This window comes from Barbus barbus, assembly GCF_936440315.1.
Source record: "Barbus barbus genome assembly, chromosome: 18".
NCBI classification, from domain to species: Eukaryota; Metazoa; Chordata; class Actinopteri; order Cypriniformes; family Cyprinidae; genus Barbus; species Barbus barbus.
In genome coordinates, this window is record NC_136746.1 from 28,819,860 (window position 1) to 28,891,948 (window position 72,089).

At 35.3% G+C, this 72,089-nt stretch overlaps 3 protein-coding genes across 4 annotated transcripts; 1 reads left to right on the plus strand and 2 right to left on the minus strand.

Moving 5' to 3' along the window:
• Nucleotides 1-216: 216 nt before the first annotated feature.
• On the minus strand, nucleotides 217-9,109 carry LOC306883855 (translin-associated protein X-like). Its single transcript, XM_079439343.1, has 6 exons — nucleotides 8,802-9,109; nucleotides 8,599-8,691; nucleotides 8,411-8,525; nucleotides 7,230-7,360; nucleotides 3,124-3,233; nucleotides 217-2,262 (listed from the first exon to the last, which is right to left on the minus strand). Exons 1-6 carry the CDS (start codon nucleotides 8,815-8,817, stop codon nucleotides 1,882-1,884), a joined length of 846 nt encoding a protein of 281 aa, XP_079295469.1. The 5' UTR covers nucleotides 8,818-9,109; the 3' UTR covers nucleotides 217-1,881.
• Nucleotides 9,110-12,337: 3,228 nt separating this feature from the next.
• egln1a (egl-9 family hypoxia-inducible factor 1a) lies at nucleotides 12,338-31,383 on the plus strand. Of its 2 annotated transcripts, XR_013785390.1 has the most exons (6): nucleotides 12,347-13,108; nucleotides 27,043-27,162; nucleotides 29,215-29,351; nucleotides 29,476-29,546; nucleotides 30,241-30,365; nucleotides 30,505-31,192. XR_013785390.1 is itself a non-coding variant. In XM_079439344.1 (5 exons), exons 1-5 carry the CDS (start codon nucleotides 12,509-12,511, stop codon nucleotides 30,558-30,560), a joined length of 984 nt encoding a protein of 327 aa, XP_079295470.1. In that variant the 5' UTR covers nucleotides 12,338-12,508; the 3' UTR covers nucleotides 30,561-31,383. The 2 variants fall into 2 exon arrangements, 1 of the variants encoding a protein (XP_079295470.1); XM_079439344.1 differs by lacking the exon at nucleotides 30,241-30,365 and having other exon boundaries at nucleotides 12,338-13,108; nucleotides 30,505-31,383.
• A 9,589-nt stretch (nucleotides 31,384-40,972) lies between these two features.
• Nucleotides 40,973-47,689, minus strand: LOC306884219 (E3 ubiquitin/ISG15 ligase TRIM25-like; the record flags this gene model as incomplete). Its single annotated transcript, XM_079439937.1, has 6 exons — nucleotides 40,973-41,523; nucleotides 41,621-41,680; nucleotides 42,555-42,576; nucleotides 44,038-44,277; nucleotides 44,377-44,472; nucleotides 47,120-47,689. 6 exons carry the CDS (start codon nucleotides 47,687-47,689, stop codon nucleotides 40,973-40,975), a joined length of 1,539 nt encoding a protein of 512 aa, XP_079296063.1.
• Between the last annotated feature and the right edge of the window lie 24,400 nt (nucleotides 47,690-72,089).

Here is a 72,089-nt window from a genome sequence, read left to right on the forward strand (position 1 = left end):
ATAATGGTTTAAAGAGCGTCAGAATCAAAGTCTCTTACTGAAGCAGCTAAATCAAATTAACATCTGATCTCGTGACTTTAGGACCCAGTGTGAACCAGCAAATGACAGCTCTGTTGTTGTCAATGTAAGTGAATATCTGACATATTCCAGAATACGATTGAGGTATTTGATACTTTAACATTTGCTGACACATGAAAATCAAACATCACTAGGCTACCAGTCAAAAGTCTGTTTTTCTTTATTATGACTTTTTTCTTCACATTTTATAGCAATATTAAATAATATGAAATAACACAAATGACATGGTTCATGACAGTTTTATATTTATATTGTTTATATTACAGCTCAAGTGTTTATTTACTTCCAAACATCATTCTGGCTGGAGACTTGAACACATTTGTTATATTTTTACCCCTAATACCTGCATGATTGCTCTTTAAAGGAATAGTTCACCCCAAAATGCAAATTTACTCACCCTCCTGACGTTCCAAACATGCATGAGTTTCTTATGTTGAACACAGAAGAAGATATTTTGAAGAATGCTGGTAATCCAACAGTTGATGGTCCCCATTGACTTCCATAGTTTTTCTTTCCCTAGTATGGAAGTAAATCCCTTTCAGAAGTGAATGCTTGTAGTCGTGCCCTGCAATGACTTGAATTAGTCACTATATGTCAGTATTGTACAACTTCACGAAAAATCTCGAGCTCTCATAAGGTTTTTAGAGAGAAAACAGTAAAGACTGAGAGAATATTACAAGTGATCAACTATGTAAACAACTGTATGATTATTTTTTTAAAATAAATTCTTAAATTCATTTATGCCCACTCATACATATGCTTAAATTTTTCATTTAGTTTTTGTATTTGTTATAGGTATACAGTATATAGGCTACATGCTATATAGGCTAGGCTATTTCATTACGATCGCTTGAGCGGTGATGCCATGGTTACCTCAGCCAAAGAGCACGCCGATTTTAAATTTCTACGTATTATGTAGCACTTGCTCAGTATAATACATATAATAGGCTATGCACACTGTAAGAAAGCCACACATAGAAATTTAAAGTCGGCTGAGGTAACCATAGCAACAGAACACCGCCCGAGCGATCGTAGTATTTGCATTCCATTTCGATCGCTCGAGCGGTTTTCTGTTGCTATGGTTAACTGCTAATTGCAAAAAACTCGTGATCGCTCTTGTAATGGCACTTTAACTTCTAGGTTTTACGTTTTTCTGTTGACATTATGTATCTTCACAAATAATATTAAGCGCACAATTTTTAAAGATTTTTTTTTTTTACAGAATATCACCTGAATCATTTTAGCATTTTGAGCAGGTGAATAAAATCCAATATTTAATTTAATAAAACTGTCAATTTATTCAATATTCCAGGTGTTCGTTCATTTTATTTCAAATTTAAATTTAAAAACTTTAATTAGAAATCAATTTATAAACCTTTCTACTTTGAAAATTCTTCAAATCACATTTTTAGTGGGGGAAAAAGTTTTTTCTTGATTAAAAATCAACACATAAAACTGCAGATGGGTAAAACAATTGGGGTATTTATGAAATAACTAATCTAATGGTCACCCTAATGTGATCTGCTGAGATGTAGCCGCGGGTCAAGTTTGTACCAAAAACAAGTTTGATTTCAAAATAAAGGTAAACGTTTATAACTTTCAGGATGATTAAAAGGAACAAGATCAGTTAAACATTTTGCAATTTATATGAAATACAACAGCTCAAAACGGAAGAACTAGACGTGTTAAAAACATGCAACCATTTAAACAAAGACTCCTTAAACTAAAAAAACTAAGAATTATATGCCCTGTTTGCAAAGTCCGACATGCACGGGAAAGGACACGCGGTCGCATCTCGGTATCTCACGCCATCGGCTCATCCCGCTCCAAATGCGTCGCCGCCCTGCTGGTGAACACGTCGGCCAGCATGTGTTTGGGAATCTCGGATCCACGCACACGCAGGGTGTAGCACGCGTCCTCCACCTTCCCCAGGCTCTGCCGCAGCGTGTGCAGTTTCTTAGACACCTCGTAGGGTCCCGTGTTGCCGATGTAGGAGAAGCCGTCGTGGATTTCCCGCAGGAAGCCGCTGAGCTGGAAGGGCGTGTCTATGTCGCCGTTGCCCACGCTGCTTATGCACATGCGCATCAGCTCGCCCGTCAGGTCCGCGATGCCCAGCAGGTAGTCGGTCGGCGTTATCTGGAAGGTCAATACGCTCGGGCCGGTCCATGCAACCTCATTTTCACCCTTCAGAGAAAGAGACAAGCAAACAGAGTTTATACTGCCAAAAATGACTTCTGAATCATTAGTTTTTATTCTAACTAATAAATGAATGGCTGATCAACCTGGTAGTGACTAAGGCTGCACGATTAATCGAAATTAAACCGCGATTAGGCGTATGAAGCACAGTTCTGTGATCAGTAGTAAATCTCTATCCGAAGGCCAGAGGGCGCTCCTCACGCCAAATATGCCCCGCAGAAGAAAGGTAATGTTCGTCGAGTTCTTCTTATCATAATTTTCATTATAATAAAGCATATTTATAATGCAATGCTAAGTGAGTTTGGAATAAAAACATGTTAAATGTGGTATTTTGTGGGACAAGATGCATGTTATGCATGTTCTCATGCACGTTATAAACGACTCAAACTCGCTGGGTAAAGGCTCGATGGTATACAGAATGGAGCACACCCTGGAACGACGTGCATTACCTTCTGCGGGACATATGTGGAGTTTGAGCACAAGAGTGCCCTCTGGCCTTCGGATGGAGATTTACTACTGATCACAGAATCGTTCTTCATTGGGCTTAAAGATTTCCCAAAAATTTCCCACTTTTTCAGAGTTTCCGAGTTGAGGACATCAATAACAGGGTTTCTACAGGTTTTATGAAGGTAATTTGCATCTAAAAATATCTCAATTACAGAGAGACGTGCAAAGCAGGCAGCCTTTCTAAAAATAGCAGCAAAAGATGGAGTGATTGTCAGCAATCTGATAAACCTGGTGAAAGTGCTCTCAGGAACATAGCTCTCTGTTTTGGCATGACAACATCAAGGAGGCCGTGTTTATATTAAGACGAATGCATAATGCTGGCTTTAGGATTCATTATCGTACCTTATTTTCTCTCATGAAGACCAGACAAGCGTTGATTTCCTCCAGGCTGATCAGTGTGCGATGTCTGATGAAGTGATGGAAGGACACGGCCTCAACATACTCCTGAATGCCTGCAAATAAAACAAGGACACTCTCTCCATTATCACGGTTCAGCCGTGTGATAGTTCTCAAAGCTTTCATTAGATTATTTTACAACACATTTTGTTTCAATGAACTCCAAAAGGCCTACACTCATTTTTAAGTGAGATTTTCATTTTTTGGTGAGATTCACCAAGGCTGCATTTATTTGATCAACAACATAGAAAAAAATTAAATATTGTGAAATATTATTATAATTTAAAATATCTCCTATGTGAATATATTGTAAATTGTAATTTATACCTATGATCAAAGGGGAATTTTCAGCATCATTAATTTACTCCAGTCTTCAGTCACATGATCCTTCAGAAATCATTCCAATATGCTGATCTGCTAGGAAGTGTTTTTTTCCATTCAAACCGTCTCAGTCAGATGATGTTAAACTGACTAAACTGTATTTGTGTCCAGCTCTTGTATAAACATCAGGCCAATAATGGCAGGACGGAAGACTTTGTGATTAAGCTTTACTTTTGGAGTGGCAATTAACATCAAAGACCTTCTTATCTGTCGCTCCCCGCTCACAGTTCTACATGCAGTGTGACGATGTTCAACATAAAAATTCAAACAAAATCTCAACGTGAGTCTCAGCCCAGAATGCAACGGCTCTTTAATGATGCTGAGCATGTGAAAGAGAGCAGGGTTCCCACAAACACTCCATGCACAGGAGGTTTTGTTGTCTCTCTCAGGCTCAGCAGGAAGAGAGATAACATTATCGAGCATGAGATTGGAGACTCCCTCTGCAAGACATTTCTTTGGAGGTTAATTTGTCAGAACAGTCACCTTACTGCATGTAAACACGCTGAGGCTACTAGTCAAAACCACCAACTCCAGCTACATTTACAACTGTTAGACTCTTTTTCTTTGATTTTTATTTTTCTGGGGGGGAAAAATAATATATATATATAAATTAATAAATATAAATAAATAAAACATGTAATAATTTGATATAAAATGTTATATATATATATATAAAAAAAATTATATTTTGATAAAACCTTAAAAAAAAAAAAAAAAAAACTTTAACCTAAAATATTCTAAACATATCAATCTAAAATATTCATAAAAACTACAACAGTATCTCAATGACACTAAAATATCACTCATTTTTGAAAGATAAATGCATTTTTCACATAATGACATCTTAGTTTAGAAAGCTGCAAAAACAGTGGAATAAATGCTTTTTTTTTTTAGAAAAACCATGTTCTGTTAATCCTCCAAACAGATTCGATAATTAAATTAAGTTAATCACTAATATGAGTTAATAGGCAAAAATTGACAAAAACTAAGAAAAAACAAAAACAATGCAAACAGCTTGATAAGAACTTTCTATTCAAAATGTTGTTAAAACTGAATATTCACAAGTATTTTAACATGACTGAGATGGGCTCGGGGCAATATTTGGTGTAAGAGGACATGATTAACAGGCGGAGACTGACATACAGTAATGTAGCCCAAACAAGACCAGGACCCAAACTACTAATCTACCTCTGTCCGACTACACAGATGAGACCAGCCTGCATCTTCATCTCGAACAGTCTAGAGTTAAATGCTCAATGCCTTTTGTAACATTATACATTGTCCATCTCTGTCCCCGGATCAGATGCTGATGAATTGTGCCAGTGTGAAACAGATAATTGGGCATTCAGTGAGCCAAACGCTGTAAACACAGTGTTTGTGTGAATAGGAGTGACAGTCGAAAGGCTGTGCAATAGAGAAGTTTGGTGCCAGGCATGAAAGAAAAGTGCAGATTCTAATACGGGTGAAGCATTATCTTCATTTCTATCAGGAACAGCCTGTAGAAATCACTCCTCGGTTACTGCTCAGCAATGCCACTGGGCTTCAGATGATAAACAAACTGTGTGTTTGTCTGCGATGAACCGGGAAACTCTTCATGCAAACATGCGGTCGTCACCTTTTGTGGCTTAGATACAAAAATAAACATTTTCTATTGTAGAAAATATAAGGGAATGATTTAATGTGGCCTCCTGTGATGCTACTTCAGGATTTAAATTCATATTATGTGCATTAACAACCCAATTCACTGTTATGAATGTTATGAATAAATGCATAATTGATGCTTTATCTATGGGAAATACTCACTAAACTGTACAATCAACATTGACAAAATTTAATTCTGAGCAATACCACTATTAATCTTAAATCAATGCATAAAGTCTGTCCTTAAAGTAAACCACTAGCTATTACGACATTTCTTGCACTCATCTTATAAATCAGATCATTCTGACAGCTTAAATTAAGCAACTATTCAATTAATAAACCCTTCTGATTAAGGTCACCTTATTCTTACTATTTCACCTGTTTATGCACTAATGCTTCTCGAGTTAAAAACCTTCAGCTACCTCTTGACCAGCACAAACTTGATGTTAATCAGATCACCGTAAAGCAGCAATTAGTGTCAAACTCAGCCCTGAGCACCTTTAATGGCTTCTGCACAAACACAAGCTCGTGAAAAGCTTTATCAACGCTTGAGCCCGAGGGTCACAGCCCAATAAAGCTCTTCAAATACAAAGAAAAATAGAAAGCTAATTGGCAGGATCTGACCTCGGTCACGTCTCAAGAAAGACCCCGATGATTTCTCTGCGAGCATAATCTAAAAATGACTTCCCCTCCCCGCTAGATAACCGCAGAATTTGGTAGGTCCCCTCCCTGCCTTATCCACGCTTTCCTCAGAAGTTTGCAGACATTGTGTCTGCCCTCTCTTCTCTTAGAAAGACAGAAATAATAATGGCTGGAAAAGCACAGTGACCTTGGAACATTAAGCAACTTGAGATATTTAGTGAAGATCAACTGCACAAGCTTGTGCACAACGGGACAAAAGTCTTCAAATACAACACTGTGCATGCAACAATAAGATTACGAGACTGAAGTCATAAGATTGAGAATAAAGTCAATTATGAGAGTAAAGTCGTAGCAATATGAGATTAAAGTCAAAACATTGTGAGAAAGTCGTAGCAATTCCAGATCATATTTTTAGAATAAAGTCAAAATTCTGTGAATAAAGTCATAATATTTTTTTTAGAAAAAAAGTCAATTTTTAGAAGTCATAGCAATAAGAGATTAAAGTTGTAATATTTTTAGAATAAAGTAAAAATTATGGGAATAAAGTCGTAGCATAATGAGTTTAAAGTTGTACTATTTTGATAAAAACATCAAAATGTTGAGAATAAAGCTGTAGCAATATTAGATTAAAGTAATATTTTCAGAAGAGTCACAATTATGAGATTAAAGTTAACAAAATGAGATTAAAGTCAAATTGTGTGAATAAAGTTATTGTAAAAATCCCCTACTCCGCAAAAAAAAAAAGTGGGATCCAACCCTCCATTCTTCTAATGTATTTAACATTAAAAACAGTAATACAAACTTTCTAAAGGATGAAGTAGAATGATATTATATGATAAACACACTTTGACTTTGAAATACTTTGACTTTATTCTCAAAAGCTTTTGACTTTAATCTCATATTGCTACACAATTGTAAGCATTATGTCTTACTGTACAGTTTCAGTGTAATTATGCAGTTGTTCAGTTGGTGACAAGTCTGTTTAATTAAAATGCACTTAATGGGTGTTTCAGAGTTTTGGGTCGATCTGTTTCAAGAGCTTATTAAGTTGATATAATTTTGACTTGATATAATTGACTGTATGCAATAGGAGGTTGAATAATTGCTGTAAATGTACAAATAATCATGTCAAACTCAGTGAATTATTAAAAGCAATTAGAATCTCTGGAGGTTTCAAGCAATGCGTCCAAAATCCAAGCACTTTTTAAACCTTGAAAATACTGCATTGAAATTTCCGGATTTCCAGAACCTGTACAAACCCTGTATTCAAGACATTATATAATACGTATATATAACATTATCTACCTAAAGTTTACAAAACTGCAAATATATTGTAATATAAATATTGCTTAGTCACATGACACGCTTGTAAGTGTTTGTGGTCATACCTGGTGTAAACGCTCTGTGAAACTGGTGTAAATCTTCTCCTTTCAGTTCTTCTGCTATCCATCCGATCTTCTGCTTCACACCGTCCAGTTTCACATCGGCCTCGGTCAGGATCTCCTCAACATCTGGAACACTGAAAAACACTTGTGCTTGGTTACATTCATTTAGCAGATGCTTTATCCCTTGACAATAAAGCAGGAACAACTATCTATCTTGCATTTGGGGAAAAAGAAGATGATAAATGTACACTGAAAAAGAAAAAAACTGGTGTGGGATTTACTTTGAAACAATTTTCACTCAAAAACTGCTCGTAAATTGAACAAAACATTGATTTAAATGTGAAATTTTTAAGCAGAAAGGCTATTTTCTTGTAAAGTGTACTCCACTATTTTTTTTCATAGTTTACATACCTAAATTTGGACACGCACACATATATATATATATATATATATATATATATATATAAATAATACACAAAATATATGAGTGTGTACTGTATATATTTATTGTGTATAAATAAATACAAACACATGCATGTATATTTAAGAAAAATATTTTATGTTTATATATTAAATATATTTCTATATGATATAAAATATAATAATATAAATGTATATAATGTAAATATTTTCCAAATATATACTGTATGTGTGTATTTATATATACATAATAAATACAGTACACAGATATTATGTAAACAAAAACTTTTATTTTGGATGTGATTAATGGAGAATAATCGTTTGACAGCTTTAGCATTAGTATGTGATTTTATATAAATAAATAAATAAATATATATATATATATATATATATATATATATATATAAATAAATAAATAAATAAATAAATAAATATACACACACACATACATACACACAATAAAAAAAATAATTTAGGGCAAAATATATTTTTGTGTTCACCCAAATACTTCAACATTTAAAAAAAAAGACAATATTATAAACAATAAAATAATAATAAATTATATATTATATAAAACAATAATAAAAATAATTCAAATGTCATGAGACTCATCCATCATTAGTTTAAATTTGAATGTAATTTATTCAAAAATAAACATATATGTTTTTATTTTAATTGAGGGCAAAATATTTTTCTAAATCACCCAAATAATTAAAACGAACAAAATGACTGTTAAAAAATCCTAAATAAATCGTGCATCTCACCTGGTGACTCTGTGCAGGAGGAATATGGTCCGTTTGCTCTCAATGGTGATATCTCGACTGATTTTCACCAGACGCTCGTGTTTATCATGCTTGGTGTCGAGCTCTTGCTGGAATACTGTCCGAGAAGAAAACAAAGCAGTAAATGTATCAGATTGATTCATCTGGAGCAGAACACATGACTGGCTCACCTTTGAAAGCAGCGATGACAGATGAATCCGGATTCATACAGTCCTCTGATTTATATCCAGCTTCTGTCTTTCGTTTTCTGGCACATCCATCGTCTGCGAGGAACATTAAAACATATTTATTTACATAAACAGCATAACTCGCCATCATCGCAATCTATATGAGCGTCAAATGATTTTAAACTGCGATTAAACTCAGGCTTTACCTTCTCGTTTACTCATTTCTCTAATAAAGTCTGTTTGACAGGACACGTGTGTGCACGGATGGACCGTAAACTGCTTTTATTTGACCCGCTGGCTGTTTAAATCCAGCTGAACGCCTTCATCAATGTGTCTCTATGATGGCGCACTTCCTCAAATATAAAACCTAGAAACAACGTATTTTATAAATGCGTTCTCAATATCTTGTATTCGTTGTAAAAACGTAGTTTCGCGTGTAATTTAGTTTATTTTGAACACTGGCACGCGGACGGACTTCTATTGTTTACACGGGACCTGCGCGTCTTAATTGCGTGCCGCCGCGCGGCATTTTGGGTAACGTAGTTTTTTTTTAGATTCGTCCACGAGGATGTTTTGGTTCAGGAATGAAAAATCACTTTTTTGGTTTGTTTCGCCAAAGAGAAAGTGGCGAGTCAGATCAAGATGTCTGTTTTCCTCCTTTCCCGAAGGATAAAACGATTAATGACACTCATCTGTGTAATGAGTTAGAAAATGAGACTTTTCTGAAGCTGAACATTTATTTTATTCATGCAAATTTTCAAAAATATATACAAATGCTTAATTATTTTCTAGGTTTGGCCAACTATTTTATACACAAGTTCTGATTAAGATTTCTCCTTATTCAAATCTGTAAATCTCATGGATAACAAACAAGTTCTTAAGTTGTGTCAACTTTTAGAGGCATATTTTGTTGATTAACCCCCTTTTATTTTGTCTTTTTATTGTACTTTATTATTATTAGTAGTAGTAGTATTTACGTTTTTGCTTAAATATGTTGGGTGTTGCATTAAGTTTTGTTTCTACTGAGGCATGTTTTGTACTCATTAAAAAACAGTCCAGTATAAAAGTGGTGATTTTAAAAGTATTTATCTACTCAAATTTAATGTAAATAATTTAGAAAACATATTTCCATAACTGATTTTACAAAAATGTAACTCTCTCAAGACAAGTTAATTTTCATCCGATTCTCTCTCTCTTTCTCTCAATTCAATTTCAATTAATTCAAATTCAAATGAGCTTTATTGGCATGACCTGCACAGTATTGCCAAAGCATTGTCCATTACATGAATAAGGAACAAACAATTATATAATACATAGAACAAGAATAGATCTGTAAAATAATTAAGTCAATAAGTACATGTATGCCCCCCCCCCCCAAAAACCCCCACCACAAACAAGAAAAATATTTAAGACAAAAACATAAAACCTTTGTACAGCATGTAAGAAACGATCTTGCTTCAGTTTTGTCCACTGGCTGACAGTCTTAGTTTGTGACAGGATACATCTTGCTGCTGTTGTGACTTAATTTCTCTCTCTCTCCATCACTCACTCTCTCACACACACACACACACACACACATGTTGGTTTTTGTGGTTTATGGGGATATATCTCCATAGGCGTAATGGTTTTTATACTGAACACACTGTGTGTGCTATTGCCCTACACCAACCCTACACCTAAACTTAGCCCTCACAGGAGACTTTGTGCATTTTTAGATTTTCAAAAAAACACCATTTAGTATGTTTTTAAGACTTTTGAATTACGGGGACATAGGCAGTGTCCTCATAAACCACCTTCATATTGTAATACCTCTGTCATACCCATGTCATTATACAAATTTGTGTCCTCATAAACCACATAAACATGCACACACACACCTCTGAAGGATGCATGCCAACTGTGTACGTGCCGCCCAGTGCCTCCTCACTGTGTGAATGAGTGCCAGCATGTTCCTACAGGGGGCAGTGCACAACAAAATACACATTCACAATCATCAAATGCCATTTCTGCAAAGTTTATAGCAATCCCATACTATTACTACCCCCAATCATCATCACACATGAGACCCCCATTCTAAAATGTAAAAATAAGCTAAATATTTTCATGTAGGCCTACTGAGACCAAATTTATATTATAAATGTGCAAGTAATTGTTTTTACATTTTCACATCAGTTTGAAAATCTTTATATAGACTAGAACTGAGAATATATAGTAGCTGTTTATCAGATATTTTTCCTTCTTTTTACATATAAAATATAAAAAGACATTGTGTACTGCGTTCACTGAAAAAAAAAAAAGATTCACTGAATTTACTAATTTTTGCAATCAATATTTAATTTTAGCTACATTTAAACAAATTATGTTGAGAGGTATTCAACTAAATTTGTTTATTTATATGTAGCTAAAATAAATTGATTGCAACTATTTACCTTAAAAAAAAAAGAGAGTAAATTCAATGAATCATTTTTTTCAGTGAATGCAGTACACAATGTTTTTTATATAATATATAAAAAGAAAACAATAGAAAAAAACAGAACGCTTGTGTTAGAGGGTCTTTTTTAAATAAAAATAAAACAAGTCAAAAGAATAGAAAAAGAGAACGCCAAAGGGTCATTTTTATATTAAACATGTCTTTATTGAGAAAGCATATAAGACAACAGAAAAATCTTCAAAGACAGCTTTTTTTAACTATCTTCCCACCCTCAGCATCCACATGTTAATGTGGCTAAATAAAATAAAATAAAACAAAAGGGAAAATACATGTTGCTGCACATGGGCTGAGACAGACAGATATTACCACATCAAATAAAGTACATCACATTTATTGAGAGGAATCTAACAGTTCTTGTATTACTATTTCATTGTTTTCAAGGAATTGTATAAAAAGGGCCCATATTATACAGTAATCTTTCAGTTTACCCTTAGTACTGTATGCCAGTTTTCCAAAACAATACAGTGTGATAAATCTTTTAACCAATGACCAATGTAAAGGGTCATTTTTAATAATAGGCTAAATAAAAAGAAAACAAGTAGAATAAAAATAGAATAGAGTGCAAGCGTTTTAGAGGGTCAAGTGTTGTTGTTTTGTTTGTTTATTTTTTCCTTTTTTTAAATAAAAAATAAAACAAACTTAAAATATAATTAGTTTAGGGTGCTAGGGTCAAATTAAGATGGAAGAGATGTGTTTCTTGAAGATGGATAGGGACTGATTGAGTTGGGCAGGTCATTCAGGTCATTCCAGTATTCACTAATGCATTGAAACAGATCTGCTGGCTTTGTTAATGTTCATTAAAAGCCTTTTGTTATTGAATTACTGTGAAATAAACAGGTGTAACTAAACAAAGACCATTTTTAATAGGATTATCAGCATGATTAAGTAAAGAAGAAAAGAAAATGAATCTAGTTTTGGTTAGACAGACAAGTAGATTAAGTTTATTTAGCAGGTCGCTTTCAAATTCAATAACAATTAAAGTAATCTTGTCACAAATCCGGTTCATTTGAACAAATCGCCTCGAACGGACCCCCATCGAAACCTGCAGCTACTCCAAATCCTCACTAATTAGGCCACCTACTCCTAACAAAAGCATTAACATTGTAAGCTCCTTCTGAATGCGACAGATGTTGCAGCTTCTCTCTCCGCCGCCTTCAGTGTGTGAGAATGAAACGAGGCGGCGCCTATTTATCAGTTTTGGCCCCCTTGGCCACGCCCATGCGAATGACGTCAGAGGCTTGGTTTGTACTGGCGACGTGCGGCTCGCAAAGCGACGCAACTCACGCAAGGACGCGCGCCTGGATGGAGCCGCTTGTTTAACGGAGAAAGCGTGAATGTTGTCGTACGATGAAACGGACGCCGGTGTTCGTGTTCAGTTGTCGAGGCTGATCAACGTGAAAGACTGGGATTGGGAACGCGAACATGGACCGATGCGCTACGGTTCGGGATCAACAGTATTGCGAGCTTTGTGGAAAGATGGACAACCTTTTAAAGTGCGGTCGGTGCCGGATTTCCTTCTACTGCAGCAAGGACCATCAGAAGCAGCACTGGAAGAAACACAAACTCACCTGCAGAGAGGCTGACAAGACCAAGATCGTGTCTCAAACTCCTCCTGAGCAGGAGAAACCAGCTGATCCAGACAGAAAAGATCTGATCGAGAGAAGCGACAGCTCAGAGACGGACAGCAGCAAACCCCGAGCCCACAAACTGGCCACTGACTATATCGTCCCATGCATGAACAAACATGGCATCTGTGTAGTGGACAACTTTCTGGATGAAGACCTCGCGCTGTCCATACTGGAGGACGTGAAAGCGCTTCACCACACTGGTAAATTCACTGATGGACAGCTGGTGAGTCAGAAAAGTGACTCTACTAAGGACATCAGGGGGGATAAAATCACTTGGATCGAGGGGAAGGAGCCTGGATGCGAGAAGATCCGCTTCTTGATGAGTCGCATGGATGACCTGGTCAGGAATTGCAATGGTAAACTGGGAAACTACACAATCAATGAAAGGACTAAAGTAAGTATGCAGCAGTAGTAGTGTGGATGATTTATTAACAGGGTTGCATCATTGTTTTGAAGAACTGTATGAGTTACTGTCTACAGTGTCAGATCAATCTGCTGATTTAAAGGGATAGTACACCAAAACAAAAAGAAGCAATGTGACCCTGGACCACAAAACCAGTCATCATTTTTTAAAACTAAGATTTATGCATCATCTGGAAGCTGGATAAATAATATTTCCATTGGTGCGTGGTTTGTTAGGATATGACAATATTTGGCTGAGATACAACTATTTGAATAGATGCAATCTGAGGGTGCAACAAACAAACAAACATCAAAATATTGAGAAAATCACCTTTAAAGTTGTCTAAATGAAGTTCTTAGCAATGCATATTATTAATCAAAAATGAAGTTTAGATATATTTACGGTAGGAAATTTACAAAATATCTTCATAGAACATGATCTTTACTTAATACCCTAATGATTTTTGGCATTAAAGAAAAATTGATAATTTTGACCCATACAATGTATTTTTGGCTATTGCTACAAATATACCCCAGCGACTTAAGACTGCTTTTGTGCTCTAGGGACACATTTACACAGCCATATGTCGTTCCAAAGCTATATGCATTTCTTTCTCTGCTAAACACAAAATGTTTTAAATAATCAAAGAGTTTCAGTCATTTTTTTGTCCATACAGTGAAAGTCAATGGGAACCGAAACTGTTTACTTACCATTCTTCAACATATCTTCTTTTGTCTTCCAAAGAAGACAAACTGTGACGTTAACTGCACACTTTACTCCAATTTTGCTGAAACTAATGCAGTTCAATGTTATTTTTATTTTAAGTTTTAAAAAAAAAGTATTAGTCAAAACATGCATCTCCTCTCATGCATTCTTTATTATAGAGTTTTACCATTTAGAGTAATAGTAAAATCACCAAACTACAAAACAACACAAATGGAAAATAGTCGATTCTCACAACCAACTTCATGAGGTGCATCCTGGAGACTGAAGTTGATGACATGCATGTCTGCTGGCTTTCATTAGTATGCACACAGTATTGCTTGCTTGCTTGATAAGCTAGAATTTCAATGTTTTTACATTAATATCACAACCAAAGTGATGGATGCATTTTTGAACACACACTACGTATATTTTCAATTATTTGATACATTATTCGATTTGATTTTCTCACTTTTGTGTTGTTTCAAACCCGTATGACTGACTTTCTTTCATATAACACGTGCATGTTTTCCATGCAATGAATGCATATTGGCTGTTAAGCTCCGAAAAGAACAAAAAAATGTCACCACGTCTTGATTGGTTGATTAACAAAGCCTGAATTTGAGTGTTATCAGACTGATGCGGATCATTATGGCTTGGCTGATATAGGCTAGTTACTATTTATTATAGATATTTTGTGACTTAGTTCATTTTGGATATAATTATTGTGAGCTACTGGAAAACTATTTTGGTTAATTTCACTGTCATTTCCAGAGTTGCTGCATTCTTTCCTATTTTTTTCTGGCAAATTGTGATTTATTCCTTTATTTTTGGGTTGGGTAAGGAAAGTAATAGTTTCTGCTAAGAAAATTACAGCGAGTATTTATATTTAGATTCTGTTAGAGGCTTTGAGCAACAGTTTCATTTTTTTCTTTGCAAAAACGGCGTGCAACAGCACACGTTAATCTCAAACAACACAAACACTGCAACGCCGAGCTCATGGGTTTGATTCCCAGGGAATGAACTGATAAAGTGTGTATCTTGAATGCAATGCAAGTCTGTGTTAATGTAATGTGGGTTGTTATTCCCTCGATCTGATGATATAAACACAGATCTATGAACATCAACTTTAGTTTTCCTTTAAGTTTACTCTAACCATATATTTGCCATGAGAGCAGTGCAATTACCAAAATAATAAAAAAGACTATACTCAGGCAGTTTTGCACAGTGGGGGTCTTTTTCTGTGCTCTTAAAATTGTAAACACTAGCACTCAAAAGTCTAAACACACTTGACAGGATTGGTTCATGCATCTTCATGGTTATAAAAACTTTCTAATGTAAACGATTATGCTTAAATGCTTGAGATATGTTATATTTCCTTAGAAAATAATGTGTTTTAAATGTTTTTCTTAGAACGAAAATGAACTTTGTTTGAAGTATATCGGGGCCTTAAAACTATAAAACAAACTGTAAAAAAACTGCTACTTAAAATATGAACTAAAATAAATAAAAAATGAATTTTTTTTTTTTTTTAAAGTTAAACTATTTGTTTTATTTCAGTTATTTGTCAAAACAACATTTGGTTTTTTTAGTTTAAATGGAAGTGCTAAATTAACTCTAAATAAACTACAAGTAAAAAGTTGTAACTTAAACGTTAACTCAAAATATAATGTAAAAAGTTAAACTTATTTTATTTCAGGTATTTGCTAAAGCAAAGTTTCTCATTTTGGTTAAGTTTAAGTTGAAATAATAAAAAACAAATTAAACAAACCAAAACTATATAAATATTACTTTTTTATTCAAATAAATGTTGAAATGTTGAAACTTTACTCTTTCACTTTTGTACTAGTTTTTGTAAGTTGAAGTACTAAAATAACTAAATAAACTTCATAGACATTTTAAAAAAGTAATAAAAATGTTGCAACAAAATGTTATCTACAATGAAAATTTAAAATAAAATCAAATTCAAAATATTAGCCAAAATGATAATAGTATATCAGTGATACTTAACTGTTTGTGACAGATTCTGATCACATTATTCCCATACATCTCTCTTAGAAATAAAGCTGTTATTGGGGTGGTGCCCTCTCAAAAGTTCCACTTTTGTACCTTATTCACACTAAAGGAACACATTAGCACCTTCTGAAAAGGTACCGCCCCAGTGACAGCTTTTGTACCTTTTTTCTGAGTGTGTAAATTCAGAGTTTGACGACTTCACTATTATTCTAAATAGTGTAAAGTATACAGTCAGTGGGAGTTAAGGCCACATTTGCATTTGTATATCCCTGTTTTTCCCCTCTCAGGCCTCAGCATAAGTTTCTCCTTGTGTGTGACCTCTGATCTCTCGGGTCGGCCTCTTTCTCACTGTCCCTGAGTATGAGAGAGCGACTGACCCATCCCCACTAGCTCTTTCATATTCAAGGCTTACAAATGATCATGCGAGTTACCTTGATGTTTAGTGCTCTCGGCATCACCGCACTCTTCTGCAGTCCTTCAGTCAGCCCACAATGTTGTAACAAAAGGTCTCACAGGTCTTGCTTTTTTCTCTGGCATTTAATGTTTATTTAATTGCCTCTTGTCTAAAGCTTTATCTTGGCAAATATTTCTGAGTTAAAGAGATTAAAACAAATCTGTCAAGCTCTGTAGCTTTGCCAAACCACACAGATTTCTAATCACATTCACTCTGCTAATTTCCTATGAAACATTCAATAAACATGAATGAGATGCTATTATAGTTTTTCCATTTTTATTAAAATTGTAGTGTTTTTGTTATTTGTATTTTTATTGATTTTTATTTCAGTTTTAGTGAGTTTAGTACATGATGAAACAATGAAAATGATAAATATTGTCAATTTTTATTTAAAGTTTAGTTAGTTTTAGTATTTTTTTTCACACAATTTGTGTTCGTTTTATTTATTTTTTTCAATTATAGTGAGTAATATTTTCCATTTTTTATTTCCATTTTAATTTTAGTATTTTTTAGTTTTTGTCATTTCTACAGTTTTATTATTGATTTCTGTTTCAGTTAGTTTGAGTGATTTCAGTATCAAGTTAAACTAAAGAAAAATGAGATGTTGCTTTGACAACTAGCTAAAATAAGTTTAGTTTTTAAAATATTTTATTTCAAGTAAAAAAAATTTTTTTTAAGGTTTTACATTTATTTAACTAATAAACCTGCTTAACTGGTATTATTATGAACTACTAAAAGAGTCTTGTAGACATGAACAAACACACAAGTTCATGTTTAACAGTTTCAGCCTGTCTTTGAAGGCTTGGAGAGTTAAAAAAAAGTATGTTTTTATTGTATTTCAAACTCTTTTATTTCAAAAAATCAATGAAAATGACATTTTTCTCTCATGGTAAAACATGCTAATGTTGGTTTCACTTTTTGCCTTGATTTCCAAGGGCGACACAGTGACTATTTTTGTCTCTCGTGCATTTCATTACACTGACAAAGGTCAAACAGAAATACTGTATCAACCATGCAGAACTTGCACAACTTTATTTCATGCTTGTGATGGATGCATATTTTTGAACAGACGAAATGACTGAATACATTTATTCTTTATTATTTACTCACTCTCATGTTGACCTATCTGACTTCTTTCTTAGCATTAAGGAAAATTCTTTAATGCTTCATTAAAGCATTAAAGGAAAATCCTTTCTGCATTAAAATTACACAACATGAAGGTTAGAAAGACTGAATTAGCATTTTCTTGTAAAATGTGACCCTGGACCACAAAAGCAGTCTTAAGTCACTGGGGTATATTTGTAGCAATAGCCAATTGTATGGGTCAAAATTATTGATTTTTATTTTATGCCAAAAATCATTAGGATATTAAGTAGAGATCATGTTCTATGAAGATATTTAGTAAATTAAATACTGTAAATATATCAAAACTTCATTTTTTAATAGTAATATGCATTGCCAAGAACTTCATTTGGACAACTTTAAAGGTGATTTTCTCAATATTTAGATTATTTTCAAATAGTTGCATCTCAGCCAAATATTGTCCGATCCTAACAAACCAGACATCAATGGAGAGCTTATTTATTCAGCTTTCATGCGATGTATTTATCTCAATATCGAAAAATTGACCCTTATGACTGGTTTTGTGGTCTAGGGTCACAAATGTACTTCAGTAATCAGTTTTATTAGTTACAAAAAGTTTGTGTGAGAAACAGGTCATTCTTAGCTCTGAAATGTACTTCAGACTTGCTTAACATTGCGCTGGATACGAGATGCATGACAACCATTGGTGTTATTGACAGTATCATTGTAAAAAGAGCGGCGTGAACATTTATTAACACTTCTCCTTTTGAGTTCCACAGAAGAAATAAAGTCATTGAGGTTTTAAATGAGATGAAGGTTAGTAAATGATGCTGACAGCCTCTTAGATTCGACTGTAATGTGACGTCTCTTTATGGGATGCAGCATTACAATAGCATCTCTGTGCACTTCATAGTTTGTGTGAGTGGATCTATGCAAACAATGCATACGGAGAGAGTCCTGCTATTACGGACTTTTGACCTAATTTGCTGGTTTGTGCAAAGGGGAAGTCATGTGGATTTTGCTTCAGAAGGCTTTATTCTGCATATTGAGACTTTTAGACTTTTCTATATAGAATCATTTCACCACTGTATGGTCATATAAAGTCTATGAAGACTTGCATTGGTTATTTATCTAATGCATTATGTTAACATGTCTTTTGCATTTTAAAGGAATAGCTCACCCCAAAAAATGGACTCAATCTCAGGCCATCCAAGATGTAGATGAGTTTGTTTCTTCATCAGATTTTGAGAAGTGTAGCATTGCATCGCTGTCTCTGCAGTGAATGGGTGCCGTCAGAATGAGAGTCTAAACAGCTGATAAAAACATCACAAGTAATCCACACCACTCCAAGTGAAAAGCTGCGTGTTTATTATGGATTGGAGGGTTATTATGGATTATTGACTCAATGAAAGCAACAGTTTAAAGTTAAAAACAACATGATGGATTTGTTTCTTACAAACACACAGCTTTTCTCTTGACTTTACTTATGGACTATTGTGGTGTTTTTATCAGCTGTTTGGACTCTCATTCTGACGGTATGTGATGGAATGCTATATTTCTCCAAATCTGATGAAGAAACAAACTCATCTACATCTTGGATGGCCTGAGAGCGAGTCCATTTTCAGCAAATTTTCATTTTTGGCTGAACTATTCCTTTAGGCAGAAATCCAAGATCCGCCTTGAGTAAAGAGACTGTTGTTTTGGCAGTTTGCAGCTGTCAGATGAATAGGAAAAGAGGATGTCGGAGGTGCTGGTGTGTCATGGGAATGCCAAACATGTTAAAGCATAATCGTTAATCACTCTCTTCTGTTAATATAATGTTGAGCCTAAGCCCTTCTGACTTAATGTCTAGCCTGCTGCTCATGTGCCTTCAATGATCACGCACACGTACGGTTAACACAACCAAGGCTTTCAGAGTGAAATGGCAGGCTTACATTTTTTGTTGGTGTCTTGATCTTTTGTTCTTGCTCATGCATAAACGTTGGCCTCAAAATATAACTTTTTCAGTGTGTGAATTAGATTGGCAAGAATTAATTGGCTCTGAATAAATACTTGACTATGCAAAGTGGCTCAGATTTGAGATAAATGGCATTTCATTTTTTTTTACCCTTTTTTCTGCATTTTTCAGAACAGCACACTGCAAAAAATAGCTTATTTTACTTAGTATTTTTGTCTTGTTATATATATTTTTTTTTAAATCAAGATACTTTTACTAGATTTATAAGCAAGATGACTTAAGATATTTAGTCTTGTTTCCAGGGGACATTTTAAGAATATTTGACTTACCCCACTGGCAGATAATTTTATTTGTTTTAAGCAAAATGCACTAAATTTAGTAAATTTAGCCATTTTTTTTTTGCAGTGCATGTACACAAGAAACAAGAAACCAATCAATTAAACCTGACCACAATTTAGCTAAATCATTGAAACTGAAAAGAAGGGACGGATCAATAAAACGTCCTCTGTTTAAACTCAAGTTCTCTATAATCAACAAAGTGCACACGATAAAAAAGAGCTTCTTTGATTGACAACTTCAGTGATTTTAAAGGGGGACTTCTTTATTTGCTTTCATACAATTTGAGTAAAACTAAAAAAAACCTTTTTCTGCATTTTTCAGAACAGCATGTAGATAATGATTATTTGAACCACTTTGTTGCACACCTGTGTAATGGAGATTTTTTTTCATAAAAAAAGGGCACGTCAACATAACAAAAACTTGTTTAAATGTCCAACATAACTGCATTAAACACTAACAGGTCTTTCTATTTAACATCTAATTTCAATCAATGTTTACACTCCTTGCCCAGCTCTATGCAAAGCATGCTGGAAACAAGAAACTCACTGCTCAGTTTTCAGTTACAACAACTTAATTCATTAAATCGTGCAGTTAATGCAGAAATTTAAGTTTAAATTACAATGTTAAGTTGATGTCAGCAGTAGTATGTCAGCAGAACTCTATTGCAACTTTAATGTAAATGTTATTAACTAGTCATATTTTAGCATTTGGACTGGTTTCAGAGGCTTGAATAATAATCTTTCCTCTGATTTCAGTGGTAGATTAGGAGTTGTTTGACACTGATATTGTTCCAGCATCATGTTCTGCATGGGTTAATAATGCTTCGCTGATGTTTTCAGTGGCTTTCTTCAGGTCATCCTCCTTTTCCTCCTACTTTGGAAATTGTTGTGTCCTGAGAGACTGTGTAAATTTGATATTATCACTCTAAAATCAAAAATATCCAGAGGCATTTACTGCAGAGACTTCATTAAAGGGACAGTTCACCAATTCTTCAAAATATCTTTTTTTGGTTCAGCAGAAGAAAGTCACCGATGATAACTTTTGCGTTATCCCTTTAAGCATTTAGGCTCAGTAATTTTTTTTTTCCCTATATAGTCTCCAAGATTTGTCCAAAACTTAAAATAATGATGATATTATAATGATGCATAAAATTAAAATAATGATGCATATTATTTGCATCACTTAAAATAGTGATGCAAATAATATGCATCGGTTTAAATGCATCATTTAAAAACATAAAATGAATAAATTTACTGTTAGTTGTTTTTACGAGGAAAGTTAATCCTACCAAATAATCAGAAAATGTATCCACCGTCCCGAATGAAGTTCTTGCAGCTCAGTTTGTCAGTTTATTTATTTATTACTATGTTCACTTTTTTGGAGTTTAATTTGAGTCAACGACGGTTAGCTGAGAGCGTATCCGACACAAAAATAAACAGTGGCGTGAGGCTAGCTGTGCTAAACTTCTCTTATCAAATAATCAAAGCAAATATTATTGTTTCAATAATCAGTTGTTTTGTAGGACCCTAAAAGCTTGTATTGTCCATGCAATGCTTTATTGGCAAAACAAATGCCCTTTTTCATCTGCCGCTTAATAATGCCACGTTGCACTCATGTAATTTGGTGAACATTTCCACCGTTGGATAAAGCGATCCTCTATTTCAGGCTGGTAGGCTGGTTTGAATGCATTGCAAGTTGTTCTGAATTAACAGCTCTTCCAAATGCATAAATGTAAAGGATGTCTTCTTTTGTGCAGATGAGCATCACAGTCAGTTTCTGCTTTTTACTTCTTATATTAAATATTCTGCGTTAGCTTAATAATGTATTTGCCCATAAAACCTCAAGCTACAGCGTTTCCCGCAGCACTGCACCATGCAACAGTTTTATCTTTCACCACATTTTAATGTGAAAATGAACACGAGAAAGACTGATGCATATTGTGATATGCAAACAGTGCATATTGAGCAATAGTTTTTTTTTGCTATATGCATTAAAAGCTATTTTCTGTTCTAATCTCAAACATGTTACATTTACTTTTTTTTTATTATGTACACTTCCTGATTTCCTACTACCTACACTCTTTAAAAGAAAGGCATTGATGATTCCATTTAAAAACCTTTCCACTGCAGGTTCTTTAGATTCAGGCCATCCAAGATGTAGATGAGTTTGTTTCTTCATCAGATTTGGAGAAATGTAGCATTGCATCACATACCGTCAGAATGAGAGTCCAAACAGCTGATAAAAACACCACAATATTCCACAAGTAATCCATAAATTGTCTTGTCAAGAGCATCACATCAAAATCTAGCCACATATTTGTTTAGAGCTGTTTTGGCTTGTAAACTGTGATTGAGCTGTGCAGATTTCTCTCCTGATTCAGACCAGATGACTTTTTCACAGGTTATAATATGGATTTGTTTCAGCTTTTCGCTTCTCAAGACATGAACTGATGGACTGGAGTGGTGTGGATTACTTGTAGATTATTGTGGTGTTTTTATCAGCTGTTTGGACTCTTGTATTAAGATTATATGACAGTCCCATGATGCATCTGTGTGAACAGCTCCTCACTAATGAGGGATCCTGCTGTCAGGGTTTTATGGTTCGGAGGGCAGGAACTATTATAATATTCCGACATAGACTCAAACCGGCTGGAATGTAAACAAAAGCCCTCAGCGGCCGGATCGGCCTGTTAATGAGGCTGTAAGGAATGCGGAAGAATGACACCGCTAGGATGGAGCATCGGCCACATAAACACATCCTTTACAGTAAGACCCGAGCGTGCGTTATCTTACACACATCCATAAGATCCAGCTGCCGTTTAGCTGCGGTACATTCACCAGTGTATGTGACGTTTTGTACAAAGAAGCATGTGGCCATTTCTGATGGTCAAAGAACCTAATTTTCCAAAAAAGGTCCTTTATAATTGAGTGTATTCATTGGAAAATACTTTATAAAATAATGCATGGATGTGAAATAGTGATTTGAGCTAAAATGTGTATAAAGTTAATTATACATGCATATTTGAAAGGCCAGTGCCTGGACTGACCAATCACAATCAAGTATTACAGAGAACCGAGTAACAATTGACTTTAATGTGAGTTTAGAAAAAACTACATTTGTTTATTAAGCTGCTATTTTTGATAATTTAAAAATCACTAAACCAATTAAGGGAAACGTATGGAATTGTGAATGTTAATTTAGCTTTTCATATTGACCCAATTTATTAATCTTATTTAAAATAAATGCATATTTTTAATCAGTTAAAAGTCATTAGGTGAAATGCATAGCATTGAGAATTTGTTGATTTTGTTTTATATATTCACCCAATTAATTAATATATTTTTTAAAAGGTGTATAATCATTTAAAAATCATTAAAAATTAAGTGAAATGCATGGAATTGAGAATATCCTGATTTTGTTTTATAAATTTACCCATATAATTCATATCTTTAAAAAATATTTTAAATTATTTTAAAAACCATTAAACTTATAAAGTGAAATTTATGGAATTAAGAAATGTTGATTTTGTTTTTCAAATTCGTGCAAATTTTTATAACTTGTTTTTTTAAATAATTAATAATTTAATTTAAAATAATTCAAACAACTTATAAAAAAATTATTAAATTCTGCAGTTAATGCAGAAATTTAAGTTTAAATTACAATGTTAATTTGATGTAAAGATCAGCAGTAGTATGTCTCTATTGCAACTTTAATGTAAATGTTATTAACTAGTCATATTTTAGCATTTGGACTGGTTTCAGAGGCTTGAATAACAATCTTTCCTCTGATTTCAGTGGTCATTAAATACTTCATTAAGTGACATTTATGCGACAGATAATTTGTTGGTTTAGTTTTTCATGTTAACTAATAATTAATAAATTGTATAAAATATTTTTATTAATTTAAAATCATTAAACTCATTAAGTGAAATTTGTGGAGTTGAGAATTAGTTGATTTTGTTTTCATAATTACCCAAATAATTAATAGGTTTTTGTTTGTTTGTTTGTTTGTTTTTTAAAGTAATCTGAATAATTAAAAAACCACCAAACTAAGTGAGATTTCTGGAGTTATCTGCTGAAGCCGTCTTGAGGAAGCACACACTATCTGCTGAACTGGTCTCGGTGGTTTTGTTTTCAGGAGTTTTTACGGGAAGTGTGAGAGAAGGGCCTGACGGGGGAAGGAAGGTTCATGTGTTTTTTGTTTAGTCATTTGGTTTTGAAGTCAAACCCCTCCCAAACGCTCGTCTCGTAACTGACCCATGTTAACAAGAACTGCAACGACAAACTAAAGCCATGATTTATCATGTTTTTTTTTTTTTTCTAGTATCCTGTCCTTTTGTGTGGCAGACCTCACACTTGCTCAACAGTGACAGATGTGTTTAGCCATCTCCAGCTCATCTCCTCACGCACCGCACGTAGCAGGATCATTAAAATACTGCTTCCTCTGGCAGGAGGCCAAGTATCCAGGGTTCAGATCAGTTCATCTCTGTGTTTCGCGCTCACACATGGAGGTGGAGGTTTGGCAGTGAGGGTTAAAGCACAAAATGTTGTGACGCTCAGGAAACAACTGCCAGGCAGCTGCCCTGGAGTGTGTAAGATCAGCGCTTACATTGTGCTGTAGATAGCTGCATGCATGTGCAATCAAAAGTTACACATACATTATAGGGTACAACAGGGCTAAAGGCACCTTTAGATATTATTTTCCTCTAAACCAAGGCCGTAACCATTTCTTGAACATTGGGGGGACTAACTATATACTGTATATGTATATATATATATATATAAGCTTTTATAAGATCGTGCACAGGGTCTATGGTGGTTACGGCCCTGCTCTAAACCACTAGATGGCACAAAAACATGGCGTAGCACTTTCCAAAACATTCAGTTTTCAAGATGCACATGTATATTTGTCTGATCCTCGATGCAGATTCTGTGCTTACTTGATCTTATATTTTCTGTTTTATAAGATTTAAGTAGCAAATGAGAATCGCTAAAATTAATGCATATATTTTGAGACAAAGATTGATGATTTTCAGTTTTGTTACATATAAATAAAGCAACAGTTTTTAAATAACAAAAGAATATGTAAAAGTATGGTATTTGGGGTGGAAAGCGCTCCTGCTGTTGGGGCTAAAAGGCACAGTAATTAACATGATAATTAATAGATGACTAACTTATCCATTTGTTGACATGACATGGTTAGATTCAGATGGTAAGTATTATATATTATGTTATATATATTATATATACCATGTTTATTATCCATTTATGCCAAAAATCATTAGGAAATTAAGTAAAGATCATGTTCCATGAAGATATTTAGTACATTTCCTACCGTAAATATATCTAAACTTCATTTTTGATTAGTAATATGCATTGCTAAGAACTTCATTTGAACAACTTTAAAGGTGATTTTCTCAATATTTAGATTTTTTAGCACCCTCAGGTTCTAGATTTTCAAATAGTTGTATCTCAGCCAAATATTGTCCGATTATAACAAACCATACATCAATAGAAAGATTATTTATTCAGCTAAAATGTATGTATAAATCTCAATTTTGAAAAAACTGACACTTCTGCCTGGTTTTGTGATCCAGGGTCACATATCATTTGTTGTTACTACTGTAAATCTATATTAAATTATTATAGGATCTCATTCAATGCTTTCGGAATCTTTACTTTTTAAAATGATTTTGTTTCTGTATTTTAAAATATATTTTTTATATTAACATTTTAATGACAGTATATTTATTGAACAAAATTAATTCTTTTATTTTTCAAAATTAGCAGAACATTGTTTTGAACAAGTATTAACTACAAAATACTTAAAAACATTATTTTAGTATCAATACCGTGTGCGGGGTAATACCGTGTGCCCCTCTTGCCACCTCATACATTTATACGATTTTTAAACAAAATAAACAAACACAAAATCTGTTGCTCAATTAATTTTCAATACAAGCGTATATTTTTTTCTGCAATTATACAGTTTAGGCGCAGCGAATAGCACTAAGTTGTGCCTTTAGCCCGTTGTACCCTATTACTTAATTAAAAATAATTAAATAATTTAAATAATTAATTATTAAATAATTTAATAATAATTTAATGGAATAAAACCTGTATTTTGAATAATTTAAAAATCATTAAACTCATGAATTATTAAATTATTATCTGTATTTTATTTAACTTGTGAAGGATTTATAGATTGTGGCAGTATTTGTACTGACTTTTAGTGAATTTGAATTTATTAAATATTGTAAAAGAAAATACATACTTTTTTATTTATTTATTTTTTGTATTCGCCCAAATAAAGAACTTAAAAAACAAAAAAACAAAAATGCATTTTTAATCATAATTATTAAAAATAATTAAACACATTAATCATTGCATTAAATTGAAGTTTCTTTGTTTTAAATGTAATTATAATGTATTTAGAGATTGTGGTAGCATTGTTTTTATTTTTGAGCAATTTTCTTCATAGTCACTCAAATAATTTTTAACTGAAGTAAAATATAATAATAATAAAGTGTATTTTTAATCATTAAAAAACATTACACTCATTGCACGTATTGATTTTCTGATGTGAGACAATGTGGGATATGAAGATTTCCATTAAAACCTTCCCATGCTTTTGACACAAACCACTTTATCTGAAGTCCAGTCATATGAGTTTGTATTATTGGGGCTGCACGAATTAGTCAGAAATCATACTGTAGCTGTTTTCATGTAATTTGATCTGCAATATTTCAGAATTCAGTTTACACTCACAAATATATATATATAATATTTGGCATTTTGTTGTTGTCCCGACTTAAATGTATTCCATTTAAAAAATCTATTTAATATAATTATATTTTTTAAGAGGGAAATTAATAATTAAAATAAGTAGCTCTTTTTTATATAATTAAAAAATATATATAATTTCATAATCATTACACAAATTTTTTTTGTAAAGTATTTATACATTGTGGTAGTACAAAAATGTATTTATTTTTTTCCTAAATAAATGTATAACAAAATTATTTTTCATATTCACCAAAGTAATTAAAAACTAAAATAAATAAATATTAATGAATTTAATTTTATTTAATTAGTTAGTAGTTAAATACATGGATTTTCACATTTACCTTGTAAAATATTTATACATTGAGGTAGTATTTTGCAGGGACTTAACTGCATTGAATTTGAATTTATTCATAAAAATAATGGGTAACAAAACACGTTTTTCAAAAAACTATTATTTTAGGGAAAAATATTTTTTTAATTCACCCAAATAATTAAAAATGTGGGATATGAAGCTTACATATGAAAATTAAAAGAGCAAAAATGCATTAAATATGAGTGTAACTGACCGTTTGGTCTGTTTTGTTCACAGGCGATGGTGGCATGTTATCCGGGGAAAGGCACTGGTTATGTGCGTCATGTGGACAACCCAAACGGTGATGGGAGATGTGTCACATGCATATATTACCTTAATAAGAATTGGGATGCCAAGGTACGTAAATCATCTGTGACATCAAATGTTTTGTCTTAATGTTAAAAGAGTATGATCTGAACAAATCTTGCAATCTGACTTTTAATTTGAACAATGATGTTTGGTCCATATTGCACCCTATTCTGGAAGATTTTAAGGCCTTGCGGTTTTTAAAGCATGTTGAATGTCCAGCGTCGCCTGCATCATTTCAGTTTAATCCCATTAACCTCACCGATTGTAATCTCCAGAGAAAACCAGGAGGAGAAATCCTAAAACAGCTCACGAGTCACGGAAATGAGACACGAGGCTCATTAAAAGAGAAAACCATGGTGCTCGCACACGAACCATGCAATTAATGCAGTTTACTTTATAAAGATCACATGCATGTCCGAACTATTTTTTTTTTGTTTGTAAAATAAAAATAATTTTTGCCTGTTGTCAGATACAAGATAAGTTGGGTCATAATGATTATTGTGATGGTATCGTATTCATATTAGGAGAACTACAATAAACTCTTTTAAAGCACCGCAGGAAAAATTACAATAGATGCACTTCACAGCATTTTCAAGCGTGTTTCCCTGATGATTTTGCACTGTTGTGCATACGTGGGCATTCACTATGTACCTGCATAAAGCGTGTGTTCAGCTCCCCGGAGAGAAACGTGCTGTGCGTGCGGATCGTATGTGTGAAAGGTTGATTCTCGCACCCTCAGCAGTCTGCTCCCTGCGCTTGCGTACGGCTCTTTATCCAGCATGTGGCCTTTTCCTCTCGTCCCTCTTCAGGAAGGCTGCGCTCCGCCGCTGTTTCCTATCCTAACCTCCTGCAGACCTGGCCTCTCATTGTTTGTGTCGCTCTGTTATTTCTGCTAATGGAATTTATCATTATCACTAAAAAAGCTCCAGTCACGCACTGCTGAGTCGACTATATTGTCAGTAGTCACGTTAGTTTAATATGACTGATAACTGCTGGAAAAAAACTACAATTGCTTTTACAGTAATGTCTATGGGCCAAAACATTTAAGTGAGTTTGAATGCAAGAATTTGCAGCTTGGATTTTGTTGAAGCACTTGAGTTAAAGTTTTATATAAAATTTGACACAGATAAGGTCATTAATTTGCTTGTAAATCTCTCCTTATGCTGTATAGTATCACCAAATCTTAGATTCAGTCTTTTTGTAATTTAGTTTTCATTCAATTCGCACAGGTTTTGTATTGATCTGAACTCATGCACCTCAGTTTTGGAGTGAAAAAAAGCATTATTTGTGGATAATTTTGGTAATGTTCCGTTAAAAAGAAGGAGCATGAGCTCTGATCAATGAGACCTATGATTAATCCGTTCCAAAAAGAAATATTGAATACGAGATTTGGTAATAATATAGTTGGGTATCATAGGATTTTTATCAATTGTAATTACGCTTCCAGTTCTGCTTAGCGATTACGATTCTTATCGGTTCCCATTTTTGATTCCAAATGTAGATATCAAGCATATTTATTCTGTCTCTTTTTGTAAAACATTTAATTGCTGCTGAATACCATGAACAAAAATCAGCCGGCTACATAAGAACTGGACTTGATTAAGAACTGTTTGTGTGCAGAATAGATCTGCACGTTTGTGGATAAATTGAGACTTTTACTTTAAATGGAGGTTGTAGTTCTCACACAATTCTGAAGAGAGAATATTAGACAACGAAACAAAAACTCATGGAATTTATGACTGGAATGATTCAATGACTCCATCATGTTTCATTAGTGAATGAATCTCTTGAATGAATGATTCAAAGACAGACAAATAAATTTTTAACAGCCTCTTTTTTCGCCATCTAAAAATAAGATGTCTACACAAGAATTGATAATTTTACAACAAGTATCCCATGAGTAAGATGGTTTTCGATTCCCAACCCTAATAATGAGAGATTTACAAGACAATTTTTGTAGGTCAGTTATTTTTGATTTTTGAAGTCTAAACATCCTAAAAAAATAAAAATTCACAATGAGTAAGTAATTCAGGTTTTTGATGATTTGTCTAATGATAAACCTGATCTCATAATTGATTTCTGTGTTATTCGTGTCTTCAGAAAAATGGGGGCATACTGCGGATATTTCCAGAGGGCAAAGCACAGTTTGCAGACATTGAACCCAAATTTGACCGTTTGGTTTTATTCTGGTCTGATAGACGAAACCCTCATGAGGTCCAGCCTGCATATGCAACAAGGTTATCATCATCATCATCATCATTGATGAAGCGCATGACACATGCAGTGAATTTTCTTCTCACATTATGTTTTTGGTCTAGTCCTGTTTTTTATCTCATAAACTTTATCTTTGTCATTGTTTAGATATGCCATTACCGTGTGGTATTTTGATGCTGATGAGCGGGCAAAAGCTAAAGAAAAGTACCAGGTAACAGGTAAGCTCATAGCCGCCGCCCCCCCCCCCGCCCCTCAAAAAAGTCATTATTTTCTGTGGAACACAAAAGAAAGATTTAAGCAGTCTGCAGTTCAAACCACAAAAGGCCAACTAAGATGTATATGAGAGTTTCAGATTTGGAGAAATGTAGCATACCATCAGACGCTCAGCAATAGATGCTCTGCAGTGAATGGGTGCCGTCAGAATGAGAGTCCAAACAGCTGATAAAAACATCACAAGTAATCCACTCCACTCCAGTCCATCAATTAACATTTTGAGAAGCCAAAAGCTGTGCGTTTGTAGAAAAAAATCTGTTGTTAAGGTGTTCAGGCCATTGCTAAAATATGACTCCTCTGTCCATAATATTGCTTTCTCTAGTAAAAAAAATTATTTCTCTTGTCTTGTCTGAATCAGTAGAGAAATCTGCACAGATCAAGCAATGTTTACAAGCCAAAACCAATACGTGGGTGTATTTGGATGTCAGAGACAACAGGAGATGAACTTTTTTACTGGAGGAAGCGTTGTTATTATTGATTACATACTCTATTTTTGCCTGAAGCGACAGTTTAAAGTTAAAACATTTTAATGATGGATTTCTTTCTGATAAACATGCAGCTTTTGTCTTCTCAAGATGTTAATTGATGGACTGGGGTGGTGTGGATTACTTGTGATTATTATTGTGATGTTTTTATCAGCTGTTTGGACTCTCATTCTGACGGCACCCATTCACTGCAGAGCATCCATTGCTGAGTGACAGTATGCAACATTTCTCCAAATCTGATGAAGACACAAACTCATCTTCATCTTGGATGGCCTGAGGGTGAGGACATTTTCAGCAAATTTTAATTTCTCAAAACCAAACAAGCACATGTTTTGTGCAAGTTAGAAATAAAAATTTTGTCAAAATTCTGAAGGTAATGTTAGCTTTCTTTCCTTCTTATGGTTGTCTTTTTGGAAAGGTGCTGGTGAGAAAGGAGTGAAGGTGGAGCTAAACAAGCCGTCTGAACCAAGCTAATCAAATGATCATTAATCCAGACTTTTCCTGGTTACCAGCTGCGTGGAAAAAGAGAAGAGTTGGCAAAGGCAAGGGTTGTCCGTGACGAAGCAAGAGAAAGGAGTGGAAGATTGAATTAATGGAGATTTAAAACTCTGCAGAAATCAACCACAGTTACCAGAAAACCAGCTAATTTTAAATATGACTCTGTTGGTTTAATTTCATTTTTAAAAAGGTACAGTACTCTGTATTACATTTACATTAATGCCTCATGTGACTGGAGTCACTGTGCCTCTGAGGAATGTTTAAAAAGCCTTTTGCTTTTGTTTCTGGGACGAGTTTCTGCATTTTGACCTGATCTTTGTGAATCAAGCTGCACATCTATGCATGTTACTTCTCATTACTGCTTCAGTTCTGATCAGATTGTCTGTTCATACTGAAATACACCCAATGCCAGCGAGGAAGTGAACTTTTGGCATGTTTATTCAGGACTGTGAGCTGGCAGATGCATCATGGGAATGTCATCTGCAATTCTACAGCTTTACTTTCTTACATGCACTAGCTCAGTGCAAGTCCAGTATTGAATGTTATTGTCTGTCATGACCTGCACGGTATTGTCTAATTTCGACAAAATTAAAGACTGTTTGCTTTATAGACATTGTTTCTCTTTTAAAAAATATTCTGAAACAATTTTAACAATTAGTATTTCTGTTTGTGTGTGTGTGTGTGTGTGTGTGTGTGTGCTGGCAAAGTTAAGTCATGTGCTTGAATTGAATTTAGCATTAATATAAACTGATTGTCAACCATACTATTTTATTATAAGCAAGACCACCTGATGGTATTTAATAAAAAAAAAAATAATAATAAAAAAATAAAAAAAATATTCTAGGATACTTAGTCATTTTACATCAAATGTCAACAAAATATTTTAAATATTGAACAGCAGAATATTAAGTGGATTGGGGGTTTTAACAAAGACTTACATAAATGGAGATCTCACCTTTTTCTGCATTCAGCCACATAGGTTTCGGCAAGCATTATAAATAGATGTACTAAACGCGAGATGTTTATTGTTATCTTCAATTACTGCTGCACTAATTGTGATATTTATTACATAGGTGTGCAGGTTTTTAGCAATTAAGTTAAATGAGGAATAGCTACAAAAATTGAGCAACTGCACCACTTTGTGGTCACGATGGTAATGTCAAAACTTAACAGGTTATGTGCAGAATTTTTCTAAAGTCAAATTTAAGACCATTTTAAAACCCTGCAAGTATGTCCATACTGAACAAAACACTACAATCTCAAATTCCTGTACTCAAAGAGGCTGTGACGCACATTAAACAATTATTACACACTATTAAACCGGGTAGGCCTAACAGCAAGTTTAAAACATTTAATGAAATTGCTTATGCTAGCCTTTTAATTCTCACACTAATTAGTGGTCGATCGATATTGGATTTTGCTGATACGGTAATAATGTGTTTAATAACGCAAGTAAAATCCATTTAATTAATCTTTTTAGACTTCCCTTCCTGTAGCCTACAGGTCGCCCAGAGAAGCCATTGAATTAAATGCCACATACAGTTTACTGTGCATCCAAAATAAAAAGATATCATATCCAATGATATAACACCCCAGAAACTTTGGGACTCTTGTCGTTTACTGTTTTATTAATCTGATCAATCGAACGACTCGAGGTTAATTTATAATTCTCGCAGTGCTTTGTAGCTACTTTATAGAGCTCAGTAGTTTCATTCGTTTTTGTATATCCTTGTATAAAAGAAACTGACATATGTTTAGCATGTTTTTTTTACACCTATAGGCTAATGTTTCATAACCATTCAAGAATCGATTTCACCAGAGCTGTATGTTTTAATTCTAACCCACATCTTACCTTAATATTAATGACATTGTTCTCACAGATTTCTTTCAGAACTTTCTTTAATATTTGTCGAGAAGTTAAAGTACCTTCCCTCAGAAAACCTGAGACTGCTGCTGCTCCCACCAATTATAACATTTTTTTCTGCTCCTTCCTGAAGCGCAAATATTTAAATATTTCTGGAACTGTTTTAAGAGGAATGCGCTAATACACAAATTAATAAAACCCACTTTACCCAAAGCACATAAGTGAATAAATTGACATTTTAAACATAAAAATAAACCCTGCAAGAAGCTGACAGTTATGGGACAAAAATAAACAAGATCTATGCTACATAAAATATCAACAGATGATTGGATTTTAATATTAAACAAAATGAATAAGATTAAGGTAAAATTAGGCTACACTTTCTGAATTAATTATTGGTTTGGATTCAAACTACTAAAATTATTTGCATACATCCTAACCCAGGTGAAATACAAGCACACTTCCATAATGTACTTAAAGTGCTCTATTTACGCGCACTAATTTTGTACTTAATATACTAAACATTATACTTTAGTACTTCTTAAGATCATCTAAGTGTACTCATCTGTGCTATTTTGAGACACTGTGAATATGAACTAAAATGCGCTTTTAACATACTATCTTTGTATTTAAAAAATGTATTTAGTTACCACTTGTAGTACACTTGAACCCATCTTTCATTCACTGGCAAGTTAAACCAGACCCATAACCCATCTCACATTTACTGATTTTCAATGGTACATTAACATATGTCAGTGTTATTGAATGGATCTCTCTATAATTTATGTTTTGACATTACATAGTTTCACTGTTGCATTGCTGCCCAAAGAGAACCCAGGATAGAGAGGCTGAGTGAATGTGGTGTGGACTTTATGAATGAGGGTCATTGTGTCAGAGACGCTGTAGAAGGACAGAATTCCTGCACCATGATCCACATACAGTCCTATTCTAGAGGAGCTGGATGCTACGATGAGTTTAGTCTTAATGTTATTGTGCAGGAATATGTATTTGGGGGGAGAACACAACAATGTACAGGACTTATTATTATGTCCAAACTTACACTCATTGCTACGTCTCTTCCTACTGATGCTCTTATAGGACACTGATACACCCAAACGTTCACTCTGAGCGTAGTCAACCTCCCAGTAACAGCATCCAGACACACTCTCTCTACACAAAAAACTGTCTGGATGATCAGGATACGGCTGGTCTGTATGAGTGCTAGTAATCGTCCTGCTCTTATCACACAGACTGAGGTTTTTGTTAATCGTGTTTGGATCCAAAAGGAACTGATGGGAATCTAAAAAAACATAAGTACAGGGTGGGCCATTTATATGGATACACCGTAATAACATGGGAATGGTTGGTGATATTAAAGTCCTGTTTGTGACATATTAGTATATGTGAGGGGGCAAACTCCTCAAGATGGGTGGTGACCATGGTGGCCATTTAGAAGTCGGCCATCTTGGATACAACTTTTGTTTTTTCAATAGGAAGAGGGCCATGTGACACATCAAACTTATTGGTAATGTCACAAGAAAAACAATGGTGTGCTTGGTTTCAACGTAACTTTATTCGTTCATTAGTTATTTACAAGTTTCTGACCACTTATAAAATGTGTTCAATGTGCTGCCCATTGTGTTGGATTGTCAAGGCAACCCTCTTCTCCCACTCTTCACACACTGATAGCAACACCGCAGGAGAAATACCAGCACAGGCATCCAGTATCCGTAGTTTCAGGTGCTGCACATCTCGTATCTTCACACCATAGACAATTGCCTTCAGATGACCCCAAAGATAAAAGTCTAAGGGGGTCAGATCGGGAGACCTTGGGGGCCATTCAACTGGCCCACGACGACCAATCCACTTTCCAGGAAACTGTTCATCTAGGAATGCTCGGACCTGGCACCCATAATGTGGTGGTGCACCATCTTGCTGGAAAAATTCAGGGAACGTGCCAGCTTCAGTGCATAAAGAGGGAAACACATCATCATGTAGCAATTTCAAATATCCAGTGGCCTTGAGGTTTCCATTGATGGTGCACCACCACATTATGGATGCCAGGTCCGAGCATTCCTAGATGAACAGTTTCCTGGAAAGTGGATTGGTCGTCGTGGGCCAGTTGAATGGCCCCCAAGGTCTCCCGATCTGACCCCCTTAGAAGAGTGGGAGAAGAGGGTTGCCTTGACAATCCAACACAATGGGCAGCATATTGAACACATTTTATAAGTGGTCAGAAACTTGTAAATAACTCATGAACGAATAAAGTTACGTTGAAACCAAGCACACCATTGTTTTTCTTGTGACATTACCAATAAGTTTGATGTGTCACATGGCTCTCTTCCTATTGAAAAAACAAAAGTTGTATCCAAGATGGCCGACTTCTAAATGGCCACCATGGTCACCACCCATCTTGAGGAGTTTGCCCCCTCACATATACTAATGTGCCACAAACAGGACTTTAATATCACCAACCATTCCCATGTTATTACGGTGTATCCATATAAATGGCCCACCCTGTAGATAATCTTTCATTATTTAGAACATAATCTTGTTTTTATTAGATACACCTTAAGATCAAAGGGATACACCTTAAGATCAAAACTTGCATCCCAAGTATTCCTCTCTGGTCTCAAAATCAGGGCCAAGAATGATCTGAATGTGTTTCACTAGTAAAACCAAAATACATCTGATATTTAATATTTAATCATGTTGAGAGAAAAATATATACTAATCCATTAATGCCGAATGAACTTCAATGAATAGATGAATGCCTGATTCATTTACCTGTACCAGATATGTTGTCGATCGCTTCTCTGCAGTATTGATTTAGTTGGTCTCTGATTTTAGAGACAGATTTCCCAACTTCATCAAAAGAGGGGACAGAACTGATGATGATTCTGGGTAATTTTGAAGATCCAGAGAGAGACGGACTGGAAACTCTACACAGACAAAAAGACAAACATCAGATAAAACAGAAATACTTCACCCAAAAATGAAAATTCACCAATTTGAAGAATCACCACAGAGCTCTTCTATATAACACCATTCATAATAAGAATGACTGTCGTGACCTAAATTCGATGATGTTACCTGGAGCAAATGGACGTGATCATCCGTGTCTGAAAGCTGCTCCAGTTCAGCCTTATTCCTCCTCAGATCCATGATCTCCTGCTTCAGTTGCTCCAGCAGTTCTTCAGCTCGACTCACTGAAGCTCTTTCCTGAGCTCTGATCAGCTGTGTCACCTCAGAGCGGCTTCTTTCAATGGAGCGAATGAGATCAGAGAAGATCTTCTCGCTGTCCTCCACTGCTGCCTGTGCAGATCGCTGATGGGACATGCATCACAATCAATCCATTTCTTCCTGATTTCCATGCGGAGGTTGAGAGGGAATGGAAAAAGCCATTTTCCTCTCGCATTCATAGGTTCCAGCAAACTAGTTATGCTAACATTGAGGGGATGCGTGAAAACGACTATGAGGGGATGCCCTCTGTGGAAGAGACGCTAGCCAGCTATCTCTCTGTGGGCGAGACATCCTCTCTCAAGACTCCCTCCTTGCCATCTAAGCCCCTTCAGGAAACATCTCACTTAAATGGCAGGGCATACGCAGCAGCAGGTCAGGCTGTCGCTTCGTTCCTGATCTGCTGAAAGACCTGGATAAGGGTCAGGGCTTGTCACCTAATGAAGTAGCTGAGCTGCGCCACACCACGGATTTGGCTCCCCGTGGCACTAAACAGGCCACCCCTGCTATGGGCAGGTCTATGGCGGCCATGGTGGTAACGGAGAGACATCTGTGGGTGAATCTGGCAGACATTGGGAAGAAAGAGAAGGGCTTTCTTCTCTAAGCTCCAGTCTTGCCTTCCGAGCTTTTCAGTACCTCTGTCGAGACGGTCGTCGAGAAGTTTAGGGAGGCGAAGGCGCGCTCAGCGGCCTTCAAAACCTTCATTCCAAGAAGGTCCAGGTCTGAGCCCAAACAACGCAGGGGTCCTGGCCCAACTCCGTCTGGTGATCAGAGATGGGCACAGAAGGCTAGTGTCGCGACTCGTGCCCCTCCTCCGCCTGTGGGTTGGGCTAGAGGGAGGTGCGGGTCAAAGAGAGGTAGGCAAGACCTGAGGGAAGTGATCCAGACGAGGCGTTCTCAATGCTCTCGTCCGGACCAAAGTAAGACTTGAACATCTACTCCCTTCCCTCGGGGGGGCCTGTCATCTGCCCTCATTTTCCCCTCTCTAATTCCCCTGCAACCACCGTTAATTCCACCCGACCGAGGTTAGGTGGGAACCTAGAAACCTGCGCTTGAAAAACAGTCTCTATGCTGGACTTATGATGTTTTGGTTAGGTTCTATGTTCCGGACCCGACTCTTCGCACTTCGCCTCCGGGACTGATCTCATGCGCAGGTACCATGGATGGGTGAGTACGATCCAGTTATACGGTTCACTGGTATTGTGTAGCCATTCTTTGCAGTATTCTGGGACCTGTTATTTTGTGTTTTCACCTCTTGCCTTCGACTCAGTGCAGTGATGACCTCACTCGTCGATACTTGATCCAGGCTAGGATTCCCGGGCTCATATCCCTGGATCGTGTGGCCCAGTCGTAGATTTCTGTGGGAGCCTCCTTGATCATCAGGTCTCCAGCACTGCAATTCCAGGAACTGCGGGTCTTTTTACTATCAGTTTCTTGGCAGAGGACGCCTACCACTGGTGTTAGGAAAGGTGCATGGCTATCTGAGGATATCCATGTGCTAGCTCAGGGACTGCTCCCCTTCCTGGGGTTTTTAAGTAGCGAACTCCCTGAGCCCTTGCCTAAAGTGTGCTTCCCCCCTGCTATGGTGCAAGTAATAGCCCACCCTTGTGGCATCCTCTTTGGAGGGCTTACCGGGGTTTTTCAGGCTAGCTAGTGTGCGATCACCTGCTGACAGAGGCTGTAAGCAGAAGGAACCTTCCCCTGGGCCAGTACCATTCTCTTTACTGTTTGAGTTCCATGACAGCATCATTAGACAGCTGTCTGCTTGCTGTCTCTCTGATGTGTCATCTGAGTGGGCTGAGCCTGGCAGTACTCTCCTCACCCTTTGGGATGGCTTGAGCATTGCCTTCACCAGGCCCCGGAGCATCTGAGTTCCCTCTCATTCTGAGAGTTGAGTTCTATGCTCCCCAGAGCCCTGTCATTCAGCAGCCTCAGGTTGTTAGGCCTCTCTTTCCTTCCTGTTAGGTTGCTCTCCTTGTTGGTCGAGCTAACATTGCTCCCCTCACCATAGAGGGTCACCTATGAGCATGCTGCTCCCTTCCAAGCGTCTGAGTTTCTTCCTCATCCTGAGAATTGGATTCTCTGCTCTGTGGGATCCACCTTGTAGCCATGCCAAGGGGTCAGGCTCTTTCTCCACCCTCCCCCTTAGGCCGATCTCATGGGGAGCTTGGTAGTGCTCCCCTCACTCCAAGGGTCTCTTACGAGTACGCTGCTCCTCCCTGAGTGTTGGAGTTTCCCTCTCATCCTGAGAGTTGAGTTCTCTCCTCCTCAGAGCTCTGTGACCCTGTTAGGTTGCTCCCCTTGTTGGTAGAGCTAGCATTGCTCTCCTCACCATAGAGGGTCACCTATGAGCATGCCGCTCCCTTCTGAGCGTATGGGTTCCCTCTCATGCTGAGAGTTGAGTTCTCTGCTCTCCAGAGCTCTGTCATTCATCAGCTTCAGGTTGTTAGGCCTCTCTATGCCTCCCTGTTAGGTTGCTCCCCTTGTTGGTAGAGCTAGCATTGCGTCCCTCACCATAGAGGGTCACGTTTGAGCATGCTGCTCCCTTCTGAGTGTCTGAGTTCCCTCTTAGGTTGCTCTCCTTGTTGGTCGAGCTAGCATTGCTCCCCTCACTTAGAGGGTCACCTATGAGCACGCTGCTCCCTTCCGAGCACCTGAGAATTGGATTCTCTGCTCTGTGGGATTCACCGTACAGTCATGCCATCGGGTCAGGACGGCCCTTCCCCTTAGCCTAATCTCATGGTATGTTCGGCAGTGCTCCCCTCACTCTGAGGGTCTCTTATGAGCACGCAACCCATCCCTGAGCGTTGGAATTTCCCTCTCATCCCGAGAGTTGCGTTCTCCACCCCCCAGAGTTCTGTGAGTCAGCAACTTCAGGTTGTCAGGCCTCTCTCTGCCTCCCTGTTAAGTTGCTCACTTTGCTCCCTAGAACGGTGTGCAGATGCTAGTCTCTGTGCACTTTCTGAAAGCCATGTTGTGGTAAGACCGCACATCAAGTGTTTTGCGTTCTTTCTAAAATCCTGTACGGTATGGGTTACACGCTGCGGCTTCGTGACCTTTCTTTGGGTTGGTTAGACCTACTTATTTCTCCCAATGTTTTTGGGCTTGAACAGTGGGTTATTACCAAGAGTCTGTTGAGACAGTTCCCTCAGCGAGCTCGTGCAGAACAAGCGGTAGCCCCTGGGTGACAGGCCAGGACCTAGCTACTATCCTAGGAATTTGGCCGTATCCCCTTAAAGGAATCTTTTCTTACGATTCTAAGCCTTTGAGCTCTACCCTGGGTCCGGGAGTCCCGGCCCTTAACAGGAAAAATAAGTTGTTTAGGGTATGCAGCTCAGGTCTTTGGCTGTAGGGGATAATGTCACTGACAGCCGTCTAACCGTCCCAGGGGCAACTCCCCTGTTTGAGGTTTTTTTCTGTAGGGTGTGACTTACTATAAGGCAGTATTCAAAAATGTGGATATACAGGACAATTATATGGGTTAGTGAACATACTGTAGCATGTATCGATCTCAACATACTGGGCGTCATGTGCATGTCAGCAACCTGAAGTATCTGAAGCATTTTACTTCAGAAACAGGAGGCATGTGGCTGGATTAGATCCAAAGGAAAATAAATGACAGATGACAGAATATAGATACAGTTGGCAAGGATTCTTCACCTGTGGTACTAACTTTAACATACATTCTATACTTAAATGTCAAGTTAATAACCTTTGTTATGTTATCATTCATACATCAAATGGTTAACGTATAGTGTGTCATGTGGTGGATGTTTAATTGTAAATCTTTTTTTTTTTTTTGGAAAGGTGCAGGTAAAGAAGAGTGAAGGTGGAGCTAAACAAGACATCTGAACCGAGCTAATCAAATTATCATTAATCCAGACTTTACCAGCTGTGTGAAAAAAGTCTGAAAAGGCAGCAGGTGTCTGTGACAAAACAAGAGAAAGGATAAGAAGACATTTAACAGAGATGTAAAACTGCAGAATTCAGCCACAGTTACCAGAAAACCAGCTAACTTTGAATATGATTCTGTTGGTTTAATTTTAGTTTTGAAAAGGTACAGTACTCTGTATTACGTTTACATTACCGCTTCTCATGTGACTGGAGTCACTGTGCTTCTGACGAATGTTTAAAATGCCTTTTGGTTCTGGGAAGAGTTCCTGCATTTTGACCTGGGGCCTCATTTTTAACATGTTGTGTAGAAACCTTCCTCCATTTGAACTAAGATAATTTCTCAAATGTATTTACACGTGATTCAGAGAAACAAACATATACACACAAAACTATTTTCATACGACTCTGCCTGCTTAAAACCTGACGTGACACTAAGATGAACATTGGTGTGGATTTTCAAAAAAAAAAAGTACTGGGTGGATTTTTATCAGTATAGGGTGGATGTGTACACACACTTCCAACACACATTTATGTTCAAACTATTTGTAAAGTGAATTTTGCATCCGATGACCCCTTTAATATCCTTTTATACATTTTATTTTTATATTTCCTGTTTTAATTTTAAGGTTTTAATAGCCTAATTTTGTGTCCCCCCCCCCCCCCAATTTTAGCTATTTTATCACTTCCAAGTTGAAAATAATAAATGTTGCCTTGGTAACTAGCTGAAATAAAAGTTATTTTATTTCAAGTAACAAAAATATTTTCTGATGTTTCAAGTTTTACTTAATGATAATATCCCTGATTGTAACAGTCAGATGTCTAACACTTTCAAAACATACATTTTCATAAAAAAATACTTTCTTTTTGTCTTTTGTGATTTAATCAGTGCATCAGAGTGTTAGATGCAAAACAATTATTTATAGATGTTGACTAAATTTATTTAACCTGGACAAAGACACTGAGTGTTTAGTATTAAAACACAGAAGCAATCTAGGACAGTTTATTATCACATTGAGTCTGATCATTGAAATGTATTAATTTATCAGCTGCTTCACAGTACAAATAATGGAATATATTATTTTCAGACAAAAAGCACATCAGTAAATAGATGATGATTTGGCTAATAGTAATAATGGATGAAAGAATGCCACATGACTGGCAAATTACCTACAAATCATGTTCAATTCAATAAGACATCTAACTAACCCGATCAGAAAGTGTGTATAAATAGTATGCCAAATAAAAACAAAACCTCATATTATTTATACGCATTTTCATGAGACCGGGCTCCATCTAACCTGACTGAGGTAAGACAAAATTTTATTTTATTCATATAAGACTCATTCACTTTTCAGCAAAATGATCAGTTCTCTTACACTATACAATGACCTTATATTAGGATATATTTGACAGAATCTCTCAGGTGACACAGTTTCACTGTATTAGTGTATTTACCTAGTAAAATCCCCGGATAGAGAGGTTGAGTGAATGTGGTGTGGACTTTATGAATGAGGGTCATTGTGTCAGAGACGCTGTAGAAGGACAGAATTCCTGCACTGTGATCCACATACACTCCTATTCTAGAGCTGGACACTCCAGGGAGTTCAGTCACTTTGTTACCGTGTGTGAATAGGCATCTTGAGGGAGAGCAGAATAATTTCCAGGACTGATCATCGTATCCAGATCTACACTCATCACCCTGTCCCTTTTGACTGATGCTCTTATAAGACACTGATACACATACATCTTTACTCTGACTCCAGTCAACCTCCCAGTAACAGCGTCCAGACACTCTCTCTCTACACAAGACCTGAACCCACCGATCAAATCTGTCTGGATGATCAGGATACGGCTGAACGTTACTAGTAATTGCTTTGTTCCCATCAGACAGAATGAAGTTGCTATGTGTTGTTTTTGGATCCAGAGTGAACTGACGGAAACCTAATGAACAAAACCATACACCATACATTATTTATATATCTCGATTGGGTTAAGATGGAATGCTTTCAGAAAGTACCATTAGAGTGGCTAAACTTACATCTCAGGTATTCTTCTCTGGTCTCATATTCAGGGCCCAGAATGATCTGAATGTGTTTCACTGGGAAAACCAAATAAACAATTTGATATTTAATTCTCATTTATATTGCATGAACTTGGATAAATAAACGGCATGTAATTCACTTGTACCAGATATGTTGTCTATCGCCTCTCTGCAGTATTGAATTAGTTGGTCTCTGAGTTTAGAGACAGATTTCCTAACATCATCAAAAGAGACAGCAGAACTGATGTTGATTCTGGCTAATTTTGAAGATCCAGCGAGAGAGAGAGACGGGAAACTCTACAGATAAAATAAAATTACTTCACACAAAAATCCATATACACTTCTTTTTCTTTTTCAACGCCCCATGACATTTTGCACAAATTATGGGAGCAACTACTATTAAACTATAAACAATCAGCGAAAGGTTTGCTCTTTGAACTAAATATGCATTTTCAAAAACTGGATACAATGATGTGACATTATTCTACTCACCCTTCAACCATCGAACATTGAAAGAAAATTCAAGAATGTAAATGCATAAAAAAATTGGTAGGGTATGTGATTTGGTTCAAAACATTTTTGTTATGCTGGTTGAAAGTTTCTTCACACCCTGATAGCAATCACTGAGTTAAGTGGTCTAAATGTATTTATTTAGTCTGTGGAAGGCGTAGGACCATAAAATGTTCGAACAATCATTTTCACGTTCATGTGTTTTGCAGGAGGCGTGGCTTTGGAGAGTGATTTGCAGGGAGGGTGGGATCTTATGCTATTGCTAACCTCTGAAATCGCCTACCCTATCTTTGAATATCACTAGTAAATAATGTCTATATTTTGTAACATACTTAATCTCAATCTAAAATGTACATTAACGAGAGATAATATTTCATAGTGATTTCTGTCATTTTCACAGATAACAAATATTGGATTTTACCTGCATTTTCCAGTAAACATGACTGATAGGGATTAGAAGTGAAAGGGGGACACAATTACATCTTAAAGCATCCGTGTGAAAACAAACCTGGAAAGAGTCATGAAGATTTCAGGAGAAAAACTAGATATTCGTACGGTGAATATTTCATGGGATGTATTGTAAATTAAATTGGGAGAGCAGATCACAAATGTGCATTATATGTTGTCTTTTTTCATATTGTTACAGCGGAATACAAAGGAAAAAGTATGCAGCGGACTGAAAAGAGCCATAGATATTGTTGTTATACCATGTCACATTAAAATACCAAGTGTTGAGTTATTCTCAGTGCTGGGTAGTAACTGATTACATGTAATCTGGATAATGTAATCAGATTCCAAAAATTAAATACTTGTAATTAGATTATATTACTTAATTAATTATTATATTATTATATTACTTTTTCAAACACTTGTAATTAGACTACAGTAACTTCTTTATTTACTACTATTCACGAAATAGAAATTAATTATTCATAATTTTATTTTTCATCTTTTAAATGTTCCTTTTTAAAATAGCCAACCACTTACAGTTCAAGTCAAAAGTTTACATACACCTTGCAGAATCAGCAAAATGTCCACAAGAGAAAATAATAGTTGAAATTATAAAAATGACCCCGTTCAAAAGTTTACACACCCTTGATTCTTAATACTGTGTTGTTACCTGAATGATCCACAGCTGTGATTTTTTTTGTTTAGTGATAGTTGTTCATGAGTCCCTTGTTTGTCCTGAACAGTTCAACTGACTGCTGTTCTTCAGAAAAATCCTTCAGGTCCCACAAATTCTTTGGTTTTCCAGCATTTTTGTGTATTTGAACCCTTTCCAACAATGACTATATGATTTTGAGATCCATCTTTTCACACTGAGGACAACTGAGGGACTCATTTGCAACTATTACAGAAGATTCAAACACTCACTGATGCTCCAGAAGGAAATGCCATAATGCCAGAAGGACTACATGTAAACATCTTTTATGTGAAATATCTCATTCAGGTCAGTCCTAAATAAACAATAACATGCATTTTGTATGATTCCTCTTATTTTGGTAAAATAATTAACATTTTGCAGATTCTGCAAGGTGTATGTAAACTTTTGACTTCAACTGTATATGCATTCAGAAAGGGTTCCAGTTTTGTGGACATTCACACATTTTTATATCATTATGGTACAAGATTATCCTATTTAAATCAATGTGCTAAACAAGTTAAGTCAAAAGTAATCAAATGTAATCAAAAAAGTAATCTGATTAGATTACCTAAAATGTATAATGTAATGGATTACATTTTTGTCATGTAATTTGGAATCGGTAAACAGATCTCAATTTGTAAGTAATCTACCCAGCACTGGTTATTCTCCTGATGTCTGAAAATAATACGCGGCTGTATTTCTGCACAGAATGACTGTCAAGCTCCAAACTTGCCCCAAACCCTGCAGGAAATGTTGTTACCTGGATGAAACTGATGTGGTCATCTGATAGTGTGTGTGTAAACTGCTCCAGCTCAGCCTCTCTCCTCCTAAGATCTATAATCTCCTGCTTCATTCGCTCCACGAGATGTTCAAGTCGACTCACTGAAGATTTTTCCTGAGCTCTGATCAGCTGTGTCACCTCAGAGCGGCTTCTCTCAATGGAGCGAATGAGATCAGAGAAGATCTTCTCACTGTCCTCCACTGCTGCCTGTGCAGATCGCTGTTAGGACACAGAGAGAATGTGCTTCAGCACTTGAATAAACTGAATCTCAAGCTCTTCTTGCAACTGTCAGCAGTTGTTCTCCTTCTCCAAACTCACCTTAAGAGACTCCACAATCCCTCTCACTTCCTGAAGCTCATTTTTTCTCTGCTGGATCCTCTGCTCGAATGTTCTCTGCATGTCCCACATTTTACCCTTTATACAGATAAACAAAATGATGTTAGAAACTTTAAAACAAAATTTCACGAAATAATGATGTAACTTACTGAATATGAATTTGGTGTTGATGTATTTATTTTACTAGCACTTACACATTATGGCACCTCGGTTATCATACTTCTAAACCCCGCATTTAACCCCAGGTAGAGAAACAAATCACACTTGTAATTTCATAACCCGAGGTATAACAAAACCCTGGTCTGTGCACATTGTGAAAAACCACAGCTGTCCCATTTGTTCTCTGAAGTTGGAAATTCTGAGTTCCCAGTAGGAACTTTTAACTGGAACGCCCTCTCAAGACAGAGCAACAAACTCCAACTTAAGAATCCAATGCTGCTCAGTGCATCAACAGAAGAGAAACAGTAGTAATATATTGTTTATTAGCATTTGTCTATGTCTCAATAAACTCAGTGGTGCACAAAGTTGGCCTACTATCCAACCTCTATTTGTGGACATGATCAGCGTTACATATTTGCCCAGAAATAATGGTAAGCCTTACCTTTAGCAGAACATTGTGCATGCAAAATCGTTAATTAAATCCTCAAAGTCCATTCCCTTGACTAGTTTGAATTCAATAGCCAGCAGGGAGCGTGCAGACAGCCGCTTTGAGTTGTATCGGTTGAGGCATTAGTTGCCTTCTGCTGGTAATGACGATGTCTCAACCTTTTCTTCATTTCAAAGAAAAAAAAATGATATTGCAGGTACTTTTTGAAGGGTGGATATGTGTTGTGATATTTTCTCCTTTTTTTTATTTACGTTTCGCACAACCGTTAGCTATCCATTGTGAATTTATATTATAAATTGGCTCAATTTAGCGGGTTCGATTCTAGGGGGAGGGGGCAAATACACTGTGACCTGACCCAACCGCAATTCTTTATATGCATATATTTTATATTCTCTCTTTATATGTTGTATAATTAACTGTTCATTTTGTATGTCTTTGCATCTCTTCCATCAAAACAAGATATATACAAAACATGAAAAATATTTTAAGGGTCTAGTCATTATCTTCACTTGGTGCCCCAGGGCACTCGCCCAATCCCATCTATGGATAATCTGCCCCTGGACATGATAGTATGGCGTTATCTGTGCAAAATACAGCTTTTTATGTATTTTTAATTTAAATGGTATTGCTAACAATGGACGTATCCTTCTTGGGTTTTCTGCCTTCTCTACTGGAACAGGTTCACTTGCAAAGCCACTAGAAAGCAAGCCTGCAACCTTTAGGCAAATAAGCGTAACGGCTAACGCTTCCACTTTGGCAGTTTTTTAAATGGATGTCAATGGAGGAGAAGCTTCACTATGCTGAATAAACAGCTTATCATTTACTGAAATCGACAGCCTGTCAGCAAATCGTCAACATGTTTTACATTAAACACTACTTTTGGATCGAACTATTTTTTTAGGGTTTACACTGAAAAAAAACAAAGCCGTTTGGCAACCCGGCACCCTGCGTTCTATGAACAATCAGCCTTTTTTATGTCAAATGGTGGTAAAATTAAATCAACTGGCGTGAAGATGTTTTATTCTTATCTTTGTAGTCCAAAAGTCGATTCAGGAACTTGATAGCAGTCAAGCAATGCTAGAGCCGTTATGTAAACAGCCATTATGTTTGTAATTGAAGCTTGTATGCTATCAGTTCGCTGATCAAAGACGCATTTATAGGTTAGTGTATGCTAAGGTAGTATGCTGAGCAGTTGGGCTAAAGAATGTTTAATTTCACAATCTATATCTTTGTTCATTTACCATTGTAGGCAAGGTAAAGATCATTAAGATGACACAGGATGAGTGTGTGTTTTCTAATCATGCATTAAATAGAACAGACAACTTGAAATAGTCGTTCTAAACCCTTGGTAAACACAATCCTGGGTAATCTTGCTTCACATTTCACACATGCTTTATCTGGCGTTATAATTAATCCTGGGTATTCATAAATTGATGTTTCTCACTGTATATTCCTAAACCTGAGTTAACACTCTTAAGGGCTTTTTACGCTGCATTAACCCCTGGTTATCATTGTTCTAAACCTTGCTTTTATCCCCGACACGATTTCTACCTAGAGGGATCAGGTCTTGACGTTGCTTGGGGTCCCCAAAATGATAAACCCAGCCCTGATGACAGCATATCTCTAACATTTATGGCCGATAGAATTTGCAGTTCAAAGTCTCAATAGCTTTGATATTATCTCTAATATGAAGTGAAGTGAAGTGACATACTGCCAAGTATGGTGACCCATACTCAGAATTCGTGCTCTGCATTTAACCCATCCAACATGCACACACACACACAGCAGTGAACACACACACACCGTGAACACACACCCGGGGAGCAGTTGGGGGTTCGGTGTCTTGCTCAAGGGCACCTCAGTCGTGGTATTGAGGGTGGAGAGAGCGCTGGACATTCACTCCCCCCACCTACAATCCCTGCCGGCCCGAGACTCGAACCCGCAACCTTTGGATTACGAGTCCGACTCTCTAACCATTAGGCCACGACTTAATATCAGCAAACAACAGTAAGACACTACTTTACATGATGCACATTATCCTTTATATTCTGAGATCTGGGCAAACCTAAATTTTCTTTATTAATGGGTTTAATTTCAATATCAAATGTCACTTCATACCTGCAACTTAGTCATTTCTTCTGCAGCTGATACAGTCTCATGGTTTCTGTGTTCATCCAATGTACACAGAATACAAATACATTTCTTGTCGGTGCGACAGAAAACCTCTAGAATCTTATCGTGTTTTTGGCAGATCTTCTGCTTCAGTCGTCTAGTGGCATCTATCACTTTGTGTTGTTTATCAGAATGAAACTCCTCAAAATGAGTTTGACAGTAAGAGTTCAGACACACCAGACAGGACTTGACCGCATTGTTTTTCCGTCCAGTACAGACGTCACACTTCACGTCTCCAGGTCCGGTGGGAACAGCATCTTGGAGTTCAGTCTTCTTTAGTTTCTCCACCATTTCAGCAATCATCACATTCTTACCTAAAGCGGGTCTTGGCAAGAAGGTCTTTCTGCACTGTGGACAGCTGTAGATTCCCATCCGATCTTCCTGATTCCAGTAGTCTGTAATACAGTTCATGCAGTAACTGTGTCCACATGGGACAGTCACTGGTTCCTTCAAGAGATCCAGACAAATTGGACAGATGAACTGGTATTGATCCACTGAAATTCTTAAATCTGCCATCTCAGACATATAGAGCAACAATATGGATAATGAGAACAGTTTCTATTTCTATACTGGAGGGTTAATATCTTACTGGTTGCAGGGCGTGACTTGTTCCCTACTTTAGGGTGTGATTTATTACAAGCTAGCAGTGGGTACAGCTTAGATATGTATAGGTAGAAGCCACATTCGACTGCTCCAGACTTCGTCTGCCATCTTGGAGTGGTCAATGTGTCATCACTCACAATAAAAATCAATGAGTTTCAAGATGCCACAACACTGCACAATCTCTGGATGTAAAAAGCACCGAAATTTTAATTCTTGAAGAAACTGGATAAACATTGAGGAATGTGTTAATTTGAGTTTTTAATATGTATTAACGCAATATTACAGCTTTTTAAACTATAGTACCTTGTGTTAGCTTACGGCTTTGTCTTCTTGTATTGTGTTAGTTTTGCAAAATCATCCGCTTATGTCTGTTGCTGGTATAGATATTCATACACGTGTATAACTAGGGTTGCAGACACACTGGCAACTTTCTCTCCAGTGTTCACGGACCTGCTTTGACTGCTCCAGTATGGCGGACAACTTACGTACAGCGGCCCATAGAAACAGAGGCTAATAAGGCATCTACTTATACATATCTATGGTTTACAGCAACATTATCAGTACTTATCTACTTAGCAGTATCATAAAGAAGCAGAGTAAGAAAAAAAAAAAAAAAAAAAAATGAACAATGAGAAATGTTGCCTTGGCAACTAGCTGAATAAAACAAGTTTAAGTTATTTTATTGTAAGTAACAAAACTACATTTTTCATTGATTTTTTAAAATTATTTAATCAATACTGCACTAATGTTATTTTCATGGACTGATGTTATTTTCATGTCTCCTGCCACCAGCAGAGGTCACTGCTGAACTGCAGATAGTCAGTCTTAAACCATTCAAATGACCTCATTCCTCCATTATGAAGCATTGTGAACTTCCCAGACAGAATTTTGGATTAGACTGTATTGAACATGAGATGCACAGAAACCAACAAAACTTATTTCTCACAAATACATCAGTAATTTTAGTGTTGGGCTTGTTACCTACATTTTACCTACATTTCACTGCTTATACTCTGTATAATTGTGTATGTGACAAATAAAAAAATAAAAATCTTGAAGTTACTCCAAAAATGCAATTTATCACTCGTTACTAGTTACTCTTTTCAAAAGTATTACTTTATGTATTACTTTCTGGCAGCAGTAATTAGTTACATTACTTTTCCGTCACATCCCCACAGAAGTTTTAATTGTGTATCTTCCACATAAAATTCTTCTAAAATGTTACTAAATATATTTCTGCCTCATAATTTCACCAAAATCCACACTAGATTGCAGTCAGAAATTATTACAAACACTCAATTGTGATTGATAGTAACTTTAACCCTCTGGGCTCTGAGGGTGTTTTGGGGGCCTTGAGAAGTTTTGGCATCCTGTTACGGTTAGAGGATCCAGGCAGGCAAGAAGGCGAGGGTTTCACGCAATACAGATATTTTAATAATACAAAGAAAATCACGAGTACACAGGCTCAGAATAACGTCAGATAACATAACTTATACATGATTCCAACCAACATAACTTTAAGACACGACAACCTAGATTAGGGAACTCAAGACTTATAAAGACCTGGTAACAAAAGAGCAAACGAGATAATTAACACAAAACAGGTGACAGGACTAAAGGATGATTACCAATTAACTAAACCAGAACAGGAACTACCAAATAAGGTCAAAACAGAACTGGAAGGAAACTAAACCGTGACACATGCCCTGACGTTTGTGCTTTTTTCAGTTGCTTATACACATGGCTAAAGTCTAATAACACTGTAATCAGCACAAACTGGGCTACAATAAAATGATAGCAGCATTTATGTACATGATTGTGTTTTTGAGAAAGCAATGTTTATGCGTGGTTAGTGAAAAACTAAAAATTTGAAGTCACTGAAATAAGGCCATAAAACACATACAGAATATTTGCTCACAAGACTTTTGAAAACTGGATCTTGTAGCCTAGAGTTTTTGCTTCAAATGACATGAAAATCATCTTGTTTACTCGCTCACAGAAAACAATTCGTACAAATTCATACGACCTCACTCGTACGATTTTGTATGATTTGTCTAAACCCCAGTGACGGGTAGGATTATAGTCTTTGGTTTAGGGGCTGGGTTAGATGTAGGTCATTCGTACAAATTCATACGAATTGGCAACTCGTAAAATACGTACGATTTAGCAAAAATCTTACACTGTAAAAAAAGGTGTAATTTTAACTGTAAAATTTTGTAAAAATGCTACGAAAAAAAACAACAACCTGTTAATAGGTTAACATTAAGTTCCTGTACTATATACAGGGAAAAACTGTAAAAGATCTAACCAGACATTTCATGTAATTTTACAGTAAAATGCTGTTAATTGTACAGTTTTTAGAAGTAAAAAAATAACAAATCAATGTATAATTTACAGTCAAAAACTGTAAACTGATATTCCCAGAATTCCCTGCGTGACACTCCACATTTGAAAGTATTTTGTTTAAATAATCAACGAATTCGTAGCCACCTCGTAAAATATGTACAAATTGCTGTGAGATTGTTCGATGGATTGTACTGTTTTTTTACGATACACAATAGCTCAACTGTGGGAACGTCTTTCTGAAGAAATAACTTAAGTAGACAAAAACTCCATAGTTTTTAAAGATTGCGAAAATTGCGTGATTTAAGACACCTTTAGTGTGCATGCCATTGTAAATGCTGTACGTCTATCGCTCACAGCTGCATTTTCATTCGTGTTCATTTCAATACGGCGGCAATGCAGAGAATTCCGTTATCAGTTCTTAGCTATGCATTACAAACACATTGGGAATATTAAATATAATAGTCAAATAATATACTATTGTGATTTAAGAAACTTGGTTAAGAAATTGAGACAATTGTCTGTACTCTTGTTTGCTTGTCTGTGAAGTTTTATCCAACACTGGCTGTGATTTGAGTGTAAGTCATTGATCACATCCACATTTATGTATTTATATTTTCTCCATTTTGATTGCATGACAGCTATATAAACCCCTTTGTGTAACAGCATGGACAAATTTATGCCTCCTGCAAGTTATGTTCTTCGTTTCCTGCGTGTGAATAAGTAAAATATCTGTCACTGGAGGTTGAATAGTGTGTACAGTCATCTCTGAGTCACTTGTTTGGTCTATTCTTTTCAGAAAGGCCTGCTTACATCTGTTACATAACAGCATTTTATGAAACCCCAAATGATGGAGTGATCATCTGGAGCTTGAGCTTCCAACAAAATGAGACATCAAGATACAAACAAACAAACAGCAAAAAGTGGCAGGTACTTCAGCAGATTGGATTTGCAGGCATCTTTTATGTTTTTGCAGGAGCTGCGTCTTTTATCATTTTTTTCCAGCCTTTTAAGATTTTTCATGTACATATTGGTATTTATGTATTTGCTTTGAATGGCTTGCCTTGTGTGTGCCTATATATATATATATATATATATATACATACATACATACATTACATACATACATACATACATACATACACACACACACACACACACACACACACACACACACACACACTTTGGTCCATATATATTTGGACAATTTTTTATTATTTTAGCTGCTTACCAAAACATATTCAAGTTACAGTTATATAATGAATGTGGGCTTAAAGTGCACACTCTGAGCTTTAATTTGAGGATATTATCATCACAGTTGGAGGAAAGGTTAAGGAAAACAGCTCTTTAATATGTACCTCCCCACTTTTTCAAGGGGCCATAAGTAATTGGACAGTTGACTCAAAAGCTGTTTCATGATAGATGTGGGCTATTCTTTCGTTATTTCTACATCAGTTAAGCAGGTAAAAGGTCTGAGTTGATTCTAAGTGTGTCATTTGTATTTGGAAGCTGTTGCTGTTAACCACGTCATGCAGTCAAAGGATCTCCATACAAGAGAAACAGATGATTGTTAGGCTTCAAAAACAAAACAAATCCATCAGAGAGATAGCAGGAACATTAGAAGCGGCCAAATCAACAGTTTGGTACATTCTGAGAAAAAAAGAACGCACTGGTGAGCTCAGTTCAAGATGCCACAACACTGCACAATCTCTGGTTGTAAAAAGCACCGAAATTTTTATTTCAGTCTCCTGATCTAAACCCGATTTAGCTGCATTTCACTCGCTGAAGACAAAACTAAAGATAGAAAGACCCACAAACAAACAACAACTGAAGTCAGCTGCAGTAAAGGCCTGACAAAGCATCATAAAGAAGAAACCCAGTCTCTGCTGATGTCCATGAGTTCAGACTTGAGGCAGTCATTGCCTGAATTCTCAACAAAATATTAAAAATGAACATTTTATTTATGATTATATTTATTTGTCCAATTACACTGAGCCCCTGGGAAATGGGGGGACTGTGTATAAAAATGGTTGTAATTCCTAAGCATTTTATGTTATATTCTTGTTCAACCCCTTGAATTAAAGCTTAAAGTCTGCACTTCAATTTCAGATTGATTGTTTCCTTTTTAAATCTGTTCTGATCAAGTCAAGTCAAGTCACCTTTATTTATATAGCACTTTTAACAATACAGATTGTGTCAAAGCACTTAACAGTATCAGATTGGAGGATAGAGTGTCAGTAATGTATAATAATAAGATTAAACACTCAATTTTCAGTTAAAGGCATTTCATTATTGAATTCAGTGATATCATTGTCTAGCTCAGTTTAGTTTAAATAGTATCTGCGAAATTAAATTGACGATAATCGCTAGAAATTAAGTGTCCCCAACTGAGCAAGCCAGTGTCACGGTGCACACACGAGGGAGGACATAGGAACACGCAGACGAGGATGTAACTTCAAATCATAGTCTTTACTGATAACATCAAGGCAGGGCAAGACAAGGCAAGACTGACACAGACAGGAACACCGGGGAGTAACGAGTAGACCAGACGAAATCTAACTCAACAGACAGGACTATAAAAACACAGGTCAATCATAGATAAGACAAACACAGCTGGACAAGAATTAACTAATGATTACATATAACAAGGACAGGAAATAAACCAAATATGGACACAAGAGGCGGGAACACATGACACACACGACAGAGGACTGACAGCCAGAGGTGACAGCGGCAAGGAACCAAAACTCTCTCTGTGACAGAATGGAGAAAAAAAACCTCGGGAGAAACCAGGCTCAGTCGGGGGGGCAGTTCTCCTCTGGCCAGGATATCATTGTTTATTTATTTGTTTTAATTAAAATTTTAAATGTATAAATGTATTATATTTCTATTTTATATTGTTGCAATTTCTAACAATAATAGTATTATGTAGTTAGGTATTTTATTATATTTTTAGTTATTTTATTTTATTTTTATTTTTATTGTATTTAAGTCGAGGTCTTCACTGGGGATATGTCCCCGGGGCTAATCCAGGTGTCCCGGCCTCCGCCGATGATCAGGGAGACATCATCTCCCGGTGCCATTCCACCATCTGATCCGGACACAGACTAAGAAACAGAATAAGAAAGAAACAGACTAATATTAGCGTAGATGCCATTCTTCTTACGATGTAACGAGTACATCGTGTGTTATGGGGAGTGTTCCCGGTTCTGGTTGATCTAATTAATGCAGTCTAACAATCCTTTAACAGATTTTAATAATAGAAGTGTATTAGTGTGTTATGTGTAAGCCAGGTTAAAGAAATGTGTCTTTAATCTAGATTTAAACTGACAGAGTGTGTCTGCCTCCCGAACAGTATTTGGTAGATTGTTCCAGAGTTTGGGTGCTAAATAGGAAAAGGATCTGCCGCCCGCAGTCGATTTTGATATTCTAGGTATTATCAAACAGCCAGAGTTTTGGGAACGCAGCAGATGTGGAGGACTATAATGTGATAAGAGCTCGCTCAGGTACTGAGGAGCTAAGCCATTCAGGGCTTTATAAGTAGTTAACAAGATTTTAAAATCTATACGATGTTTGATAGGGAGCCAGTGCAGTGTTGACAGAACCGGGCTAATATGGTCATACTTCCTGGTTCTAGTAAGATTGCTGCTGCATTTTGGACCAGCTGTAGTTTGTCGATCAAGCGTGCAGAACAACCACCCAAAAAAGCATTACAATAGTCTAACCTTGAGGCCATAAACACATGAATTAGCATTTCTGCATTTGACGTTGAGAGCATAGGTCACAATTTATATATGTTTTTGAGATTAAAAAACGCAGTTTTACAAATGCTAGAAACATGGCTTTCAAATGAAAGATTGCTATTAAACAGCACACCTAGGTTCCTAACTGATGAAGAAGAAATGACAGAGCAGGCGTCAAGTGTTAGATAGTGTTCTAGGTTATTACATGTGGGGTTTTTAGGTTTTTTCAGAATTTAGCAGTAAGAAGTTACTCGTCATCCAGTTTTTTATATCGACTATGCATTCCGTTAGTTTCTCAATTTGGTGTGTTTCACCAGGCCGCAAAGCAATATAGAGCATCATCAGCATAACAGTGAGACCTAACACCATGTCTCCTGATAATATCTCCCAAGGGTAACATGTAAAGCGTGAAAAGTAACGGTACTGAGCCTTGAGGTACTCCATAATGCACTTGTGATCGATATGATACCTCTTCATTCACTGCTACGAATTGAAGGCAGTCAGATAAGTACGATTTGAACCATGCTAAGGCACTTCCACTAATGCCAACAAAGTGTTCTAGTCTATTTAAAAGAATGTTGTGGTCGATAGTGTCGAACGCAGTGCTAAGATCCAGTAGCACTAATAAAGAGATACAACCACGATCAGATGATAGAAGCAGGTCATTTGTAACTAATGAGAGCAGTCTCAGTACTATGAAACGGTCTAAATCCTGACTGGAATTCCTCACAGACACCATTTATCTCTAAGAAGAAATATAATTGTGAGGATACTACCTTTTCTAGTATCTTTGACAGAAAAGGTAGATTTGAGATCGGTCTGTAATTAACTATATCTTTGGGGTCAAGCTGAATGGCTGAAGGCCAATTTGAAGGTTTTGGGGACATATCTTAATGACAATGATGAATTAATAATAGCCAAAAGAGGATCTATGACTTCTATAAGCAGCTCTTTTAGTAGTTTAGAATAGGGTCTAACATACATGTTGTTGACATGTTTAGATGATTTAACAAGTTTATTCAATTCTTCCTCTCCTATAGTAGAGAATGAGTGGAATTGTTCCTCAGGGGATCTATAGTGCATTTGATGCGATATTGTAGCTGACGGCTGCATGATTACAATTTTATCTCTGATAGTATCGATCTTGGAAGTAAAGTAGTTCATAAAGTCATTACTGCTGTGCTCTTGGGGAAGGCCAACACCTGTTGATGCTTTATTTTTCCTTAATTTAGTGACTGTATTGAATAAATACCAGAGGTTATGTTTGTTTTCTTTTAGAAGAGACGAAAAGTAATCAGATCTAGCAGTTTTTAATGCTTTTCTGTAGGATAGGGTACTTTCCCGCCAAGCTATATGAAATACCTCTAGTTTTGTTTTCCTCCAGCTGTGCTCCGTTTTCCGGGCTGCTCTCTTTAGGGTGCGAGTGTGCTCATTATACCACGGAGTCAGACTGTTTTCTTTTATCTTCCTTAAGCGTAAAGGAGCAACTGTATCTAAAGTGCTAGAAAAGAGAGAGTCCATAGTTTCTGTTACATCATCAAGTTTTTCTGTGCTGTTGGATATGCTGAGGAATTGAGATAAATCAGGAAGATTACTTACAAAGCAGTCTTTTGTGGTAGAAGTGATGGATCTACCATACTTGTAACAAGGAGTAGAATTTACAGTTTCAGCTATATGGAGTTTACACAAGACTAGATAATGATCTGAGATATCATCGCTTTGATGCAGAATTTCAACACCATTAACATCAATTCCATGTGACAGTATTAAATCTAGAGTATGATTTCGACAATGAGTAGGTCCTGAAACGTGTCGTCTAACCCCAATAGAGTTCAGAATGTCTATGAATGCTGATCCTAATGCATCTTTTTCATTATCGACATGGATATTAAAATCGGCAACAATTAAGACTTTATCTGCAGCCAGTACTAACTCGGATAGAAAGTCAGCAAATTCTTTAATAAAGTCTGTGTGGTGCCCTGGTGGCCTGTATACAGTAGTCAGTTCAAACATCACAGGGTTTTATCACTAACACGTGTTTCGCTAGATAATGTTATACGCAGCACCATAACTTCAAACGAGTTATACTTAAAGCCTGCCCTCTGAGAAATACTGAGAATATTGCTATAAATTGTAGCAACACCTGGTGGCATACAGAGCCGAAATTATGAAAACTATGTCAGTGTCCAAATATATATATGGACCTAACTGTTTGTGTGTGTGTGTGTGTGTGTGTGTGTGTGTATATATATACACACACATATATATACTTTGTTTGATTGCACATTACAAGTCAAATTTCATTAGTACACAGTTTAGCATGCTGGTAAGGTGAGACTGTCTTGTGGCTATATGCGCCCACATTCGGTTTGGAACTCCAAGCCCCCCGTCCCGTCTTTTCTGGAAGATAAAACATCTTGTGAAATGTGTTTTGAGACAAAGCCATTTCCTAACCACGTTTACGGTTTTGTTGTTCATTTCACGCAATACTTTTTGTGGAATATGTACATTTGCAAAACGATGTTGAATTTTAGAAAAAGCTCAGGTAGGTGACCCAGGTAGTTATAGGTCTCATGTCTAGTATACACTCTGAGTGGCTGGTCTAAGATGGTAAAAGAAGGGGGTTGGTCGGCCCTTGATCTATATACCAATGGTTGCCACCGCTCCTCCTCTCATAGAAAACTGCACATTCACTGTGCTTTATTTGTCAGACCATGTCAGGAATCTGTCAGTGTATGACATGTTTTTAATCACGCCTTCATCTCGGGATGCGACGGCCACATCATCAGCATGGATTGGGTTCGGTGACAGGACATGGGGAGGGGCATGTGCGCAAAGCCATTTTAACCATTGATTTATTGCAATGATAAAGTTTAGAGCACTCAATGGACAGCCAGTATATTTTAATTTGCTCAGTAAAAACACTTTATGCCAGATTAAAACCTTAACAATATTTATTTTTAGTATTGAACCAGCAGAATCGAAAATCATTGCTAACACATTAATATTTAATATATCTACTTATTTAAGTGCTTAAAATCACAATCATAGAAATTATTTGACAGTATTCTTACAGTACCTGCTCTGAAACCTAACAAACATGTCACTGAAGCTTCAAAAGTCTGTGTGAGAAGCACTGATCATATCCAGCAGCTTCAGACAGCACTATTGATTTTCATTGTTCAGTCAGAGAGCTGCCCATTATGTCTGAAAGCCGAAGAAGAAAATCAATTTCAAAGTGAGTTGTGCGCTTGAGTAATGCTTTCAGTTTCACAGGGAAGTGAGGAGGCTTATCCAGCATTACTGTAAAACAAAAAAACTGACCCATAGAGAGTAAAGATTCACTATAGTTTTAGTTCTATTTTAGAAATAGAGGTCAGAAATCACTCAAGACCTGATTTAGTTATAGCAGCTATATAAACTCCACTTAAAAAGTCAACAATACCTTTTTTTTTTTGCATTTTGAAATTGTTTTCATGACTATTCAGTACATTTTTATCTCCATTTTTTTTTAAATAAATACTCATACATTAATAAATATCTATAAATATTTATTCGTAGTAAATAATTCACAAAAAATACATAAATAAATGTCCAAAAATACATTACAAAAATAAGAATGCAATTAAATATAGGCTAATACAAAAAAATGTAGGCTTTATTTTCTTTATGCAAAATATAACATTTTATAATATATCAAAATATATTTAATTTTAGGATATTAGATGTGACTTGGACTTGGCTAGTAAGATTCAACCTATTATGCTGGAATAGCCAAAACTGACAATATGCAATATGCAATTTAATAAATTGAATGCTGGATTGCACAGTCAGCTGTTTATTTAGAGAAGCATTGATAATGACCAGAAATGGACACTAGGGGGCAATGTTGCTCTAGCGTTTAAAATCCATACCAGACCTGGGAAATAGTGTCTTTCAGTATCAGTTAGATTAGAAGCATCTCATTTTGATTTCTGACCATCTCAAAAAAGTCTGAATTTAAGATGGGTTTTAAGGTTAGTACAGATGGCTGCAAACGTCCTCTAAACCACAACACAATGAAAACCTTAAGAAGTAGGTCAAAGTTGATGGTTGCCTCCGGCACTTCATTGAATTTCACTTACTCTATATGCAGCACAGATCTTTTCACATCTTTAGCAACATTAAGTTATGCTTTAACCTCCTTTATGGCTTCATGGCATTGTTGAATGCTTGATTCTATTTAGCTGACAGACGTTCCAAGGCGTTTATCAAACATTTTCCATTATTCAGTGGTCCGTGGTCAATTATTCCTTACATGGTCAGAAAGAATCGATCTGCAGTCATAATTACCTCCGATGGCTTCAGAAGAGCTGAAAGAAATGAGCTCAGTGACGCATTGCTCTGTTCTGAAGGTGGCAAATCAGTAAGACATGAATGAACACTCGGCCTTGGGCTCCGTTCCAAAATCTAGTGATCGGCCTTCTAAGTTAGCATTCAAACTGTAATAGAACCTCATAAGTGACTGATTTAGAGAGTCCTTCATTGGCATCTACTCTGTGAGTCACATAATAGAACTCCGGCCTGTTTTCCAAGAACTATAATGATAACTACAAAGTTTAAAAATTTGTAGGGAGTTTAGTAGGGCCATCCTACCAATATCCAGCAACTACTAAATTGTCTCTATAATAATTTTGATCAAACAATTAAATGTATGTCGCTAACCACTGCTGTTGAAATTTTAGGTCATACCATTGATATCACCTGAGAAATTAAAGTACAGTAAATACACTAGAAAATTGCATGAAGTGAAAAGAGCCGAAGTGTTTAAAACATACGAACACAGTTATAAAGTTATAAAGTTTACCTTCTTTAACTTTATGTTGTTCTGCTGATTTGTGTTCATCTGCTTCTCCCATTTGTTCTTTTTACATTGACTATAGCTCTATATAGACTAATACAATCAGATACAGTAATAATTTCTCAAATATTTATTAGAATCTACTGATAAATTCAACACTTCAGTGGTCTGAGAGACTGGATGCTTTCAATTGATTTCCTATTGAACTGTCATCAACTGAACTGTAGCTCAAACTATTTCAAATATAGTGAATTAAGCTACAAACTCCACCATAATGCACAATGTTTCCATCTAGCTGCAGCTCATCATGTTATAGAGATAGTTCACCCAAACATGATGAGATTTGAAACTGAGATTTTCGAAACGCTCCAATTGAATCTTTTGATTCAGATCGGGACTTCGGAGCGGGTTCGCGAATCTTCTGATTCAAATCGTTCGGAGCGGGTTTGTGAATCTTTTGATTCAGATCGTTCGGAGCGGGTTCGTGAATCTCTTGATTCAGATCGGGACTTCGGAGCGGGTTCGCGAATCTTTTGATTCAGATCGGGACTTCGGAGCGGGTTCGTGAATCTTTTGATTCAGATCGTTCGGAACGGGTTCGTGAATCTTTTGATTCAGATCGGGGACTTCGGAGCGGGTTCGTGAATCTTTTGATTCAGATCGTTCGGAACGGGTTCGTGAATCTTTTGATTCAGATCGTTCGGAACGGGTTCGTGAATCTTTTGATTCAGATCGTTCGGAACGGGTTCGTGAATCTTTTGATTCAGATAGTTCGGAACGGGTTCGTGAATCTTTTGATTCAGATCGTTCGGAACGGGTTCGTGAATCTTTTAAATCGGATCGGGGACTTCGGAGCAGGTTCGTGAATCTTTTGATTCAGATCGGGACTTCGGAGCGTGTTCGTGAATCTTTTGAATCAGATGGAGACTTCGGAGCGGGTTCGTGAATCTTTTGATTCAGATCGGGACTTCGGAGCGGGTTCATGAATCTTTTGAATCAGATCGAGACTTCGGAGCGGGTTCGTGACTCTTTTGATTCAGATCGTTCGGAACGGGTTCGTGAATCTTTTGATTCAGATCATTCGGAACGGGTTCGTGAATCTTTTGATTCAGATCGGGACTTCGGAGCGTGTTCGTGAATCTTTTGAATCAGATGGAGACTTCGGAGCGGGTTCGTGAATCTTTTGATTCAGATCGGGACTTCGGAGCGGGTTCATGAATCTTTTGAATCAGATCGAGACTTCGGAGCGGGTTCGTGACTCTTTTGATTCAGATCGTTCGGAACGGGTACGTGAATCTTTTAAATCAGATCGGGACTTCGGAGCGGGTTTGCAAATCTTTTGATTCAGATCGTTCGGAGCGGGTTCGTGAATCTTTTGAATCAGATCGAGACTTCGGAGCGGGTTCGTGAATCTTTTGATTCAGATCGTTCGGAACGGGTTCGTGAATCTTTTGATTCAGATCGTTCGGAACGGGTTCGTGAATCTTTTGATTCAGATCATTCGGAACGGGTACGTGAATCTTTTAAATCAGATCGGGACTTCGGAGCGGGTTTGCAAATCTTTTGATTCAGATCGTTCGGAGCGGGTTCGTGAATCTTTTGAATCAGATCGAGACTTCGGAGCGGGTTCGTGAATCTTTTGATTCAGATCGTTCGGAACGGGTTCGTGAATCTTTTGATTCAGATCGTTCGGAACGGGTTCGTGAATCTTTTGATTCAGATCATTCGGAACGGGTTCGTGAATCTTTTAAATCAGATCGGGGACTTCGGAGCAGGTTCGTGAATCTTTTGAATCAGATCGGGACGTCGGAGCGGGTTCGCGAATCACTTCGCAAATTGAAAATTTCGCGATGGTTTTATTATAATAAAAATATAGTAAAAGTGTAGTCTTTTATAATAATATAAAAAAAATTACCTTTTGAGTTTTAATTAGCCTATGTCTAGTTATCGTCATTGTGCTTGGTGTGAACCAGGGTTAACAAACTAAAACTGAAACTAAAGTTAAAACCATTTTAATTTTTATTTATTTTAATTTTTATTTTACTTCAAGTAAAATAAACACTAACTGAAATACAATAAAATATAAAACATATTTTATTCTAGCTATAGTTTCCGCGGAAACATTTCTAATTTTTTATTTAGTTTAACTAAAACAGAGATCATATATATAAATATAAATAACAAAAACTGCTAAAAATTACAAAAACAAACAAACAATTAAAACAAATAAACAAATCTTTACAATAAAAAAAAAAAAAAAAAAAAAATCTAAATATTAATATAAACCACAGCAGTATCTCAGGGATACTAAAATAGCGCTGGTGTTAACAGGCTTTACTCAAAACACAAAGATGATGTGACTTGGATTGGGAATTATACAGGGTTTGATGTATAATGTATCAAAATACACTGCTCACACAAAACGTAGTTGATTTTCACCCATTTTCTATCGATACATTTTGGCTCATTTTGGTTCTGGATTAAGAACGAGTATATTTATCTTGGAAAGCAGCATAGTGGTGTTTTGTAACAGAGCTTTGGTCTGTTGGATCTGTGCAAATATTAGCAGGTTCCTCAAAACTGTGTGTTTTAGGCACACTACAGACTCGGAGGTAACAGACTGATCCTAAAACACACACTATGACAGACGTCACCATAGAGCAGCACATTCACTGGAAATGCCAGGTTAGTGAGAACTTCTCACCGGGTCAGTGGCTTCCATCGCCGAGGGTTCATGGGAAATGTGCTTAATGTGTTAATAAGAGCCTTTCTAAAAATACCCTCCCGGCTGACAGAAGCAATGATTCATGCAAAACTACACTGGATCTGAACCGGCGGGTCGCAGCTCTGTTCTGATGGGTCATGAAAACATGCAAAATGCAAATTATACATGCAATTAAACCGCATAAGAGTGTCTCCAGTGCCTCAGAGATTGATTTATATTACAACAGATTTCAACCGTTTTCTTTTTTGTTAAATTAAGGATATATACAGGTCACTTTTTACCCTGCCTTCATTTACTTTTGCTAGTTTTTAAAATGCCTTTAATCTATAGATTTGATTAAAAAGATCTCGTTTAATCTTGTCTCAAAATATGAAAATATTGTGCATATTTTATAATCTAAGTGAAATGTTTGATTATTTGCAAGAAAAGATTTATGTAAATTGTACATGCATGACGTCAGGGGCATCTAATTCGCAAAATAATAAATGACGAATAATAAAACTGAAAATAATAAAGTTTCTATTATCCATAAAGTATCCATAAAAATAAAAAATAAAAAATATATATATATAATATAAAAAGTGAATATGTATATGATTTGAGATATGGTGGAAATTACATTTTGGACATGGAAAAAACTAAATGAAACGACAACATATAAAATAAGTACATTAAAAATATAAATAACAGTAAATATCTCTTGTGAACAATGTTTTGTGGGTCATTTTAAATCAAACTAATAGATGTTATCTTATTTTTTTAAGTGTATATTTATATTTATTTATATTTTCTGATACATAATGCTATCTATAAAATCATTGTTGGCCTTTGCATAAATGTTTAAAAATTTAATTTCTGTCACAGAATGAATGAATGGTGATTTGCAATATGGCAAAAATTACAATTTGGACATCAAAATAAAATAAAATAACACAAATGGGAAACTATGTTTTTGTGTGTTATTTTAAATAATATTTTATTATTATTATTACTACCTTCAAAAATTAGTTAGTAATTTTTTATATATTTAAGATACATAAAAGGGTAGCTATAAATTTTATTTATAGTTGGCTTTTCATAAATGATTTAAAATGTAATTTCCATGAATAGAGACTTAGTAGAGATAAGGAATTTGGATAAAATAATTAAATTTATATAAATTAAAATTAAAAGAATAAAATAATTAAAATAATTACCTTTTGATGTGTATTATCTGTTAAATATTATTCATCTATTTCAGCATATATTCCTTTGAACGACCCATATCTATCTGGCACTAAGTGTAAATAGCATATTTTTTTGTGATATATGCTATTTAAACTAAGTGCAAATAGCTATAGATTATATTTACACTGTTAAAATAGCAAGGTTTTCTGCTATTTATACTACTTATTGGAAATCGTGGCAATTATCTGCACCTCAGTATTGTAGTACATTATAAAACAGTATGCAATAATAACGTATTGAGTGTAAATTATAGTTTTAATTCAAATTATTAAATGGATGACACCTTATTGAGACAATAAATCCCTCCCTACACCTACCCTAACCGATACTTTTATTTTCAACATTTTTATTATTTCCTTCATTTTTATTGAAAATAAATGCCTTTAAAAAAGTTCGACAAAAGGCGGGTTCGAACTCGGGTCTATCGCGTCAAAAAGCAAGTGCTTTATCATCTACGTCACTGAAACTAATGCTGAATAAGCGTAATTTTTTAGTGTTGACTAACCCAATCACACGTTAGTGGGCAGAGTTAGAGTAAATAGCTTTTGCCAACAAGGCGGGCTATTTGTAGTTAGTGTAAATAGACACTCCGTATCTGGCAGTGGTTAGTGAGCAGTTTCTGTGGCTGCTGTTCTCTGCCATGGTAATGCGTGACATTAGGCAGGAGGGTCTGACTGTGTCGGTCGGTCTCCAGGCTCAGCGAAGTGCTTGGGAATGTTCCTGTTCTGACGGATGAAAGAGCGCTCCTATTGGGAAAGCTCAAAGCTGATGGATCTGCCTTTCACCACCTCCTATAATTACCTCAATAACCTCCTGCAGACTGCCGAATGACTTCAGAGCTATTCATTTTCTGGAAACAAATGATACTAACATCCCTGCTCTGTCCTGTGGGTACACCTGGAATCTTCTGTATTTATTTGGTATTTTTGAAATCATAGTTTAGGATAGATACAATAAAAACACAACAAAAAAATACAATCAATATACTTTGCAGGGAGAGGCAGAAAAACCAAAGGGTTTATTTAGAGCATCCACCTAAACAACTAAAACAATTAAATTACAATAACAAATATATAAAAACAAATTACTACAATTTAATTACAACATACGTCGAAAAAAAGAGAAAAAAAACAATATTCTAAAAAAAAAAAAAAAAAAAACATATGGTACATAAAAATCACAGTTTGAAAATCATATGGATATAATCCTTCTAAAATTGCATTGATGAAGTGAATTTCTAATCACTAATTAATTTCTAGTTATTTAATTATGAATTAAATTAAATTAATAACTGAACATTAAATTTGATATTAAAATAAAATAAAAAAAATTATTTAAAACAATATTTATTACATTTTTATTTTTAAGCAGTATCTTTAAATAAAATAAAATTAAGTTACATTAAAATTAAAGAATTAAAAATGAAATAAAAATTACATTTTTATATTAAAATTAAAAATTTTAGTTTTACATTTTTTATGTTAAGTTATTAAATTTTACTTCATCCAGTAGACTTCATTAAGATGATATTATAATTTAAAAATTAATTCATATATATATATATATATATATATGTTTTTTTATTTATTTTACAATTGGATCCAAATTATGTCAGAAATCCAATTAGTCTTCAAGTTGTAACGTAATAAATATATATATATATATTTTTAAACTAACTAAAAAGTGTATTTTATTCTTTATTTCTTAATCTTTTGTTAGAAGCTTCACAAATGCATCTAAAAACAGAATAATGAATTCTGCTCCAGCGGTGCCGTTAAACCCGTTCTGAGGAGGTGAGAGTGAATGGAGGTGTAAAGCCAAATCTTTGTGAAAGTGATAATGAGCTTCATGATTATTTCATTAATGCTCTTCGCACAGTTTTTTCCCTTTCTTTCCAGCAGGAAGCCAAATTAAATTACGAACTATAATGGCTGCCAGTGGCTCATCAGCTTTTGCTTGTGGATGAAAGCTCAGAGTGATTCAGTCAGATAGAGGCGTTCTTGTTCACCGCATACTGAGAAGCTGCAGGAACTCAAAAGGTCGTTGGCATAATAATATCATTTCCTGTGGGCATCATATTTGTTCTTTAAACTCCTCACCAGCCTGAGAAGAAAGCTTACTTTATGTCTAAGCAGGCCTCCAGTGATCGGCAAGCTTCAGTGAGTTTCTGCTTATCGCTGCCAGCAAGTTCCTTAATTTAATATTTTTCACTTGTTTTAAAATTACAGCTTTTTTAGTGCAAAGTCAACCAAATGAAGCATAAACATGGAGATTTTTTTTATTTATTTTAATTTACATTATTTTTATTTTATTTTACATTAATATTTTTATTTTAATTTCTGAAAAATTTTAAATTTAAATTTTTAGTTTAATTATTTAAAATGTAAATTTTAATGATCAATTTAAATATTTAATTTAATTTTAAATTTAGTTTATTTTAGTGCTGTCAAACGAGTAATTGCGATTAATCGCATCCGAAATAAAAGTTTGTTTACATAATAAATGTATGTGTACTGTGTTTATTTATTATGTATATATAAATACACACACATACATTCAATATTTTGAAAATATTTGCATGTATATACATTTATATTATTATATTTGATAATATATATAAATATATTTAATATATAAACATGACATTTTCTTAAATATATACATGCATGTGTTTGTATTTATATATACATAATAAATATACACAGTACACATACATTTATTATGTTTTATTTTATAAAAAAAAAAACTATTTTGGATGCTATTAATCATTTAATAGCACTAGTTTATTTATGACTGAATCCAAATTATCACAGAAATCCAAGTACAAAATATTTTGAAAAACCTTTAAAATAACTATTTCTGAGCGTATTTTATTCTTTATTCTTATTTTGAGCAAAAATGCAACGGTATTAAGTACAAATAAGGAGAGTTTTTATTTTATTTTATTTAAAGTTGATTTTATTTTTTTACTTTTATTTTACTATGCCTTAATTAACTTTTGCTATACTTTTAATTTCCACTATTAAATGCATTTAATCTACTCATTTATTTGTTTTACTCTATCAATGCATATTTGATCATTTTAAACAAGTGAAATTTGTCAGTTTTTGCCTGAAAAAAAATTATCTGTACATTTTTACATCGAGGCATAATTTCTTTTGCAAAAACTGGAGTTTGCTTCTGTGTGAACATATAAGGTTTAATTCTAGCATTTCACAGCATATGCATTAAATGCAGGAGTCCCAAAACTAAAGACTCAAGGATCTTGAAGCTCAACTCTAACAGAGAGACCTTTCCTTCAACTGAATCCTTAAAAAAAAAAAAAAGACAAACTCAAAAGAAAAAGGTTTCTACATTTTTGTCTTTAAGGAAAATAAAATCCCAGAGGAACTAAAACAGCGGTCTCCCTCACTTTTTGATTTTTCTAACACATTCTCTCAATAATCACACTCACCATTCATCACTCAAACACTCATGCTCTCCTGGTTTTTCTTTACCAAAGCACCTCAAATAAGGGTTTTTTAAAGCCTCTCGTTAACTACGTCAGCAGAACAGCAAAAGAAGGAAACTAAGTACTAAGTGGGCGTTTACACAATGCCATTTTCAACTAAAACCTGAAAACTTTTTATTAGTGCTGTTTTAAAACGTTTAAAACGTTTTATAATTTTAGTACATTGTTGTGTTGTAAACATACCCTAACAATCCAAACCTGAGAAAAGCACACTGTAAAACATGACCATGATTTTAACGATAAAAATCTGTGAAAATGCTACAGTTAAAAACCGGTTAAATGGTAAGTTCCTGTAAAATTTACAGGGAAAAACCGTAAACTGTTCCCAGAATTCCCTGCATTGCATTTCAAATTTAGTTTGAATTTGATGTTTTTTCTTTGAAATAACTATGTTTCTTCTTAGTTTTTTCTTATCAGTTATGTTTATTAGGGTTGTATGTTACATCTAATGTTGTTAAATTAATGTTTATTGCATATTTCAGTTTAATGAGTCTCACCATGATGGTGTTTAGTGTTTGTGTGAATCACACTGTGCACCTTCTATATAGGTCATGTGACTTTCTCATAACCACCTGCATTTGGTGGTTATCAGTGTATTTCAAAGGTACTAAACAGATTTCAATACTTCAGTAGGTTGGTATATTAACATTATATCAGTTAATGAAATTATGGTATTTAACTGTAAATTTAAGTTAAAGCCGTAAAACCTAAAATGTTGTTACCGTATTTTTTACAGTAGAATTCAGTAGACTTTTTTTACCGTAATTTTTTTTTTTTTACAGTGCAGCTCTTTTCGATGCAATGACATGAGGACGAGTAAATAATTACAAAAGTTTCATTTCGGACTGAATTATTATTAAGTATGATTGCATTAAATCAGAATAACCGGTTTGAAGGACACAAAGCATCAATAGTGCAGTCATTAGTTCAGGTCATTATCAGTCACTGCTGTAAAGAATTAATGGCTGCCAAACCAGGACTGAGTTTGAATTGACAGATTCCTTCAGCTTGAGTCACCATGTAAACATCACGGTTAATGAATACCTCTTTCACAGGACTAGTGTAAACTCCGGCTGACCCGCTCTCTCCTCCAATCTCAGCTCTCCATCGCTCAACACCCGCTTTCTCTTGGACAGAAGCGCAGTGTCTGACGGCGTGCCAGCAAGAACTTCAGCCCCTGGACACAAAAAATACATTACAGAGACGTCGAGCTGAGATCACAGAAACACATGTTTGCAATGAAAACAAAGAAGTCAGTTCAGAGGTAGATGTGAATTCAACACTGAATCTGAATCCGTCATTCAATGTGACTCATGAAAATGTATGATTTGTGTGAAAAAGCAAGCATGAAGCATCCTTAACTCCACCTCTAATCCTGAAAATTCATATGAATTGGCAACAAATCAAAATACTTATGAATTGATGTTAAACTGTGCTGAATTTGCAATATGTTTCCACAATGATGCATAATAATAAAATAAAAGAGGACTCAGAAGTGAAAGCTATGATCAATCAAAACTCATTTCTGGCCTGAATTTTTCTAATTAAAAATTATTTTTGAATTCAACTGCTGAATTTGATTTAAATTTAAGAGGAAACAGCAGATTTGACATTTCAGTTTGAATTTAAGGAGAATTTAAGTAGAACCAAAATTAATAAAAATGCAAAGAAATTTATATTACCACAGTTAATTTGTAAGAAGAAAAAGTACAGTTTTTCAAAAACAAACTTTGAATAATGGCTTGCTTAAAACTTTTGAAGGTTTATAGACCTTACGGACAGAGACAACGTATAGATCTATAAATATAATTTTTTTATTTACTTTATATATTGTATAATTTTAAATACAAAATAATTAACAATAATATTTACTAATAATTTAAGTAATAAAAACAAAAACTTATAGCAGGTTTCCCAAACTTTATTTTAGCTCGATGAAAAAATAAAATAAAATATATATAAAATAATTAAAAAAACAATATATTTTATAAAATAAAATAAAATAATTCAATAGAAAAAAGAAAACAAATCAACAAACACACTTAATAATAGAGATGGTTAAAATAATTAAGTAATATCTTAAGATCACAACGGTACTTCAAATTAATATTTAATATAAATTCTAAAATAAATAATTTAGACAAAAAAAAAATCAAACACCCGTAATAATAGAGATGAGTTAAATCATTAAAGAAATATTAACTTAAAATCTCAGGGCTACTTCAAGTAAATAAAAAAATAAATTAAAAAAACATTAAAAATCAAACAAAAATTATGAAACACTTGATGATAAAGATGGTTAAATCATAAAAAAAATATTAACATCTCAGGGGTACTTGAGGTAAATATTTTAGGTCAATGAGGATTAGCTGACAAAACGTTAGGTAATCCCTAATTTATAAAGTGGAAGAACACTTCTTTTCCCCCAAATTGTCTGATGTGTTGAATTTCTGTAAATTGCAATTCAGTAAATTCTTCTTCCTGTGTATTGTGTCCAATTCAGTTCAAATCCACACTCATGAACTGAAAAGGACCCAATTTTTAAATATTGCCCAATATTTAAATACCAACTATATATCGCCTACCAAGTGTGTACATTGACCAACCATAAAAAAAGCTCCTCTTGTCATCTGTCCCACCTTGAGTACTCGACTAATCCGCTGATTATTTGAGTAGTTAACGTATTTATTTAGTAAAATATAGATTTTGCAATCCAAATGTAGCTTCAATGATTTGACCTTACTTTGCAGTCCAGGGCCTCTGAAACGAGAAGCAGTGGGTTTGTGACAAACAGGCACATCTAGTGTATAGCAGCAGGAGAAATGTTATCCAGCAAGCCTTCGGGATGTTTAATAACACCGCCTTTCCAATTTTAGGCCAACTCTAAGGTAATAAAATCTGTCCGAGGGGACCCAAAACCACAAACCAAATACCTGCGAGTCTGGAGGCTACAAAATGATGACAAAACAGATACAATTTCCTGGTGTACCAATAAACACTCAAGTACAATTGGAAACGTGCTAGGGAAAGAAATGAGATCTGATATAATGGCGAGCGGGTTGGGTGAGATGCACCAAATAACCTCCCAAACAAGCTCACATGCACAATAATAATGGCACCGATTTGATCAGCGGCATGAAAAATAATGACCACGCCAACACCCGGTCCATCCAGCAGGACAAAAGCCTTGATGTTTGAAGGTTTATAGTCCATACGGACAGAGAAAATGCATAGATCAATCAATATCAATTTATATAACACTTTGAAACAACATAATATCTAGAGGACAATTAATGAAGATTATTCGCCAAAACAGCTTCACAAAGTCACTGGCAAACACAAATGCTTTTAAATACTAAAACCTGACAATTTGTCAATTTATATGTATAATTTCCACAGTTATATATATTTAAATATATTATTGTTTTTATTTTAATAGCTATATAAAATATAGAGTTTAGAATAAAATGAGAAAAAGATTGAAGAAAAGCCAGACAAATCCTTGTTTAAGAGCTAAAAAATCCTTAAAGTTTGGAGGTTTGTAGTCCCTATAAATCAATATAAATTTGTATTTAATTTACATAGTCAAAGTTTTTAATAAATAGTAATAATAATATTAATAATAAAAATAACAACTAGAGTTTCCAAAACTGGGGTCTGTAAGTTGATGAAAAACTAATAATTAATTATTCAAATAATAATTTGTGAATTGATTGAAAGCTAATAATAATTAAATGATAAAAATGTAAAATTAAAATATAACAAACTAATAAAAAACAAACAAATTTATGAATAAGTGAATACATAAATAAATTAACACACACACAAAAAAAGATTAAGTTATTTAAAAATATTAACTCATTTATTATTTTAAGTAAATAGCCTATTAATAATAACAATAAGAACTGGAGTTTATAAAATATAAAGTAATATTAATAAAATAAAATAAAAACCTTAAAAGAGGGTTTCTCAAACTGGGGTTCACAAGTTGATTAAAAGCTAATAATTATTACATAATAAAAACATATAATAATAAAAAAAAAAAAACCAAACAATAATAAACCAACATACTTATGAATAAATCATTAAATTATTAAGATATTAACTTAAAATCTCAAGAGTATTTTCAGTAAATATTAAGAATAAAAATAATAACTAGAGCTTCCCAAAGTGGGTTTGTTAGTACATTGATGAAAGGCTAATAATTCAATAAATCATAAAACTATATCAATTAAAAAACTAAAAATAAAACAACCAAACAAGCAAAAAATATCACATTTCAAAACACATTTACTAAAACAGAAGATTAAATGATTGAAATATTATCTTAAAAATATCAGGGGTACTTTAGGTCAAATGGGTTTGGCAGAGGTTGCAGAAAATGTCCTGAGAAAAAAAACAGAGATTTCGGGTTAGACAGGCCTCATCAGGGACCTAATATTAATATTTGTGCATAATTTACAATGCGTGCATGCTGACAGATGTATTTTTGGCAGGAAAAACAGCCGTTTAATTGGAACAAAGTATGCATTTCCTTGGCTAGACTTACAGGAGCTTCATATCGGTGAATAAAAGCATTTTCCAAGGGTTTTGCACTTCACACTGTGACTCACATCCCTTCGAGACGGTTTCCAAGAACTTGTAATCGCCACACTCTAATTGAATTTTTATGCCGGGTCACATGACTCTCTGTGGCAATCATTCGCAGCTCGCCGTGACCTGTGACATCTGCTCGTGACCTCTCCTGCCCGTCAGACCGATCTGAGACGGGAGTTTGAGAGTCGGGATAATCAGCTTTGTTCCTCACTTGAGCGCAGCTTTAATAAGCCTATTGATTTCAGGAGCCATCGATCGGCTTTGGAGAGGAGCTGCAGGGGGAGGACGGCACTGATAACTGGGATTTCCTTTGTCTGAAAATCACTAAGCAACTCACACAAGTACAGCAGAAAACAAACACATGAGGTAAACGCTGGGTTTGTGACATACATATGAATATGATCAAGGGTCAGTTCATCCCGGCAGGATTGAACGCTTGCCTGCGCAATAATGAAGAGGCCAAAGAGCAAAGAGACTGAAATATTGTATGGCAAACCCCTGAGGCTTTTGTTGTGGGATTCATATATACAGCCTACTTTACGGTCAATATTCTGCTATGGATTCATGTAACAAAACACAATCAAAGTAAAGACTTGAATGGCCAAAGTACTATGTAATGTTACACATTTTGTGCTGATTCAACTTATAACATTTTGAAACAATAAAAGGTCATTAAGAAACATCTAAATGCATTGGATTTGAACCACATGAGCATTAATGAAGATTATTCTCCAGAAACAACTTTATATATTTATTTACATTAAAAAAGTATATAAACTGACAAACATTTATAGAAAACTTGCATCTGAAGTTATTATTAAAATAAATAATATATATTTCATTTTATAGATTTTTAAAATATTTATTTAATTCCTTTTTTGTATTTATTTTATTCATTTTGTATGCTATTTATTTAAATTTGTACAAAATATTATCTGATTCAAGTATGGTGAAAACTGGACAAACTTCATAGGAGGTAGGAATGAAAAGCATGACTTTAAAGGGGTCATCAGATGCCCATTTTTCACAAGTTGATATGATTCTTTAGGGTCTTAATTAAAAGTCTATAACATACTTTGTTTAAAATTTCTCAATGGTAGTGTAAAAAAACAAATCAGCTCTGTTTTTAGCAAGCCATTCTAGTCCAAGTTTCTTTAAATGCTAATGAGCTCTGTTGACCCCGCCCCTCTCTTCCGTGACAAGCAGACTGTAAACTTCAGCCGCGAAACATGCTAACTAGCACATTATTAGGAAAAGAGATTTGTAAAGATTCATTAAAAAACTCTTATACTCACTTCTTCTGTAGATGAAGCTGGATCACGAATGAT

Bases quoted from the DNA above. Each gene is read 5' to 3' on its own strand.
- egln1a (XM_079439344.1), top strand. From the start codon at position 12,509: ATGGACCGATGCGCTACGGTTCGGGATCAACAGTATTGCGAGCTTTGT. The intron at 13,109-27,042 runs GTAAGTATGCAG...TTTTGTTCACAG, and splicing joins CAATCAATGAAAGGACTAAA to GCGATGGTGGCATGTTATCC. The intron at 29,352-29,475 runs GTTATCATCATC...GTCATTGTTTAG, and splicing joins CAGCCTGCATATGCAACAAG to ATATGCCATTACCGTGTGGT.
- LOC306883855 (XM_079439343.1), bottom strand. The intron at 3,234-7,229 runs GTATGACCACAA...TTTTATTTGCAG, and splicing joins TCACAGAGCGTTTACACCAG to GCATTCAGGAGTATGTTGAG. The intron at 2,263-3,123 runs GTACGATAATGA...CTTTCTCTGAAG, and splicing joins TCTTCATGAGAGAAAATAAG to GGTGAAAATGAGGTTGCATG.